The sequence below is a fragment of the Numenius arquata genome, chromosome 9 (assembly GCF_964106895.1).
Source record: "Numenius arquata chromosome 9, bNumArq3.hap1.1, whole genome shotgun sequence".
Taxonomy (NCBI): Eukaryota; Metazoa; Chordata; class Aves; order Charadriiformes; family Scolopacidae; genus Numenius; species Numenius arquata.
In genome coordinates, this window is record NC_133584.1 from 18,507,693 (window position 1) to 18,568,640 (window position 60,948).

Genomic DNA, 60,948 nt, shown 5'->3' on the forward strand with positions numbered 1-60,948 from the left:
TGGACTGCTGGAAGCAAGAAAAAAGCAACACCTGGACTTTTCCCACCTTGATTCTCTGCCTCTATGGATTCTTCTACATGATGAAACCATCAGAACCTTTCCTAACCCCCTATCTAACAGGACCAGATAAAAACCTGACCATAGATGAGGTATGGTTTTATTCTGCCTTTCCTTCTACATAGAGCAGCAAAAAAATAGAAAAGTAAAACTTTAAACAAAGTTTTAAGCAAAGAAAAAACCAAAAAAGCACACTATAACCAGATTCAGCAGGTTGCAATTTGCAGTAGATGGCATAAATAAAAGATCCATTTAATGGATTTAAGATCCACTTGCCAGTTCAACAGTCATATGCTGCTTCAGTGTAGTTATATATTTTATGAATTCCTTCAGAGCAAAAACTTCCCTCTACAAAGCTATTTAAAATAGGTGAACTACTTTTCCTCAAGAACAACACAGATTTCCTTTTCTCTTTTAGGTTACCAACCAGATTTACCCAGTTTGGACATACTCCTACCTTGCACTCCTTTTCCCGGTCTTCTTGATTACAGACTACGTGCGCTACAAGCCCATCCTCCTCCTCCAGGGCATCAGCTTCATCGTCACGTGGCTCTTGCTCCTCTTCGCACACGGAGTGCTGGCCATGCAGATGGTGGAGTTCTTCTACGGGATGGCGACAGCCACCGAGGTGGCCTATTACGCCTACATCTACAGCGTTGTCAGCACCGATCACTATCAGAGAGTGACGAGCTATTGCAGAAGTATCACTCTGGTTGCGGCCACCGTTGCTGCCGTGCTGGGACAGCTGCTGGTTTCCTTGGCAGATGTATCCTACTTTCACCTCAACGCCATTTCTTTGGCTTCCGTGTCCCTGGCATTCCTGTGTTCCTTTTTCCTCCCCATGCCTCAAAAGAGTATGTTCTTTCACAGGAAAGATGTCTCACCACCTGCCCCAGGGCCAGATAAATCTGTGGCCTCAGTTGGCTCGGACGGGCCATCGAGCTGCCAGGAGGACAAGGGCTCCGTATCTGCTGACAGGGGACCCACAGCCGCAGCGCAGGCTGATAACGCCAGACCCCAGAACGATGTGCTCAGAGTACTGGTGCAGCTGGGCAAGGACCTGAGGGACTGCTACAGCTCTAGGAAACTCCTGTACTGGTCCCTGTGGTGGGCTCTGGCCACAGCAGGTTTTAACCAGGTTCTGAATTATATCCAGGTGCTGTGGGACTTCAGAGCCCCCTCTCACAGCTCTGCAGTGTACAATGGAGCTGTGGAAGCAATAGCGACTTTTCTGAGTAAGTTGGTGTCTCAGCATCAATCACAAAGGCAGCATGTGAAGTTTTACTTTAGAACATTTTTAAAGTGCCAGTCCATTGCAGATGCTCCAGGAAGCCAATGTATGCATTGTGCATTCAAAATCTAGTTCTGAGGTGTGAAAAACAGTTCAAATGCAAGCTATGCTATTTTTCTTTACAACTGGAACACCCAACTTTATCCTACTGTTATGCAGAGAGTGTACAAGTCACACGGACCTTGCATCCAACTGCTAAATCCATTCAGAGGCACCCGTGTTTCTTTTGATGAGGTTGTTGGGGCTTTTTTTTCCCCCAAACAAATATCACACAGTTCCCATAACAACAGCATCAGCTTACGCAGATGAAAGAAGTTTTTCATAAATATTTTACACTAAAAGAACATAATCCTGTCATTAAGGTCTTGCTAGTGAAATACTCTGGCACAGCAGGAGGGAAAGAAGAATTTTAGTCATTTCAAGATATGGAGATTTGCAGAAAAGACCTTATTGAATTCATTATGCTACTGACATTAACCATTACTCTTTTGCACCGGAAGCAGATGTCCACACAGCACAAACAAAGTAATGTTATCAAAAGGTAACATCAGAGGATACCACCCTGGCTTGGCAGTGTTTCACATATTTGTGTTGTGCTGCTGTAGGGAACTTGCACAAGACATGGGGGTGTGACCGACCAGGGAAAATAAACACGTCTACTTCATACCTGGTCATTCAGGTTACCCTTACAAGCATTAAGGAGAAACAGAAACTTCTAAGATTAAAAATTACTCTCGTCTTGGGGTAGGCAACTAAACAGACCAACTGAATTATGAATTAGAAGCACTTAACTCCTGTCTACTTCTTGATGAATTCCTCTTTCTTGTGGAGTTGCCTGTTTCTCAATGTAGAGGTGTAGGAGCTTTAAAATGGTAAGAGATCCCTAAGATGGATAGTCTTATAGATGGATAGTCTTACCTTTGCAACAGATGCATCTGTGTAGCAGGCCCACCAGAAGCAAACAGTGCCTATCCTTTCTCATTTCCCTGAACGTATTGACTTGGTATCTCACAAAACTCCCTTTTTTGAGAGCTTAGGTGCACAGACCTAAACTGTTAAACTAGAATGCAATTGTTTACTACCTCAGCTATAAAGTAAGCTAGTAGAAGCTGGAAGAATTTTTCTTCTTGAGTTCCAAATCGTGTTCCTAATTTTCTCCCTGGAGATACATGCTCGGTACAGACAGATAAATAATGAAGTCTTCTGCATAACGGTTTATCCTGTGAAGTGGAACAAAACATTAAGAAAGGAATGGCAGAGACTTGATTTATGCAGTTGTCTAAAAGTGACCAGTCATCTGCATGACTTCAGAAGCGATTAGAAGTGCTTTTCAGAACTATTCTGCTTCATTATTCAGCATTGCCTTTCAGCACGTGAGGGTGGCAAGACTTGGTGATACAGGCTATAGAATAGATACATTTACTTTTTTCCCCCCCCTCTCTTTTTCTAGGTTCGGTAACATCTTTTGTAGTACAATATATGAAAATTAACTGGGACGTTTTTGGAGAACTGGCTTTAGGGATCTTCTCTGCAATAGATGCTGGTTCTCTATTTCTTATGCACTTCACTACCAACATCTGGGCATGTTACGCCAGCTACCTCGTTTTCAAAGCATGCTATATGCTCCTCATAACAATAGCAACGTAAGTATAAAACCTTACAGTGCTACTATTATGCACAAAATACCAACAACACTTTAAGTTTGGGCATCCCTCCTTTTACTCAGAGGTAGCTGACCTAATGCTAGACATAACTGTTTAGGTAAAGACAAGGACACTTAAATGTCTAGTTATGCTGTTTTCACTCTTCTAAACAACCATAAAAGAAAAATTATTAAAAGGATGTTGAACATATACCTAGGCAGAAATTAAACAAAGTACAAGGCTTCTTTATTACTAAAGGCAATAGTAACAACAAAACATATAAGCTATTTTCCTCCTTCCTGGCGAAGGAGTGAAGAAGATCCAATTATGTCTAGACCAGTTTGCTGTTATACTTGTTAGCACGCTATAAATTGCATGAATGCAAAAAAAAGATTTGGCATAGATTATTCCCCAACATAACTTTATACCCATAACCCTTAATGATACTATGATGAAAACAAGGAATAAAAGAAAACATTGGGCATGTAAACTTAGACAAGATCTCTTAGGAGACCAAGTTGTTCTATAGTCAGAAATAGAAAAATAAAAAATAAATAAATAAAAAATATATAATCTGTATAATAAATGTAAAGCTTTTTTATTACTCCAATCATTTTATCTATTGGAATGTTTTTAGACATACCAAGATATTTCATTAACAAAAATGCCCAATGAGTTACGTCAAACCCCCAAATTATTCACATACCATTTCAAAAAACTGCTAAAACTATAATGCATGACAAAAATTATACCTAATGAAGCCAAATGAATCCTCTATTTTAAATTTGGTGGATCGTTAGTACACTATAGTGGATCACACCTGGGCTATTTCAGCATATTCTACCAAAAAAAACAAGTAAAAGCTTGCACAAAAAAAAGTCCTAATGGAAACCAAAAGAGCACTGCAGGACTAGCACATATTTGTTCAGATAGAAACTTTGAAGGTAAATATTGCAAGGAAAGATGTTCCAATTATTATCAAAAAAGAAATTGCAAGGCAAATCTACAGGCTCTTGACAGGAATAAATGGTATGGTACCTCAACTGTCAAGCCACAAAGCAAGAACTGATTCACATCATCATAGAAAAGTTGGTTAGAAGATACCCATAGTGACCTTCTAGTCTAACATCCCAACCAGGGCAGAACTCCTGCCAATGCCAGATCAGGTCATGGTTTTGTCTGACCATGTCGTCTTTCAAAGCCTCTATAGAGGCTTTATGAGCTGTCTGGCACAGTTTGTGAAGGTAGAGAAGAAACAAAGGGAATGATTAAAGAGATCCGATTCCTAAATGGATAAAACAGATCACCTGATAACGTGGTTTGGAAAAGCAACACAGGCAAATAAAAACCCCCATCAGAATACACTATGGTAGTCAAGACATTGTTTAGAGTAAACAAGAAAGCAAACAAATGAATGAAGCACTGTTTACTCCATCCTTGATTTATCATCTGTATGAATCTTCATCTGTATGTTTCTCTTCATCAACTAAATTGAGAGGAAGAACTTCCCACCCCAGAGTGAAGTAACTGACCTGCCAATCTCACAATAGGTTCCAGATTGCAGTCAATCTGAGCATGGAGCGCTACGCCTTGATGTTTGGATTCAACAACTTTGTTGCACTGGTGATTCAGACCGTTCTTACAGTAGTCGTCGTGGATTCAAAAGGCCTGGGACTGAATATAGTAACTCAGGTGAGTGCCATTAACTTACTCTGCTCTGGTGAGACTTCACCTGGAGTACTGCATCCACAGGAAAGACATGGACCTGTAGGAGAGGCTCCAGAGGAGGGACACAAAAAAATTATCAGAGGGATGGAGCACCTCTCCTGTGAGGTAAGGCTGAGAGAGTTAGGGTTGTTCATGCTGGAGAAGACTCCAAGGAGACCTTATTGAGGCCTTTCATTACTTAAAAGGGGGCTTATATGATGGGGACAAACTTTTTAGCAGGGCGTGTGGTGAAAGGACAAGGGGTAATGGTTTTAAACTAGAAGACAGAAGATTTAAACTAGATATAAGCAAGATTGGGTTTTTTCTTTTTTCTTTTTTTACAGTGAGGGTGGTGAAACGCTGGCACAGGTTGCCCAGAGAGGTGGTAGATGCCCCATCTCTGGAAACATTCAAGGTCAGGTTGGACGGGGCTCAGAGAAACCTGATCTAGTTGAAGATGTCCCTGTTCATTGCAGGGGGGTTGGACTAGATGATCTTTAAAGGTCCCCTCCAACCCAAAGTATTCTATGATTCTACTTTCCATTTACTGCTTAGCCAATTCATCTTCAAAAGTTTACCAAGAAAGAAATCGCTGTGCCGAAGGACAATTTAATTCCCTCTTTCATCTACAAAAATCTAGACAACTTGCTCTTCTCTTGTGCCAGCCATCATTCTTCCCTTTTGCCTATTAGTGCAGCTTTTAGGATTACGGATTCTGGTCTTTGACTTTTTGAGGGCAGATACACCAGAACAAAAATAACTGGGCCTTCCTATCTGACCAGCTTTTGTTAATTAGAAGAACACTGAATAACATCCTCTCTGCCCAAAAATTCAGCCTGGTTTTCTCAGATGCAGAATCAACATGACCACATGTTGTTAGGGGAGTTCAAGACCACGAGACACAGCCTGGATTATTAGAGTTATTTCAGCTCAAGTAACAAGGACACCTGCCTTCTAATTCCAGCTCAGGAGCAAACCTGGTCTGTATCTCAACATGAATAATAAGTTTTCTGCCCATAGTTTGGGCACTTAATTTGGGGTGGGATATCCTATCTCACAACAGTGTCCCTAACTTCAGTCAACCCAATTCCATTCACATTGGAGTCAGCTGAAATGTACTGACTTCCGCATTTTCTTGGATGGGATCTCAGCTGGGGCAGCTTCCTGCTCCCATGGATTTAAAAAAGACTAAAGCTATTCAGATATTCTACACGGAGAAAGCAAAAGTTAAAGTATTAAAGATTGAATTAAACACTAAAAATTAAAACTTTAAAATTAAGGACAGGAATATGCAGGACTTAATAAATAGGTTTGCCACTGTTGTTGGAAATATTGATACAAAGTCATGGTATATTTATGGAAGCCAGAGTGGTGACAGCACTGAAACATGCAAGTAAGGGCAAAAAAGGACCAACTCAGACTCTTCACCTACATTATTCATAGTTATGTGGGTAATGAAGATACTTCTACATTTTGCACTAATAGAAAAAAAAAAAATCCTCTTCCTAACCCTTCCTCTGTCCGATGTTTATTAAAAGACACAAGAGCTGGAAGCAAGGGGCAGTTCTTCATTCCTCAAAGATCTGCTGTTTGCTGGAAAAGTTAAGATTTTGCTTAATTGCAAAACAAAAACTTGAACATAGAGAAACTGTGCCAGAACACGGGGAAACAAAATAGTAGTGTCTGTCATCTCCAGAAGCAGCAGCATTTCCCTAATGCGTTTTTTCATTAATTTTTCTGCCTTTTTCTCTCTCTCCCTCCCAGTTTTTAATTTATGGCAGCTACTTCGCAACCATAGCTGGGGTTTTCTTGATCAGAAGCATTTGCATGCTTGTCTCCAGCAAATGCAAAAGGAAAATAGCAAGATCTTGCAAAGAGCACCTGACCCATGCTGAACACGAATCAAAAGAGCAGATTGTAACTGGCTGTACGACACGGATGTAGGAATCAGGCAGACAGGCTCACGTGGCCAGGCCCTCGTGGGAGAAGAGCTCCTACTGCAGCATGCAGGGAACAGCGCGAGATCAACGTACAACACAGCCCTGAAAAGCTACGCTGAATCATTACAGCACTTCGTAACAACACATGCCCGCTAAGAGATCACCATAATGGCACTGTGCCAAGAAAAGAACATAAGTTGCTTTAGATTCTTATTTACCTGCCTATAAATAGCTTATCGGCAGTTATTTATACATGAGAACAGAGCAACCACCTCAGCAACCCACCGAGCTCGCTGGAAAAGATCAGAGTCCACCCTGCCCTGCTTGTTCTAGCTCTTGTGTAGGTGTTGGCAAGCTGCTTCCATGCACGTTTGCTACACGTGTGGGTGAAGGGTCTGTCCCCCCTTTGAATTTACCTCGTTCTGAACCCAGGAAGAAGGCATTGTGCTTGCATCATTCTATTCTTTCCTACCTAACTACAGGAGATTCGATGACAGACTTCTCCCTTCTAATTTAAAAGCTCACATCAGAAGCAGGCCTTTTGCGCACAACGGCGCAGAGAAGCAGGGTTTGCAGAACCTGAGAAGGTTCACTAAAACACTGCTAAGCCACAATTGTTGCTTGGCCCACATTTGAAAGCTGCAACCTAAACACTGTACTGAGTCCGTGGCAATCTCAGCCCAGAAGGGAAAAACTTCAGAGTCAAAACAAAATGAAAGAGCCCCACTCCTTTCCTTGGGCTTCCAGTAAAATTAAATTCGGGGCTGAGTGTCTTCCTGTTTCAAGAGGAAAAGAAAAAAGAAAGAAAGAAATCAAAGGGATTGAGTAGCATGGACTAAAACCATTGAAGTACATTGTGGAGAAATTTGGCTAATTCCTCAAAGGAAAATTCCAGATTAATATGAATATCCAAGAAGATGTATAACTGAAACAAAAAGCTAGCATGACATGCGCTTTTGAGTGCCAAATGAGGAAGAATCACTGATCTTGGCCAAGGATTTGGCAGGGTCAGCATCTCAGAATTTATCAAGAAGCTTCAAGTTCTATGGCTAATTTAGTCCAGCACAAAGGACAGTTAGTTCAGGAGAAGAAAAAAAAAAAAGAGACTATTAATGAGTTTGCATAATCAATGCTTAATTTAATATAAATTATGTCTGTATGTTAAAGTTACTTCTGTACTGCTCTTTGCTTCTAGGCTTCCAATATCTACATCTAACTAATAAAAATAGAAAATACTTAGCACTTACAGAATAATATTTTTCCTGTAGAGACATGAGCTATCATTTTTACAGACATATGCGCTTTTCATGCACTAGATTGCAACTAGACAAAGTGCCCAGAGGTGAGAGCAGGCAGGTGGGAAGCAATTTGTTTCAAGTCACAAGAAGAATCAGTAGGATTTGACCGAATGAGCCCAGCTCATTTTCTAGGCTTTTTGTTTACTATCGTGCATAGTGTGGGCATTCTCTGCTGGGAACTGTCTCTAACCAGAACAGCTTAACCAATGCAGTTGTAGAAGCAGGAGATGTATTCAGTCTCCACTAAGCTGTATCTTTTATCACTGCAGAACTGGGGGGACAAAGTCCAGTAGAGCAAGGACTACTTTGTTTTGCTTTTCCTTGTGAATAGGAAATTTCTTTTGAGGTATTTCGTTAAAGAACTAGGTGCCAGCCCTGGACTAGAAGCTAACTAGAGTTTAAGTGAGAAAGAGGAACTTGGCATTTCCAGCTCCACGGTGTCAAACAGTTAACGAATATTTCTCTCTATGTAGCATCTGACAAAAGGAAAGGAGTTAGCAACATACGAAACTTTTGCTGGTTTTATAAAAACAATGATAGTAGCAAGCTGCAGGAAAGGAGCTAGAAAAACTGGTAAAAACAACCATAAAAATTCTTCTTTTCTGAACTGCTCAGAGCTAACTGCCTCCATGTATATGGGATGCCACTCAGGAGCAAAGGAACCATGCAGACACAGTGCATTTGTTTTGCAGCTGTAGAGAACACCATCTTCAGAAAACAGATAAGGCTTAAAAAAAAAAAAAAACCCAAATCTATTCCTGTTATCTGAAATTTTCAAAAGAAAGATTCTGAGGTTGGGAGTTGGGGAGAGCATGGGGGAATGGGCAGGTATAGGGGAGGAAGAAGGCAGCTCTTAGAAGCGTTAGGAAGAACACGACACATTGGAGGTGGAAAGAGAAAGATGAAGCCTTGCATTACCCTGGGTTTTCACCTGCGAATCAGAACTAACCCAGCAATCACAATTAGAGATTTCATCCAAAACAGTAAGACGCACACATCTACCTGCCCGTTCGTGGACATACACACAGCTCTTTGGAGAGGAAATGGTTGAGGCTTGGCAGGTTATAAGCAAGGATAGAACCACAGGCTCTCTAGTTCAGCAGGAAAAGGAAACTGAACAAATCTACCTCTCCTTGCAGTTTCTAGTATGAACTGCTTTTCTTTCTCCCAGCATGTTAAAGGATTCCACGTAAATATGGAAATCCAGAGCTGAGCACATTGTTCTCCATAGCTATAACCCCCTCTAAATACAACACTAACTACCTTTGAAACATCAGTGGGTTTAGGCACAAGTCTTCCACGAAGATACAGTCCAGCAAGCTGATACGGCCAGTTCTGGATAACAAGGCAGCAAACAAATTGTATCTTTGTATTCAAAGCAGGTGGGTATTAACCAAGCACTGCACGGGTTACCAGAGAAATGCTAGTCAGCAGCAACCTTTCAGCAGGCCAGTAGACATACCCAGCAGCATCTTCCCCACGGTTCTTTTCCTTTCTCAGAAGCAGTTGGTGAAGAGAATGAAATGCAGAGGCAAGTCTGGCTTCTCTGAACACTTGCCTGCCTGGCTGCACTACACACTCGAAGCGCTGCGAGAAGTTTCTGTACCTGTAGAACAAGACCAGGCTCTGGGGAGAACATGGGGCCCCTCCTGCCAGGGCCACAGCATTTGCTCCCAGTGTTAACACACATCCCACCAACAGGCTTCAGTGTCAACTCCATCCTCCGATGAACCCTGGAAGACATAGGGAGTCCACTCTAAAAAAAAATTGGATAAAGGAGAGAAAAGCAAAGCAGAAGCATTTCTCTGAAGCAGTTCTGTTTTGATTTTTTTTTAGTTTAGAAGTTAGATTTAGAAGCTTCTTGTCCATTTGCCCTTGAGTGACAGATTGGTCCTTATATAGAAGTAATTCCTGGCCAACTAAAATTATGAGGTACTACCTCCCCGCAGCCCCAGCAGAGCCAGGACAGTCAGCAGAGACACCGTGAGCACAGAGGCCACTGTGCTATGCAAAGGGGAGGGTCAGTATCAGCCCCAACTGTAAAAATAGGTGCTGGGTCTTATCTATGAACTGGAGACCAGAGCTTTTAAAGGTATTTATTAAGATAAAAATGCAATCAAGTAATTACTTTCTTGCCATGTCAGTTTTTATTAATCATGAGAACTCAGTTTGCTGACAAAACCTGTAAAGGATAAAGCTTCCCCTTCCTCTGTGAGCAAGAAGAGCTGTGATTAATTTTTGTTACTATTACTACTTTTTAAAATTCTGATAACTTTCTCTCAAGTTTAGAGAGAACCTTAGGAAACAAGAAGACAGAGAAATTGCTTACTACCTCCAATACTAAAGGGTGGTCATCCTGGGAGGAACCTGCACATGAATCCACAGCAAATGCACCACAGCCACAGCTTTGACTGGTAATCCATTACCTTTGGAGCCATTTGGAGGCGTGCTGGCCACTCACCTGCTCAGTGCACGATTTATGCTGATGTTATTGATTAGTCCAGGGTTTAGCATATTTTTGTTTTGAAGAGATAACAGATACCAGAAGATTTCAAAGCAGAACTAGAGTTCAGGATAATATACGCTATATTTTATATACAATGATTTGTAAGAGAAAGATGATAATCGGAGGCAATCAGTTAAAAATCAGGTTTCAAGGTTAGGGCTGGTTTTTGTAACATTCCTCTGAGGTCACAGAAATACTGCCTTAATAACATACTATTTATGCTAAGTTTTAATAAATACAATTTCACAGTGCAAGCAGAAGCACTTTCAAAAAAGTGCCTGCTATTAAAGGGAATTCAACCTTTTTAAAAGAAATAGCTTGTGACAGCTTGGTTAAACATCGGTCAGTGCTTTGCCTTCATTCTCTTACATTTCAGAATGTTTCTCTTATTTTCTAGGAACAGTGGAATTTACTTTCTAATGCAAAACAAGTAAAATAAGCTTAAAAACCCCCAAATCTCTTTAGGCCTCTTTTTGCTGCCCGCTACCATGAAGAAAGACAACTCATTCTTTTCCTTTTGATAATCACTTTCAACAGTAAGTCAAGAATCCTCTTTACTAAGTCTTAGCAGATACCAGGAGCAGTTTCTGCATTTTTTTTCACCCCCTCCAATGACTGGAGTGCAAGAAATATGATAAGTATTAAAGTATTTTGAAGAAACAGAGCTCACAATGGGTTGCGAGCTGGCTGGTGGCTTTTATTGCCTGCACAAAGGCTTGCACTTCTATTGTTCCACTTGGCTCCCAGGCTGCCAATCAACCGAGAACAGCCTCCCTGAGCACGCTGAGAATGAGCTTTAATCTCACAGTTTCCCCACTCATTTATTCAGAAATGAGACTGTAATGGAACTTTGTTCTTCCACTGTGATACATCCACTCAATTCTAAGTACGTCATTAGGAACAACCTTTGATAGGTGATACGGACTGGAGTTTACCACCACCCATGCACCTTGATCTGAGTTGTTCATTTACAAGCTTCATCTGTGATCACAGGCAGGTTTAGCGAGAGAAACATTAGCTGAAGTAGGGTTAGTTACAAAGTAAACTCGCAAATGAATTTTTACCAACTGTGAAGAGCATCTTTATAAAATTCCTGGTGTACTCATTCCTTCATTCCTTCACTACAGTTGGTTTGTTGGGGGTTTTTTGGTTGGTTTTTTTTTGTTTTGTTTTTGATTATTATTTTTTTTTGTAAATTATGGATTGCTGGAAGGGAGCCGTACACCACAGCTGGATTTATCCCACGCTGATCATCTGTGCAAATGGATTTTTCTCCACTATGAGGCCATCAGAATCTTTTCTCACTCCTTATCTAACTGGACCAGACAAAAACCTAACGATTGAAGAGGTATGTAACTATTCTCTTAAGTAATAATTAAGACGCTTAAAGCATTAAGTCTTACAGCAATCACTGAAGGGGAGATTAAGTGTTCAATGATACAGTTATTTTACCTAGAGACTCTAGATAAAATAGAGACTCTAGAGCATTTTTAAGATGCTTCTGGAAAAAAGTAAGGAGTCACCTGTTTTGCAGAAGGTCAAAACTTTAAAGTCTCTACGTTCTTAGGGCCTTGAAACCACTTTGGTGGTTAAGAAATTGATACTTTCAGCAAAATCAGGTTGCTAGTTCCTCTCCCCACCTAGAACCCCAAGGGAGGGGCAACACTAAGATTTATCACGTAATTGATTACACTGACAGTGACAAAGTGAGTGCAATCTTAAGAAAACCAAGCAGACTTCATCTCATGAGCTGTTAGATTATTACCTATGTTACAGGGCTGTTTCATGCACTCATTAACCTCGAGGTCAGATTCACATTCAAAAAAAGTCTGGTTTGGGTGTTGTTTGGTTTTTTTCCCCCTACAAAAGCATGCACTTTAAGTTTCCTTGCTGCACTCCTCTGTTCAGCACTGGCTGCTTCAGGAGTACGCTTCCCAACAAAAGGGGACATAGTTAACAAGTGGCTGAGTCATGGAGTTAATGGTATAATTAGAAAACACAAGCTCAGTACACCCACATGCAGCTGATACTAAGAACAATCATTCTTGATGTGCAATAGCAAGTGTTAAGGCAGAATCTGCTAGCATAGTGTAAACCCAAGGTTTCTTCCAAAAAAAAAAAAAGTATCCATGGTTTGGGTTTTGGGGTTCCCCCCCCTTTTTATTATTTTTTTGAATCACAAAGGGAATTTTTTTTCTCTAGTAGATGAAATACACAAATAGCATGGTAAGATGCTTTAATTCTGATTTCAACAATAATCCTTAACTCAAAAATAAGTGTAGTACAGATACTGGCTCTTTCAGCTAAATTCACCTCTGGTGAGCTAATTCTGTAAGTTTCAGTCAAACATGTAAAAATCCTAATTAAAGTTCAGAGGAAAAAAAGAAGTCACCCAGAAAGATACAGTGAACCTGCTGCTCACCATGCAACTCACTACAGTACGAGTTCAGAAGTAAAAAGATAACCAGCTGCTGTTGTTCCTCCTGCATTTGCAACAATTCCTTTCTGGTCTAATTGCTTAAGCAGAGAATAAGTGATCACGAATGGATACCCCTGCAGGTCCAGCAATAACTGGAGAAGATCTCCCCAAAACAGGCAACTTGCACATCCCAAAGTGAACTTTTTCTATGACTGTATCTAAAAGAAGGGGATACCCCCACACCAAGCTGTAGCCACGCTGCCTGGGCAAGCACTGAGCTCATGGCAACAGTGAACAGCATCTTCCAACCTGAATGCAGATCAGTCTTAGAAAAAGAACTTCTTTTCAGAACATCCATGCATTGAAGGCCAACTGAAGCTTACAAAAATATTGTTCCATCAAAGACTGACTTCTTACACATTAAATTTGAATTAAATATAGAAGCAGAAGATAACATAGTAACAGCTGTACACTCACTATGTGCAGTACCAGTTCCCCGATTGTAAAGGGCATATATATTTTTTTTTTCTAATCCTAATGAAAGAGAGAGGTGACCACAGGTATACAATGACTCATGTAAAAGGTAAATAGGCATTCTTTTTCAGCTACTGTGAGGAATAGGATTTGATGCTAGACAGACTTCCCTGTGACACAAACACTGTTATAACTGCTTTAAACAACTACATATTAAGAAGTCTGCCTTCTTCGTAGGCCTTTACTAGAATTGTTTTAAGCTAATCTGCCTGTTTACAGGGTAGAGGATAGCACCACTACCTTTGCCTCTTAAGGAGTATATTTACAGTTTTGTAATCTAACACAGTTTAAGTCTGCACAATTTGAACAATTCAGTGTTTCCTGTCACCAAGATGATATTCCTACAATACCATCATCAAAGAGCTTCAAAACCCACATTTAAATGTATTTTTACAAAAATATTTTCTCTTTTATTCTCTTCTAGGTTACCAACCAGATTTACCCAGTTTGGACATACTCCTACCTTGCACTCCTTTTCCCGGTCTTCTTGATTACAGACTACGTGCGCTACAAGCCCATCCTCCTCCTCCAGGGCATCAGCTTCATCGTCACGTGGCTCTTGCTCCTCTTCGCACACGGAGTGCTGGCCATGCAGATGGTGGAGTTCTTCTACGGGATGGCGACAGCCACCGAGGTGGCCTATTACGCCTACATCTACAGTGTCGTCAGCACCGATCACTATCAGAGAGTGACGAGCTATTGCAGAAGTATCACTCTGGTTGCGGCCACCGTTGCTGCCGTGCTGGGACAGCTGCTGGTTTCCTTGGCAGATGTATCCTACTTTCACCTCAACGCCATTTCTTTGGCTTCCGTGTCCCTGGCATTCCTGTGTTCCTTTTTCCTCCCCATGCCTCAAAAGAGTATGTTCTTTCACAGGAAAGATGTCTCACCACCTGCCCCAGGGCCAGATAAATCTGTGGCCTCAGTTGGCTCGGACGGGCCATCGAGCTGCCAGGAGGACAAGGGCTCCGTATCTGCTGACAGGGGACCCACAGCCGCAGCGCAGGCTGATAACGCCAGACCCCAGAACGATGTGCTCAGAGTACTGGTGCAGCTGGGCAAGGACCTGAGGGACTGCTACAGCTCTAGGAAACTCCTGTACTGGTCCCTGTGGTGGGCTCTGGCCACAGCAGGTTTTAACCAGGTTCTGAATTATATCCAGGTGCTGTGGGACTTCAAAGCCCCCTCTCACAGCTCTGCAGTGTACAATGGAGCTGTGGAAGCAATAGCAACTTTTTTAGGTAAGTAAAAGATCATTAGCAACTACTGCCATCAACACAGGACAGGTTAGAATTCTTCAGCAGTGTTTGATGCCTTTCTATTTATTTCCTATGAGAACCAAGGTCAACAGCAACAGCCTCCAATATTTAACACCCAAACAAATAGTATACAAAGCATGATTTTACTGCACTTCATCAGTTGATTTTACTATCACTTTATCACTTCAAAAATGTTAAAAAAAAAAAAATAGATGTAACTTTTCCTTCTTAGAAGAGCCTCATTCCACCAAAGTGTTTTAAGAGTTTAAGTTCATAGCTTGGTTCAGACCATGAATTTAGCCCCAAGTACGCATTTGCAAACCCTTTTCAATGACACCTTGCCTATTCCTCCCTCAAATACACTTTAAGTTAGGTGCTTTAAAAATTAAAAGAGCATATTAACAGGTACACTTGATGGTCTGTTCAGTCATTAGATTAAAGATCATTTCAGGGCGAGTGCTCCGGAACAAGTACTCTGTGACTGCATCTGTATCCTGATCAATGAGTTTGCCTCTGGCTGTGACATACAAGGAGAGGTCGAGAGCATTGGCATATGGCTGAAGTGCAACTTCTTCGTTTAAATAGCTGTTCATTTCCAATGGAGTCTAATTTTTAAGCTCACATTTACACAGCTATGTCTCCTCCTTCATACCAGGAGCTGTATCTCATGCTTCTACAGCGAACTTCCAGTTTTCTCTTACTCCCTGCACTCAGCATGAAAATCCATTTTACTGGAGCTACCCCAAAACTCTCAGACTACTGATTTGATCAGTATTCCCAAGGGCTTTCTTGCTTTTACACCCTCTGGCATTTGATACTATTTCAGAGTACAGAAAGCACTCACAGTACCAGAAACCTCTGGATAGAGCAGTGATGGACCAAAGGAGTAGGCCTGCTATGACTTTTTGAACTCTGATTAAGAGCACATGCAAGCAGCAAATGAAGACCAGTTTTGCACTAATGTGCTAGCCTGCCTGAAAGCATCTGGGCAACTGATACACTCTGCTGTATAACCTGCCTGGACCAGGCTTCTCTTTGTATTCGAGCTACTAACCTCAGCATATTGTGTTTCAAAGAGCTTTCATAAACCTACAGAAGTCTCTGTGCTTGAAGAGCATAAACAAAAAAAAAAAAAAAAAAACAACACACACACCCCATAGCTGGATAACCTTCTTACAGCAATAGACAGTGTTTCTCCAAAACTGAGATGGGGAGAAAAGTAAACCTCATCATTATTGCAGAAATTTAAAAAAAAAAATAAAGGCACTGGAGTTTATTATACTATATTACGCTCAAGTAAGGACTCTTACTGTATGTGATGGTCAATTAAGCATTGACAAACGCAGTTCTTAAGATTTTTCACCAGAAACTGAAAGAGATGCTTTCATTAAAAAAAAAAAAAAAAACCAAACACACAAAACGAAGGAGCACAACAGACTTTCATAAAGATCTTTATGTGAAGGAATTAAACTCCATTATGCATATTTTGGCAGAAAATGCTTGGTTGGATTGTTCTTCCCTCTGCTCAGATGTTTAAAAAAAACCATGGAGTAGCAACTGCTGCCTCCAGCCTTAGGCATGAGGCACTTCTCTCAGAGTACTTCAGTCTGTGAAGGCTCTGTAAGCAAGGAGAAAAAAAACCAAAACAAGAACAACCAAACAAACCGAATACTCCCAGACCACTAATAGAAAATAGAAACCACACCATTATCAAAGCTCGTTGTGACCATAACAGTCTCAAGAGCTCCTGGCATAACCCATTTATACCATTAGTCAATGGCTCTAGAAGGATGATAATGTTTCAGAGTTTTAATTATTACTTTTAAATTTTTAGGTTCAGCAACATCCATGGGAGTTGGATATACCAAAGTAAACTGGGATCTTTCTGGAGAACTGGCTTTGGGAATTTTTTCTGCAATGGATGCTGGTTCTCTGTTTCTCATGTACTTTACTGACAACATCTGGGCATGTTATGCTGGTTACCTTGCATTCAAAGCATGCTATATGCTCCTTATAACAATAGCAACGTAAGTATAATACACAACTATTCTAATTAAATTTATTTAAATCAGTGTCACATTTTTAAATTTACTAAAATTTCACTGAAAGTTTCCCTAGAAATAAGATTTTTAAATAGGTCATGACAGCAACACATTATTTCCAGCTTGTATAAAATTACACTTAAAAAGTTATATGACCTAATCATTACAGTAGGTTACTCCAAGTCTGGAAACTGGAACAGAAACTTATTCTGCATTTAGCTGTTCGATGACATATGTAGAGGTATTCTCTTAATGATCAAATGAACACAGACAGGTCTTTATTTAGCAAAAATATCCCCTCAAATGTAAAAGATAAGTAGGATGCACAAAAGTGCCAAAGCCAGAAAAACAAGGAACTTCTGCCAAAATGCAGCTGTTAAAGCTTAATAGCCAAGACTGAAGAGGCTTTACCCTACGAAGAATCCACTGTCTCCATTAAATTGTTCCTAAGCTTTCTCCTAGAAGTAAATTACAAGCATCCATGCGCTCCATGGTTTACTTAACCTGTATGTTCCTTTTCAGGTTTCAGATTGCTGTCAGTCTGAGCATGGAGCGCTATGCTTTAATGTTTGGCTTCAATAACTTTGTTGCACTGGTGATTCAGACAATTTTAACTGTTGTGGTAGTCGATTCAAAAGGTCTGGGACTAGATATCAGCACCCAGGTAAGCTACATAACTCACGCTGCTCTCATTTCCCCTACCTCCAAAAGAAGGTTCTACTCCAAGATTAGCCTTTGGGAAGGTATTACGGAATCACAGAATTGTCAGAGTTGGAAGGGACCTCTAGAGATCATCCAGTCCAACTCCCCTGCTAAAGCAGAATTTCCTATAGCACATTACTCAGAACTGCATCAAGGTGGGTCTTGAAAATTTCCAGAGTAGGGGACTCCATGACCTCCCTGGGCAGCCTGTTCCAGTGCTGTCACCCTCACCGTAAAGAAGTTTCTCCTCATATATAAATGGAACTTCCTGTGTTCCAGCTTGTGCCCGTTGCCCCTCGTCCTATCACTGGAAACCACTGAAAAAAGTCCATCTCCATCATCCTTCAACCCACCCCTTAGGTACTTGTAAACACAGATAAGGTCTCCCCTCAGCCTTCTCTTCTCCAGATTAAAGAGCCCCAGTTCTTTGAGCCTTTCCTCATAGGGGAGATGCTCCAATCCCTTAATCATCTTAGTTGCCCTGCATTGGGCTCTCTCCAGTAGTTCCCTGTCTCTCTTGAATTGGGGAGCCCAGAACTGGATGCAGTACTCCAGTTGTGGCCTCACCAGTGCAGAGTAGAGGGGGAGAATGACCTCCCTCGACCTACTGGCCACACTCTTCCCTACGCAGCCCAGGATCCCATTGACCCTCTTGGCAACAAGGGTACATTGCTGGCTCATGGAAAGTTTGCTATCCACCAGGACTCCCAGATCCTTCTCCTCAGTAGCGCTTTCCAGAAGATCCATCCCTAACCTATATTGGTGCCTGGGGTTCTTCCTCCCCAGGTGTAGGACCCTACATTCGCCCTTGTTGAACCTCATTAGGTTCTTCTCTGCCCAGCTCTCCAGCCTGTTCAGGTCATGCTGGATGGCAGCACAGCCCTCTGGAGTGTCAGCCACCCCTCCCAGTTTGGTATTATCAGCCAACTTCCTGAGGATACACTGTCCCCTTGTCCAGGTCATTGATGAATATGTTGAACAGGACTGGGCCGAGTACTGACCCCTGGGGGACACCACTGGTTACAGGCCTCCAACTTGACCCTGCTCCATTAATTACAGCCCTCTGAGTCCTATCACACAGCCAGCTCTCAATCCACCTCACTGCCCCCTCATCTAGCCCACACTTCCTTAATTTTCTAATGAGGATGTTAGGTACCATTAGGTAATGGGCAAGCTTAGGACAGTTACTCGTCCTCTAGTCCTGCCAATTTTGCATTTCTCCAATAATTTTAAGAATACTTTCATAGAGCAAAAAAGACCACTACCTAAGGGTTTTATTATTATTTAAAGGCTTAATATTAACAAGGTTATTGTCAAAATACCCTAAACAGAAGAAGGAAGCAAGCTGAAAGACAATCTATGGGTCTATTACTAGGGTAATTCTAAACTACATAGTTTCATTGGGTGCATCTTTAAATTACCTTAACTCTGAAAATTTACTAATCTCACGATTCCACATTGAATTTCAAGTTGGACCATACTGAATGAGGTCCAAGTCTCTGGCTTTCATCTTTTCAGGGAAGAAAGAATGCAGGGCAGCTGTCGTCCTCCCTTATTGAGGTGGGGAAGGGAAGCAGGTAACATTATTCTCTTCCCCACCTTTTACAACTGCAGACTTTCTACAGCATGAAATCAAGCAGCCAGACTTCTTGAATTCTTTCAAGATGGGATCATTTGGGGGCATGGGTGACAGTGAAGGGAAGGCGGCAGCGGAGAGACACCCCTTAAATTATTTACCTGACAGTAAAAGCAGGTTTTGACTCTCCCTTCTTCCAACTTCCATTTCCTAGTTTCTCATTTACGGCAGCTACTTTACAGTCATAGCTGGAATTTTCCTCATCAGAAGTATATACATCATTATCTCCACCAAATGCAGAAATACCAGTGTGGCTGGTGAAAGCACTGATCAATAACAAAGGAGACAAAAAGAATGGCTGCAAGCAACAGTGCAGAAGGCTGCATCATCTGAACAATTAATTAGGAAAAACATAATGCTCAATCAAGCAAGACTGGTCAATGGTAAAACAGGTTGTTCATAAGCCTGCAGCATAAAGAGCTTTGTCAGCAGGATGATGCATTTTGCCCATTTTCTTCACCAGTAGTTCTAATACCAAACAATCCTCAATCTTCTATTGCAACTCAAGTTTAATGATCTGACACCAAAACTTCTATTAATGATCAATAAGCACAAGCAGAAACTGCATACAGATGCCTGAACCTCACAACAGAACACAACCTTTGAACTTTCACTTCTACTAAGTATTTCAGCTAAAGGCAATTTAGTCATCATAGGTGTAAGACCTTCAAATGTTCCTAGGGAATCTAAAGCAGCAGCTGTCCCATAGCAGCAGGGTGATCTGTTGGAAAGTTTGCCACAAATCTTTTGAAAACTTAAAACTCTTTCAGCTGGAAGTTGTGACATGCATTTTTAAAGCAGGTTAACAAATAGCAATAAACCAGTTTTTTCCAAAAGACACTACTTCTTTTTGTATGTTCAAAGGTGGATTACTACGATGCTCTGCAGCATAGCAATACTGCGATTTCAGTTTACAAATGGTCAAATGCAGTCATTTCAAATTCCACACAGATAATGAGGTCCTCTGAAATATGAAGTTACAGGACTGTAAGGAAAATATGTCATTATATACAGATAAACTGCTACAGTGACAACTTTAGCATGAATTCCTTGAAGACATACGAATACAACACACTAGCCTTCCCTTTGAGCGTGTGTCTTGATAAGCCTACGCATTATGTCTGACAACTGCCACGACCCTCACACGCTGACCTTTGGAAGCAAAAAACCCTCCTAAACTAACTTCTTATTTTTAAGCCATGGGAGACACTTCAATTTCTATAGAAGGCAGACTTACTTAAATAACACCACTTAAAGTTTAATATAAACTTCAGTTTAAAGCTAATTAGGGAATGTTCTTTCAACTGTGTTCAATAACGTCCACTTTGGAGTATCAGACAGCAGCAAATTCCATTGTGTTCCTTTACCACAACTTGCAGATTTGCCAAGAGTTAGAAGTAACTAATAGCTGTCCCAATTCAGCTCACAAGAAAGTAAAAATCATTAATTCCTTTAAAAACATACTTTTAAAAGCTGCTTGAGCTTGCGTTTATGCCCCAGTTACTTTCCCCTTCAAGAGAGCAGAATACTTGCATCATATTTATAGTTCTCTTTCAGGAATTCCAACTAAATTTTGTCCTTCTCAAATTCATTTCTTGCCTCAGCATTTGTTTCAAAACACAGTGCTTTGGAAGTTTGCAGCCATTAAATAACTTTGAGCTGCAGAAACTGGGCATCACATCTGCCTTGCAGAACTCAGGATGTACCTTTCACAGCATCTTCTTACATAAGAGCTGACATATTAGGAGTAAAAGTATTAATCTAGAAGGTCTCTAAATTAATTTCTGTATAAACCAGCTAAAGTTACCAAGTGAAGTGCTTTAAGGCTAAAGCAGAAGAGGCCACTGAAAAACTAGTGGAAGTACAGCTTTTTGACAGCTATGCTAATTGCACAAGCAATCGTGTGAACAACTGCAGAGGTTTCTAAGACAAAACATTTATAATCATGGGTGAAGAATTAATTTTGTAAATATAGCTATTTAAAAAGTCCAATCAACATAACAGGTATGGTATCAGTTTCTGTTCACTATAAAGGAGACACAAAACAATACAAGACCTTCAGCTACTCGTCTGGAGTTTGACAAACGCACACTAAACAGATGTGGTTGCGTATAGTAAGAGTTGCCATCTTTTTACCTGCATTCAAGCTGGTTATGAAAAATAAGGTATTCCACTATTTACGCAGCATAATCAAAAACTACATACCTTGCATACTTAAATGAATTTCAGTATCTCTTTGCAGTAACCGGTTTCATTTGGATAAGAACAATTTCAATAGATGCTGATCTCATTAGCCCTTGCACAAAGCTTAATTTACATCAGTTCAGGTGAAGAGAGACAGGATTGTTCCTCTCCTACAAGGCTGTTCATCTCATTGATGAGACGTGGTTGATTTGGTCCAGTTCCCTGCAATAAGCGTATTCAAGTGTTTAAGTCCTTCTGAACCTACTGCATTTATGTGTTGCTATCCCAAAACAGGTAAGGTCAACAACAGAAAACTACAGTTATTTACACTATGCTAAAAAACAGCAGTAAGAGCAAGGGCATCACTAACATCCCAGAAACCTTCAGTTGCTGGGGATTTGTTGAGTGAGTTTCCCAGAGAATCTTACACCAGCAGTGCTCAGCAGAAGGAAGAGACAGACGTCAAGTCTTTAACTTTAAATACGCCAACTGAACAAAACCAGACATTTAAGTGAGGAATGCTGCTATAAGCAGCTTGTTGTATAAGATGCCCATCCTCTGCTTTGGGATCTCCAAATCTTGAAAAAAAAAAAAAAAAAAAGGTAAGATACAGAAATTACTACCCCCCATAGACAGGCAACAGTAGTCAAAAGTACTGGCATAAGAGTGTTTTTACAAGCAGCGGTCAAGTCTTTCAGCTCCCCTAGAAATAAGCAGATCTAACATTCAGGCAGTCAATTACAAGTGAAATGTCTTACCTTCAAGTATTTTTGCATTTGTGGGCTTGCATATCCTTTTCTCAAAAAAAAAAAAAAAAAAAAAAAAAAGGAGTCTGATCTTACTTATTCCTGTTATCTTGAAAGCTGTTAGAATTTTTTTCTCCAGCTGGTCAGAAACCTTTTTAAACCTTTTTTTAAGCTTGCAGTTTATGTATTCATGATATATTTACATTATTTGCATTGTCCCAGTATTACACTTGGACTTAAGCCAAGTTATCTCTGTGTTTAAAACACCATCACCAACTACTCTAATTGAAGCTTCTTACTATTACTAGATTAGTAATAGACATTGCCCACCCCACTCCTCCTCCTCCTTCCCCCAATTCCAGTACAGCAGGAAACATTCCAGTAAATAAAAAGTTATCAGTGAATTTAGTATTCCACAGGAGGTCTTACTACTACATACAAATTTTTAATAAAAAGAGTGTCATTACACCTGTGGTACCTTGGTCTGCTTTTACACTGTTCTGACCACAACTAACTCTCCTTCAAAGACTGTCATTAGCTACCCATAATTAAGTGTCTTTTGCAGGTAACCATTTCTCAAACTACCCTCCTCAGTGCTTCCAGTGTCCTTCATTACACAGCTACTCCGTCAAATAATCCAAGCTCACTTCACATTTTCCTGTTCGATAAGTCACTTCCCTTGGGCTAGAACAGCAAGCTTTATCACAAGGACACAAAGAAAGATATTCAAGTGAGACATTCAAAAATTTTAAGCTTAACTCACCGTTAAGCATATCGGTTTTGATAATTCAACTGTGTATAAGACTCAAAATATGTACATTTTAACCCAATAAAGTGTCACTGCACAGAAATAATGCTACACAATTGTTTTTTCTAATATTTATTTTTTTCACCTGCAAACTGTAGCAAAACATGATCAGCTTTATTATGCAGACAGGTATCCCTCTAACATTAGAGATTTAGGCATGTATAAATAGAAGAGCTCTTAGGAAAGGAAAACATTTTGAGAAATGAACAAACCTTCAAATTTAACTTCATGACTTCCAATACCAATGCTTAAAATGGTGTAGCTCATTCATTCCAAGAGATACAACAGCACCTTAAAGTGGCTGATCTATTTCCCAGTAACATTTTTCACATAACAATGTGTTAAAGTTACAAATACTGATATGCACAAATAGCTATTTTCTAAGAAAAATATGTACAGTACTGCAGCATAATGAATGTGGTATCTGCAATAACTTATTAGCCAATTTTAATATACATGATACCGCTACTTTTTACCTGCCAGTTCACAGGTTCAAGGATGTTACCACAGCCCTCTGTTTTGCACGTTATTACCTGGTGGGGGAGTTGGTTTTCTTGTTTTTTTGTGTATTTATTTATTTTTATTTTTTTTTAAAGGTACACAATGCAGGCTTTTATTTTTACTTCTTAAAGACTTCTTTTGTGTTTAAAGCTAATATCAGTGAAACAAGACAACAGTGCAAGAGGCGCAGAGATGTTATGTGACCACATAAGAGTTCTTTTGGGTAAAGTGTCTATAAGGCTATAAGAAAGGATTGGTTGATGAGCTTCCTGTTGGAAATTGTCCTGTTGGTGCACCAGCCTGTGGGACAATGAAAGAAGAAAAATAGGAAAAATATTTAAGACTTTTTTTCCATATTTTAAGTCGTAAGTGCAGGATATACAAAAAAAGAAAACAACCAATTAGGAAATATTTCTGGTTTATGTTGCAGGTTTTTTTTGGTGGTTCTCTGAAATTACACTACTGTAAGAGCATAGTATACAAGTAACTCTGTTTTGATTTGAACAGCCTTACACATGTCATGCCATCGTAATAATTAATTGCATTTGGGAGAGTCACATGTTGACTTCCCTTATTTGAAGCAAAAAAAAAAATCTCTTCGTGTGTCTCTAATTTATAGATTATGACTCTTCAGACAGAGAAGTTATTAATGTCATACAACAACTCACTTACCATAAAAGGGTTACTAGATACTCCAACAGCTGCAACTTGTCCAAAAGGAGTTACTACAGGCTTTGCCTGTCCAAATGCAGCAAAACCTGCTCCTTGGAAAGATAAGTGAAAAATATTAATAATAGTAACCAATCTTTGAAGAGTTCTTTGCTGCAGCTCCCACACAAAAATAAGTGGAAGCTGGGACTGCACAATCAGGAGGATTGATCTCACTTCCAAACATTACATTCCTGATAACGTTTAACTAGACCATCTCTGAAGGTCCCTTCCAACCCCTACAATTTTGTGATACAATGTAAGTGTAAAAATAAATAAGTAATTATGGCTGGGCTTTTTGTTAGTTTCATTTTCAACTGTTTGGAACTAATCAATTTTCAGTTTTTACATATGTACTTTTTTTCAATATTATTTTATCACTTAAATTTAGGGAGACAGTACTTTCCAATTTTTTCTTGCCTGTGTTCTATGAAGTTAGAGAAAGTGTTCTAATCAGTTGCAGACACTCCAAAAATAAAGAGAAAACAATCCTCTGTGCATAAAAACCCTTTAAGACCGGGAATATTTAGAACTTTTAGTATCAGATTATGGTAGCATTTCAATTATGTCACAGCACACAGCCAAGGCAGAAAAGCTCAACTACAGCACCCAGACAGGGTGTGGGAATACCTCATCAATGTTATTATCAAGTTCATATAGAAATAAATGCACACCCATTATTGCTAACTAACAGACAGATCATTTTCTCCATGTTTCTCATTTAACCAAGATTACCTAAAATGTATAGACCTACCATTTGGCTGCTGAGCAAAAGCAGTCTGTTGAGGGAAAGCTGCCTGGGCTGGGAACGTGGGCTGCTGGAAGTTGCCACTAAAACTAGTAGGAAGACTGTAGGAGGCAGGAGTTCCAAATCCTGCAGGCATGCTCACAGATGCAGTACCAAATGTTGCTGCTGGCAGGCAAAAAATAACATTCAATTATTTGTAAGAAATCACTTTTTTCATGAGACAAATTACTATAAAGCCACGTTAAGAAAAGTCTCCTAATGCCTCAGTGAGCATACAAAAGTTAGGTTCAACTTCTACAGCCACTGAACCAATTTGTTAGCTTGGATCACCACCAACTAGATGCATAATCTTTGCACTTCAAAAACAAATGGAATAATTTAAAATTTATTAGATCCAGCACATTCAGATATAGCTTTTGAAAAGGAAATTATCTTTTACATTCTCTATATTATCGTATACTTCCCCCAGCATTTTTCTGGTAAAAGTCTGTACGTATCAGAGGCAAGCACTTTCAGGCAGCTTAAGCCCCTCTGTTTTTCTCCTTCTGAGAAAAGCATAAAAGAATCTTCCTACTTCAAGCTGCGTTACAGGAAGTTAAAAGTAAAAAAAAAAAATCATAAGGGATACATGCATCGCCTCTCACTTCATTCCATCCTTAACGTCACTTTAAAGGAAATTTATACCATGCACATTATTTGCACACAAAGTTCCTATTGCAAATGCTCTTACTGTTGAGGTAGGACTTAAAACAAAAACAAAGAACCCAAAACTTTTCATCTGATTCTCTGCTGAACATTTTAAATAAAGAACCCAGAGCTCATATGCTACTCCACATGCCTTCAAATATACAGCACATCAAGTGCTGAAATGTAGTAACAAAACCATTATTTAGTCTTTTGGGAGTTATTCTTGGAAGGACAGGCGTATAGAAGTTTTTTTGGTACAAATACAGACACCAAACATTTTATTCTAGTTAAACATTAGACAGCACTTTTCTTTTGAAATATTACAAGATATATTTTATGCAAGCTCAGCTGTTTAAAAAAAAATATATATTTAATGAATATAGCTTACGAGTTGAAAAAATTTACCCCTAAAGTATTCAAGGGCAAGACTTTATACATACATAAAATGCTGACAAAGTACACACAGAACTAATGTACTAACATTCTTTTCAAGTTACAAATAGCAGAGAAGCTATTCAACAGGAAAACTTGCTAAAACAGCAAACAAAAGCATGACAAAGTGAGCAGTGACTTGGGATATCCCAAAAGGCATCAAGCGACTGTTGGCAGAAACTTGAAGATTCATTCAACTTCTTAGCATTATATTGTGACCATGGAGGATATCAATAATGGTTTTGTTTTAGTTGCTTAATAGGTTGTCTCTGTAAGCTCTTCCTTTGCCCACACCCACTCCATTTTAAAGCACAGGAAGTCTTCCGAAATTCTACGTGCAGAGAACCAGATAGCTATCAATAAGCTTTTACAAGCAAGAACAGTTAGCCACAAGAAACTTGATACCAAATGTGGCCACCTACCAAAATGAGCCTGAGGAAATATGTGAGAGTGCATTGCTCCCGAGAGGCCTTATGGAAGCCACAAAGAGACCAGACAATGTCAAATCATTTATACACTCTTGAAAAGTCATTTCTTAGTTATATATATATATAAATATACACAGGTATATCTACCAAACAATTTGTCCATAGCGTGATCAGCAATAGATTAAGATAAGAAAACAGTTAGAAATAAACACTACAAAACAGACCTCCCATGTAAAAAATAGCAAAGTTCATGCAGAAAGGAAGCTTAGTATAAAAGGACAAGCTACAAGTTTACACCTTACACGGAAAGGGGTAGAATATTGTCTTTACTTTTAGTCATTATCTCCATTACCTAGCACATAAATCAGTATAGCTGCTAAAGGGTTAGAACCTCTGCAAGCGAAGGATAGCAGTTTAGAAGATGGAAGGATAGAGTTGCCATATTCAAACAAATTTATCTAAAGAGGCTACAAATTCTTAACTATGATCCAAAATAGCACAATTAGGAATGAGATTAGAATAAGGAAACATGTATTTTAGGCATTAAATAGCTGAATAAGCTTAACTGCATAATATCTCAAAAAGGAATGGAAACAGAATTTATCTTAGTACCAGACATGAATTTGATCAATTCAGTTTTAACTCAGCCTGATCAGTTAAATTAAGTCTACCTAAAGCTTGAAGCAAAGCACAAATCAATGTTAAAATGTACACATCAGCAGACTTAAGTCTCTGGAAGTCCAGTTGATAGATAAAACTACCAAAGTTTAGCAGTGCCTTTGGAGAGGAAAATTAGCATAATCTAACAGTCATCTACATCCAAGTTCAGTGTTTTAAAGAAAAGTACAAGTCTGCTTTTTTAAAGAGTGATTAAGTTCCTATCTATGGAATTATGATTCTATAGAATCCTCCCCCAGAAAATTAATGTAAATGACTGTAAAGATTATATTTAAGTGTATGCTTTACTGTTACGAAAGAGGAAATATAAAGGACACCACCAATGTACTGAATAAGTGGACTGGTGAGGAGCCAACAGCCCAAAAGCCTTGTCTTCCCTGGTTCTAGCCCCAGCTCCTTGGCTTTAAGGCCTTTCAGGACTTTGAAATAAAGAAAGAAATTAAAAAAGCCCAAACAACCAAGCATGTCAGCAGCTTAACAGCAGGGCTTTTAAGATTCCTTATTTCAGGCTAACATGCAATGAAGCATGCTAGAAAGCTACCATTACAGTCTTGGAAGGAACCCAACTGGTAATACACAGATTACAAATAGCTCAGGTAGTATTAGAAGACCTTAACCAGATCATTTTGACATTTTTCATGGCCACCATTTGAAATTCTAGGATTGGGCCAGAAACAGAAAACTGATGTCCCCATCCCAATAAAAAAAACCAACACTTCCCCCCCCCCCAAATGTTAAAGTTGATTTCTGCAGCGTAATCATAAATATTGTACTCTACATTGAACACACACACAACATGTCAAACAAACTACAGACAGATAATACAGAAAACCTTTAAGGAACAAATTACACACTATGAAAAAGAAAATCCATGCAAGTCTTTAAAGAAAGTTTCTCAAACACTCGGGGTTTTTTTCCTAACCTGTTGCTCCTCGGCTATTGGTCTGGAATGGATTTGTTGAAGGTGCCACTGGGGCAACAGGGGCAGCTACAAACGGATTTGTGGAAGGTGTTGCTGAAAAGATTAAAAACATTTCATTTAATAAAGTCTTTTAAAAATAGCCAATCTGACTCACAATAAGTTTATATAGCTTTTATACAGATACATAAAATTTAAAATAACATGAAAACTTAGGAATTGATAATACAATGCTCAATTTGAAATGTATCACAATAACAGTACTTTTTTGGCTTTGGTCCTTTAGTAACTTCAATATCACTAGTGTCAACATATAGCACTATCAACTAAAAGTTAGTAAGGTGTTTGCTTACAGTCCACAAATGGTGTTAGTAACAGTTATATACCTCCAAATGGAGCAGGCACACTCGAAGATGCAGGCTGTGTCTGTGCAGTAGCAGCCACGGGTACTGTTCCAAAAGCATTGCTGAAAATAATTCATACATTCAGTGAAGTCAGAATTGCTTATTTAACAATTAAATACAACTTACAATGGTTGTTGTCATGTAAAAGACTAGAAAAGGAATGCTAACATGCAGTTTTAAAACTGCAATATAATTCACTGATGCCAAGAATTGAGCCCCTGATGCCACGGTCAGAGACTATAACTAGTGCTAAGCAATGATAAGTCCTCTCCACCAACAGCAGGAGAAAGAATATTGAACAGAGGCCATTAGCATAAGGGTAGCAAAGCAGAAGCTTTAGGGGAACTTGCAATACCAAGCAGAGCTGTAACAGGCATTTGGTATTTATTAATGATCTACAAAAGAAGTGGTGGGCACCATTTACATTATAAATATCTGAATATGGTTTTTTTTGCCAGGGATGATGCTATGACTTTCAGTATGCATGCAAATATTCTGTACAGGAGAGTGTTACCACCTAACAGGTCTAGCACGTAATGACTAGAAAAGTGCACAGAACATTCTGCTGACAGAAAGTATTCTTAATTTTATCTTATAATATCCTATCAGACAGTACTGCTATTATTTAAAACCAAGGATGCACCTCCAGTAGTACCTCTAAACTCACTCAACATTTCCCCATTTAGATAAGAACGAAAACCAAAACTGAGAAACAACTTTGAGCTACTTTTCTGCATATTGCTCTAGTCAGCTACTTCTAACAAAGTACCTGCTAACATTACTGGTGGAAGTATATGCGTTACTAGAGGTTGCTGTGGAGCTGAAGACGCTGTCTAATTCTGCTAGAGCCGCATACTTGTCTGAAGACGCACTTGACTGATTTGGGGCTGACAATGCAGGACCTGCTGATGCTGACACTACTGTACTGAAGCCACTTCCTTGTTCACTACCACCTACAAAGAAAGAAACCAGATTAAAAGTGATTAAGATGGTTTCACTTTCTGCTCTGCTGTCGGGAGCTAAGTTAATGTTCATGAACAGTTTAAGTTTCAGACTTAAAAATTAAATATGCACTAGGGCATACAGGAAAAAAAAAAACATTTAGCAAGCCATTAGCTATTAGCAAAGTGTCATGCTTCTATAGAAATTTTGCAGCTCCTGGTTTCCATCATCAATACTTCATTATTTTTAACTAGAAAATTTAACACCACACATACCCTCAAATTATCCATTTCAGAACAAAGCTTTACATTAAAACCAACAGAAATTTTTATACAGAAAAAGGAGTTACAGAATAACTAGTTTTTTCTACTTAACTTAAAATCAACTAAATCCAAGTATCACTGCTAGTAGTTTATAAAAATTAAAGCCAAATCTTTTTGTGGCAGAGAGGTAGGAAAGCTACTGTGGCAGTTTTCTGCAGCAACTGTAGTTCTCCATTCAAGAGCCTTCACTATAAGTTTTAGCACAAATATAAGATATATGCCTATATATTTTCATAATTGCAGTAATAACATATATTTCCACTTAAAGTTATTAATCTTGATAGCAAGTAGGTTCCCAAAAAGCAGTCTTCTGATGACATCCTTTTGGAGTGATGTTAGTCTTAAAACCTACATCTTGCACATTAAGGGTACACTGACATGAAATTCTACTGAATAGGACATTTTGAAATACAGTTACTATTTTGACATGCACAGCCATCCTTGTGGTTAAGTTACATGTGTAGAATAAGCAGATCAAAGAATAAAGTTTAATACCTTGCCCTGCGCTGAAGATATTGTCTAAATTAGCAAGAGCTGCATATTTATCAGCTGACTGGAGATTCGGTTTATTCACTGCAGCTTTACTGGCTGCAGTTGCTGTTGCATTGCTCTGAGAAGCATTGAAGGCTCCAAAATCAGCACTGGAGGATTTGGGGAAGTTATCAAAGTGAGCAAAGTTAGCATTCACTGATCCAGCACTTCCACCTGCAACAAATTGAGTTAAACACAGTCAACACTCAAAAGCTATAGGAAGTCTCTCCAACTGTAACTGATGGCAGAATAATCCCACCTTTTTGTGGTTACATGAGGCAACATGTTCTCCCAGCCCACAAGTTTAAGACCCTTTCCCATTTCCTTCAAAGTTACATTGGGTCATCAGAAAAAATAAATGTTTATATTTTTCAGTCTGCAGATCAGGGAAAAAAAAAACAGGCTTCAACAGCTTAAATCACAGTCATAATTTGATTTTGAAAAACTTTATTCCATTTATTAGCTGTTAAAGTAATTGCAACAATATTTTGCTAGAAAAGTAAGTATTTGCCTGAATTTTAATATTCAAAATACAGAAGCCTCATTTTTCTGTCATACGTGTCTAATGAATAGTTACTATTTGCATTTACTTAATTGTACGATGTTTAACCATCTCAGATGTCCGTCATTGTTCTAAGCAAAAAACAGTGCATAGAATTCCAAAAGTAGTATGATTCCATGTCAAGGTTTAGAGAGATAAGTTTTGTTCCCTGTGCTCAGATTTTTAGACTACATCCCAGTCAGGAAAGAGGTGAAGGGGAAGACACAATACAGCTCTTATACCAAGTCTCCACTGATGTCAGAGATACATAAATCAATTTTAAAAAGCTGACTTCGATCCACACAACAATTTCAGTTCAAATACGAAGCCATGCGCTTCCATCTCTTCAGTGTCCAGACTATTTAATCTAGGCAGGTCACATACTTAATTTAAATGAGTTGTTCCATTAAGTGTATCACATTCTCTAACAGTTGGTTGAGGATTCCACTCATACTACAGAACACACAACTTTCTAATAGCATAATCAAGAAGTTAAAACATATGCAACAGTAGGAATGAAGATGCTATACTACAATGGCATAACATGAAGCAAGCTGAGTTTTCCACTGTGTGGAACTTACTGTGTACAGCCTGGAGAGGAAAAGCTGAAGTAAATTCACCAAAACTGCAGCTAGATGAAAGCGTTCTGAACGCTGGACAGCCAGAAATTGTGTGGGGGTTAAAGTTAACATAAGAAGGGAGAAAGAAAATTTGAAAAAAAGTTTAAAACGACACGACACTCAAAAGAAAAAAAAAAAGGAAAAGAAAGTCAGTCAGCCAAAGATCTAGACAAACAGCAAGTGTAAGCTCAAGCAGAAGTTCTAAAGCATGATCAAATTAAAGGAAAGCAAAATAAATTTTAGCAATAGGCTCTACACATGAAGTCAAACATACCAAAGTGTGTGCATGTTACACATACACATAGACACACACTTCTTTTTTTTGAACTGTGATGTGCTTTTGGGTCTACTGAAACAAAATAAAAAGTCAATTCAATAGTTATCAAAAGCAGTATGGTTTACTCTTTCTGTAGTTATTTCAGGTGTAGAGCTAACACACACGTAGTGCCATAAATCAGACTTCTGAGTAGCATTAGGAAGAAAAAAAAAAGAAAGAAAATCAACACCAAACAGAAGGAATTCATTTTGAGTTTCCCCAGAGCTTCAGATGGCTTGATTGCATTAAAGCAGGCAGATGCAAGAATAAACTCAAGTACCTTCCAACATAAAGGTAAGTATTATTTCAATTAAGTATTAATCAAAAGTGCTAGGAGTTCTACCTGTATTTTGGGGCTGAAAAGAAGACTGACTTGCTGTGGGGAAACCTCCAAAATTACTCGAGCCACTAGACTGTCCAAATGCATCAAAGTTTGCAAAACCTGCATTTGCAGAGTTCTGCGCTGTAAATTGCAAAGGAACAAAACATGTTAATGGATATGGGAAATAAATACAAAAACAGATGTATTAACTGAATGCATGGTCGTGACAGCCTTCAAGGGTTATATCCTACCTTGTAATTTCTTTTTAAGTGAAAAAGTTATACATAGTATTCTACAACTAAACTGAAAGCTGTCTTTGAACAAGCTTTGATGAATCACCTTCACAGAGCCATACCAGTTAACGCTACTTCTCTCCTCCTCACAACTGCATGACCTGATGAAATCCAGTTTATCTTAACCCTGGAGTGTTTGTGGTGGTGGCTGGTGAAGGAAAAACAGCCAACAAGTACAGAATACCAGAATACCAGATGTATACCTGTAGAGCCCAAACCCAGGCATCATTCTAAATGCTAGTTTCCAAAATCAGAATTTGTGGACTAACCGAACATTTCCGTGGGAATAAAAATTAAAAAGTATTCTTGTAGCATACTGACAATTTGAATTCCTCATATACAAAGTGCTTCTTCCTTGGGCGAATTTAGTCTGGCACAACTTGAATAGTTTTGGCTAGGTTTATAAATTCATTTCACTGGAAAATTTGGGTTTTTTTAAACTAAAAAAAAGAGTACAGAAATATGGAAAATCAATACCAATGTCAAGAAGACAGCATTCAGAGTGCATCCACAAAATAAAATCCAAGGAAATTTCAAACAGAATTTCAGTTTTCACCTTCCTTTCATGTCAGACTATAGGAGAAAATAAAAGTTAACACCCATCTAATTTCAAAGAGCTGGACATTCAAGCATCCATAGATTCAACAGGAATTGCATGCCTAACTGATAAGCTCCACAAAGTCTTAAACACTGTTATAAGCAAGGAGTAAGGGAAAAAAAGTGGTTTTAATCAAATGCAAAACAAACCCATATATATATAGGTGACTGAAGTTCCTATCTAAAGAAAGCCCACAAAACACCTTCTGGAATAACAGATGCAATACATTACATTTTTGGGTCAGGATTCGTTCATTCTGGAGGGATTTTACAGATTAAACATATACAAAAGCAGTAAATTATGCTGTTTCAGTACTGTTACTTAATAGCCAGATAATGCTAATAAAAAGTTGCATTATTTCACTTAATTACTATTTTAAAAGCATCTATACTACAGATTTATAAACTAAAAGCACATTTTGTTATAAACTACTGCATTCCCCAATGCTGCTAATACAAATGAAAGTGCAAGTATTACCCTTCACATGGGGACACGGGGACAGAGGGCGAGGCTTGACTCTACTTGATACCACTTTTTAGTGGAAGTGAGCATGCATATTGTTGGTAGCCAGGGGCTGCAGGGGTGGCCCCTGTGAGAGGAGATCAGAAGCTGCCCCCATTTCTGAGAGCCAGTTTCAGCTGGCTCCAAAACAGACCTGCTGCTGCCCAAAGTTGCAAACATCAGCAATGCTGGTGGCACCTCTGTGGTAACATATTTAAGAAAGGGTAAAAAACACTGTGCAGCAGCTGTGAGAGACAGGAGGGAGAAAAATATGAGAAACAACCCTGTGAAGGTCAGTTAAGAGGGAGGGAGAGGAGGTGCTCCAGGCAGTGGAGGAAAGATTCCCCTGCAGCCCACGGACAAGACCATGGTGAAGATGATTGTCCCCCTGCAGCCCATGGAGGACCACGGTAGAACAGATAACCACACTGCAGCCTATGGAGGACCCCACATGAGAGCAGATAGTGTGGTAAGCCCATGCTGGAGCAGGCTCCTGGCAGGAGCTGTGGCCAATGGAGAGGAGCCCACACAGCAGAAGGTTTTCTGGCAAGAGCTATGGCCCTTGGGCGGGAACCCACACTGGAACAGTCCATGCCTGAAGGACTGTACCTCATGGAAAGTGCCCATGCTGGAACAGTTCTTGAAGAACTGCAGCCCACAGGAAGGGACCACATTGAAGTTTGTGAAGGACTGTATCCCATTGTGCGGAGGGACCTCACAATGGAGCAGGGGAACTGCATGAGGAGGAAGGAATGGCAGAGATGAAGTGTTATGAACCAACTGCAACCCACATTCCCCATCCCCCTGCACTGCTCGGGGGGAGGAGGTAGAAGAGTCAGGAAGTAAAACTGAGCCTGGAAAAAAGGGATGAAGGTGGCTTTAGTTTTGTGTTTATTTCTCACTATCCTACTCTATTATTAACTGACAATAAATTAAGTTGATCTTCCCCAAACTGAGTCTGTTCTACCCATGACGCTAAGTGGTGAGTGATCTTGCTGTCCTTATCTTGACCTACAAGATTTTTCATCATCTTTCTCCCTCATCTTGCTGAGGATGGGAAGTGAGAGAGCAACTTGGTGGGCAACTGGCAGCCACCCAAGGTCAACCCACCACAGCATGAGAGTCAACAAGCAAAAAAAAAAAAAAAAAAATCAATTAGAAAGCAAGGTCTCGGAAAAGTTCCATCCTAAAATTTGAAGGAGAAAAAACAAAGACTGAGGAAAAATAGTTTCTGTTATTCTATCATCTGTATTGGTTCAAGCAGCATTCTACAGACTTCAACTCCAAATTCCACTTTTGTTTCTGTTCATTTGTTTTGGTTTTATACCAGTAGCTTTTTAAGAGTAATAGATCAAGAATTCTATTGCACCTTGCTTTAAAATGAAAGCGATGCTTACATCCCAATGCACTGATTGTACAGGGGCTACTCAGAGACTGATGTTTAGTTGACTGAACAGGATTAAGCGCATTAATGTCACTCAGAATTGTAACTATTTTTTATTTTAACTACTCACACAAACAGAATACTATGTCAGGAACCTTAAATAAAATATCTTTTGGGTCTAGATTAAAAACTGGAACATATTATATTACAAGCCACTTAATTTTATTGCATCAGCTGACACAGCTACGATTTGCAAGTGGGCCCATGTTAAAACAGTGAAACTGTAAAGGCTCTTCTGCAAAATATTCAGATGTTAATCTTGCTTTATTTTATGTGGTAAAATTTAAGCCTATGTAAAAGTGGCACAAAGGTAAAGACTTGTTCTTTCCTGTACCTCAACAATACTTAGATTGGCAATTCCAAAATTCAGTTCTCCATGCAGAAGCCCAAGAACAACCTTAAGTAAGTTAAGGAACTGCGGTGCGCTGTGTATTAGTACAGATTTACAACTGCTGTTGCAACTGCAGATCAATGCGGCAGTACAAAAGCTACCTGGCTAACACAGCTCAAGTATGACAGTACCAGCCACAGCAAAGCAAGCTGCCCCTACAATCTCTACATAGTTTCTTCTGTGAAGTTTACACTACCTAGTGTGGAATAAAAGCGTGAAACATTGCCAACCCGAAAATAAAGTTCATATATACTCAATCACAAAATTGAAAATAAATCTCCAGAAAACAATAACTATGTCATACTATTCTATTTCTTTTCAGTAAAGCCTCTTCTCCCTTGTTACCCCTGACAGAGTTATGCTGTGTCACTATGCTTTTTTAAAGTCTTTTGTGGAAGTTTTATATCCCACTAGTTTATAAATCGTCTACATGCCAAATTTCTGGGTTTTTTTTTTGTTGCTATTACCAGTACGTAAACTACAGAGAACAGTTATCTACCATCATCTTCAAAATCTCATCATTTTGCAGAAGTTAAGGAACTTCATCAATTAAATACAGACAGTAAGTGTAAGGTCAGGCACGTTTCCCCTTCAAGATGCCACAATGTCCTGAGCCAGCTTAGTACACTAGAAAACTCAGAAAAACGGAACATACCAAAAGTTGCATTTCCTGTATAATTTTCATGCTGCACATCTGCACATTACAGACCACAGCACAAATTTGTTAATACTTTCCCATCAGCTGCTGCACTCAGTTGTGCCTTAATTGCAGAAACAGTAACTTGTACTGAAAGATTTCAAATTCGCTGGTGTTCAGTGATTTCCGTAGTTAACCATAGGGCACATGAAGGGAAAGAGAAAAGCCCATCCTCTGTAAGCACAGCTAAAACCAAGCCTTAAAACAAGAACACCAGACCATAAACTTCAAGCAAGTAGTGCTGGACTCAGTGCACGTTCTTCCATCCTCTGCTGTAGCGTGTGATTACTAACAAAAATTACATGTTTGTACAGCTCCTTGAATGAGCATTTAAAACTCATTTTTGCCAAAGCTGGCGGACTGCTCAACCATTCTTGTATTCCAAAGGGAAGAGTCTAACATTTCGTTATTAATTTCATTTACCACTACCCTGTGATTAGCCTTACAAGTGTTTTACCTCAAGAAGTCAGAAAATACCTTCAGATAAACCAGCCTGCAATACACATTCATCTATCACATACTCGTAATTAGATTTCTGTCTTTTAGAAACTCTTTTACCAGTCCTGAAACTGTTCTGGGTTCTAAAACTTATGGAAAGGAGTTATAGGAATTACGACAATGGTTAATTACTGAAACAAAAAAAAAAAAATCAGTACAGCTAAGTATTCCTCTCAATTTTGATTTTCAGCACTTCAAACAAATTAACAGACTCTTTTGTAAAATTATATTTGTCCTGAAGTGTTCATATTGCTTTTTATCCTTTTAAAAATTATCCAGCAGAGATGCAGTGGAATTTTACCTAAATTTGCAACACGGTATTGAAATATTGCTTTAACGGAATTTTCGTCTCCTGAAACCCAAAAAGAGTAATTAAGTGTATATAAATATAGAATCATTCAGCAACAAGTTTGGAAAGAATAAGGTATTAGAAAGAATTAAATATCTGCAGCCTCTTCAGGAAACACTGCAGAACACTGGCCAGTCAGCACAAGTCCTCCCAGGTAAATATACCTCCAAAAAGACAATTAACATGAAATCTTATGTTAAGGATTTTACAAAATACACTGCAACAGGAATTATTATTCTGTATTACTGACTTCAGCCAGTTATTTCACAACATTCTTTTTTGAATGTTAGCTTTGAGAAAGCCTTGATACTTTGCTCAGGTCCTCCAGGTGTGTGTTAAGTCCCCTCCATCAACCTTCCTCTCAGGTGTTAACAATTTCAGGACTGATCTGCAAGAAATATCTCTTATTCTTGTTGGCTTAGCAGCATCACAGTTTCCCTCAGAAAAATGAGATGAAAAGCCCATTCAGACAAGGCAGGCAAAGGTACTTTCCCACAATTACAATGCAAGTTAGCAACAACATACTTCAGTGACCACAGAATCAAATTTTTCTTTAGGATAGATTTCTAGGGCTCAAGATCTTTGGCTGAAAATAAACCCTGAGGGCTCAATAAATTTTACTGAAGTCATTCTTTAAGAATTCCAAGGCCTACCCTCACCCTCAGTCAATACACATGCTCAAAGCTTGTTTATTCTTCCTGAATCTACAGAAGACTACCCACATGGCTAGTATTGTTTTCAAATAGACATACACACAAAAGAGGAGGTCATTCTTTAAACAGAGGCGGCCTTTGTTTTTCTTTTAACAAATTGACAGTTATTGTCAATCCATTTGAACCCACTTAAAAATCTGCTTTTTTCCATGAATGCTCTTCCTAATAATTTACAGAAAGAAAATTGAAGGTCTAATATCAGCTTCTCCCTACATTGTTACTCATACTCTCACTCGCTCCACCAAAGAGTTTGAAGTTCTAGTAGTAGGTAGAAACAGTCTAATCATACATATAATAGAAAATAGCTACAGCAACTCCCACTTCAAAAAGGAGAATTATCAGCCTTTATGTCTTCAACCTTTATAAAGGCCTAAGGAAATCTTGAAGCAATACAATATTCTCAAGGCACATAAATTACATATAACTCATGAAGAAGTTTGGACTGAACTAATCAAGAACTAAAACTACATTTTATACATTTAAAAGGGATACACTGCTTAGAATACTTACCTGTATGACTGTTGAAGTGTGCAAAATTAGCAAAATTTGCTGCAGCAGTTGACTGAGGAGGAGCAGCAGCAAAAATATCTGAGCCAAGGTCACTGAGGAGGTCAAATTGTTTCTTTTCTTGTTGCTGCTGTCCTTGAGATCGAACTACAACAGGAGACTACAAACAACATTTCAATTAGCTAATACAAAAAAAGCTGATATTTTACCAAACTGACTTTCGCAAAATATTAGTAGGAGAGACTAAGCATATGTCCTTAACAAGCCATTTATTCCTGAAGTTTAAGATGCTGTATACAGCACAGACCTTCCTCCTATAGTATGAGGACAACAATCTATTTACACTCTATGGTGGCTTTTAAAAGAACTCTGCAACAGATTTCTATGGATTAACAGGGCCTAGAAGAATAAGGTAGCAGCATATAACCACCTTCAAAATCATGTATTTAAAACTGCAAATACTGTATGAATACAAACAATAAAGCTTAATTTTACTTCTTCCTGTCTTCCCTCCAAAATCTTAAGTACATAGTGTTGTTTGGCTTTACATAGCAGCATACAGACACTTCTGAAAGCCACTTGATAGGACAGTTGCAGAATGCATAGCAAGTCATAATGAACATGCATGCTTTTCATACATATATTCACTACTAAAATAGTACCAGCTATTTTACTGTTTTCAAATTAAAAAAAACCATGAAAAAATATGACATTAGGTTCAAACTTTAGAGACACTTAAGCAAAAGACAATCATAATTAAACTTGTCAATTGCACTGGAAAATTCTACTTACTCGAAATAACCATTAAAAAACCCTATCAATTTTGTCAATAGAAACAAGCTTAATTTAGAACCTGATCTGCAAATACCTCTATACTTCAACAAAATACATAAAGTTGTCTTTCGTGATGATATTATTTGGTCACAGTTGCTACTGCAAGAATTCTTGTGCCACTAAAAGAGAAAAAGTACCGCTGAGCAGTTCTGTGCTCTTCAGTTCTGTCATTACTCACTTGGCTAGGTGTGCCCTTGTTTAAGTGCAGTGTGGGTGCAGCTTCTCCCAAGAGAGATTTGAGTGGCTTCACCTCAGGTGTGCTGCTTGTACTACTAGCAGAAGACCCCGATATGGATGCATGGACTGATGCCACCACCTTTGCTTGCTCTGGAGGGACATACCTACATTCAAAGAGAGCAATGGTTTTTACAATTTTGACATGAAAAGTTCTGTTCAATATTTATAAGACTCAAGTGTGAGAACTGGTAGATCTCAGCTTTGCTATTTTAACCACTGACCCTGCAACAAATAATATCAGTAGTCTGCAAAATAGCCATTATTTAAATATGCCAGGTTTTTTTTTCTAAATGGACTGGAATCCCAAGTCATCAATATTTTATAGCACTTATTTAACAAAAGCCATGTCTCCTAACAAAAGCCTGCAAACCCCTTACTTTACACTGTTGTTGACAAACCCCTAAGCCATTTCTGTTCCACCAATATGAACTACACATTGAGACACTTCTTTAAATAGTTTGTCTTCTCTGCTTCCTGCAGAAGCTCTGAATAAAATCCAGAAATAATTTCCCTTTACAGAGCTGTGCGATCTAATCCAAAGAGCACACAAGAAAGAAAGCACACTTAAGAACATGAAGTTAACAGCCCATCTTCACTTCTTGTCATAGATGCAATCTTTGTAATTGTAAAGCTATCTTACCATCTTTTCTTCTCATATTTTTCCTGTAGAAATTCCTTTACTTTCTGTGGATCCCTGAAGTCTGGAATTGCTGATGATCTATCATCAAACAGGCCTAGCCAAATCTGTTTGCACACCTTATAAAAAAAAGAAAAAAAACAAAAAACCCAAACACAACCACAGATTAATCAAGATAAAAATATCTTTATTCAAAACTTAAATAAGTTTACAATTGTTAATACATCAAAGCATTACAAAGTGCATGGCTGCACATTTCTCATTCCAGACTGAGCTGCTTTAACAACTGCTGGTGCACCATGTACTGATCTAAACACTTAAGTTGAAAGACCATCTGTCACAGCAGGGCAAGGAAATCCTAGCATCCTATTTCACCATCAAATACTGCTTTTACAAAATATTTGTATTATGTACTCATGAAGGGACAAAGCACCCGATTCCTACTTGTGATCTTTAAGACTCTTCTCCTTCACCCAGTTCTACACATTCCCTTACTTGCACTTCAAAGTTTGAACTCTTTCAACAGATTCCATATACCATAAACCCTAGATGGTAGCTTTTAAATGCTACATCTCGGATCCTTTATACTTATAATTACTATTTGAGTATAGAACTTTATTTTTTTTTAACCAGCCTTTATTGCTATGATGCAGTTTCTATGGTATCAGATACATTTAATTTGAGTGAGGGTATGTGAGAACAGGGAAAAGTACTCTTGCTCTGCTGTAATTTTCTAATTGTGGTTGCGAATGAGCAAAAGTTGAAGCAATTGCAAAATTCTCAGTATGTTCAGCTTCAATTCCTGACCAGAACAACAGGAAAGGTGACTGTTCTCAAAACTAAACAAGACACAGGAGTTGTCACACTTAAAACGCTTTCTTTAAGCATTTAGGACTACTCTGCAAGTAACCTGAGTACGTTCCCCAATGATACACAAAATATTACCCACCCTCTAAAAACAGCCTGTCATTTTAGAACAGGTTTCTCCCAGGGAAGTGGGGTCAAAAAAAGCACTGGTTTTGTGATGCATACCCTACCTTCCCACACCCTTTCCAAAATAGTCCGGACCATCCCTCTTACATGTCTCCTGCAAATATCACCCTCTATCCCTGCAATGGTGTCAGGTTTTCAGCATTGTCCCAATGACCTTGAGGAAGCGCATGCTCTAACAACCAAGAGCTACATGAACTAATTGCCCTGAAAGTTGGCAAATCAAGGTAGAAGCTGTATTACTTCCACTACATCATCTTCTCCAGAGAGGTTTTCTTCTTCTTTACCTGGCCAGCTAACTTCACCAAAATTGTAGCAACTTAGCCTCTTTGGGAGCACTAGTTGTCAAGTGTGATAAATCTTATAGGTCATTTCAAAGATTGTTCAGGATTAGAGAGATCAGACAGTGTAAGTATGTATTTCATACTCAATGTCTTGATTTTATATAGCCAGTTTGCATGTCCAACGCTCCACGGTCCTTATTGTCATCTACTGGATAGAGACAACAATGCAATGCAAATCTAAGGATCAAAGGGTAACTTTAAATTAGTGATTTAAATACTCATCTAAAAACAGTAGTTCCTACTTCAAATAAACTCAGCTATTCAGCATTCATTCAGCAATTGTACTCCACAAAAGGGTTAAATTCAATGGACTGATTTGAGCTTGCAAATTTAAATGGTCATTTTTTGCAGTATGGTAACAGATGAAATGAAACTGAAGGTATTTGTTTAATACTTCTTCATACAAAATGAGAGGATGTAAACATAATCAAAGAAGTCACAAGCCTGTTCTAAAATAATAGCTAGCATGAAGCACTATTTTAATAGTAGCAAACTTTCACATAAGCACTATAAATTTTGTCAGCAAAAAGTAAAGTCAGAACATTTATGGGTATAGCTTTAAACATCTGCAGCAGATAGTCTGATGTGGGCCAGCAGTAGTCTTTCCACACCTACTTTTGTGAATATACTGTACCAACTAGCAGTCATACAATTGCTAGGAGGAAGAGAAATCCTGTTTGTGGCTAGTTACAGAATACCTGGCAGCAGAAGTTGGTGGTGTCCAAACCTACACAGTGCTTCCCCCCCAACCCCAAATTCAATATTGAGAGGACCATCAGGAAACACTGAAGAAAAGAAAAAGTTGTGCCTAATTTCAGACAAGACAACAGACAAGTGTTAGAACAGCCTTACTTGATCCTGCACTCAGCAGAGTAACACTCTGGGCTGTACCATGATGATCAGTTTGCATCCAGCCTAAGATGTGGTAGTGAATGACAGAGGACGTCATCTTCCCCACCCATATCAGGCCATTAAATTACTCCCCCTTCTCCTACCACCCAAAACAAGGCAGATCAAAGAAACTCATCACAATTTCCATGTCACTAGTACCACTGAAACCTGTACTGTGATCAGCTCTCAGCAACAGTCAAACCACAACCCAGGTTTTCACTTTTCCCCCTCTGTTTTCTGCTTCATCTTCACCCGGAGGTGCCTAAGCATTCAGAGTGAGGGGCGAAGAAAAAAAAAAAACACACCACTAAACCAAAAACACCTAAACAACTCCATGTCAAATAGTCTCAATCCTTCCTGACCACTACAGACAATTTCTAGGAGAAATCGGAAAACAAGGTCCTATGTGACTTCAGATGATGATTCACCAGCTATGCAGCTATAGCAGATACCAGTTCTGTGAACATGCAAACAGGCACAAAGGAGGACTGTGCTATCCAAACACATTGTTGGTTTAAAATGATGCAAACTTCTTAAAGGCATCAATTCTTGCATTGCAATTTTTTGCGAGCCTTCAGAAAGCAGTGTTCCAAAAGTGTTTCCTGGAGCAACTAATTTCTTCTAAATAACTAAACACAAAAGCAGTAACAACTGAAATATGCCTTAAGTCACTATTATAATTTATTTAATTAGACCTGCCAGGCACTCTTTATTGGTTCTGTTACTGCTAGCAGAGAGAACAGTATTATTAATGGACAACACACAACAACCAAGCAAAAGAACCTAAACTTAGTCACACTGACTTCAGCAACGAAGTTTGACAGCAGTAACTATACAAACACAGGTTAAAACATTTACTTTACTACATCAGAGATGCAAATTAAATTTCACATCGGTTTCTCTACCTAAAGAGTTCTCAGAGAAAGTACAATTTCTTAGAAGTCTTAAATCCTTTAGAGAGCCAAATTTTATAAAGCTTTACTATCCCACAAGCAACTATCAAAAGGCACAGTTTTGTCTGTTTCTGTATGAAGTACCACACAATGCTTTGAACATCAGCAGCCGTTCCAAGCAAGCATTCAGAACACAATAAAAGGCCTGTTGTCTTTCCTTGTTTGCTGGTGACCTGTACGCTCTTTCTAGCTATAGTTTTGTTACTATCATCTGACTTGACAAGGATCCACAACACTGCATTGATTATGCTTCAAGTGAGCCATAATACACAATTTTCAGCTATCTACAAAAAAGCAAATGGCAACGCGCTGTGTAATACCATAGGATGAAATAATAATTGGAAATTAAAAAAAAAATATATTATTGGCAGAGACAGAACTCACATCATCCAATTGTCATTTTTTTCAATAGTTATCCTTCAACAGTCTTAAAATAAGTCACTAACAGTATTGAATCTTGTGCAAAGAAAAGTTTGCTGTGAGAAATGTGATTATTTTTACTGATCAGACCATCACATTTTTTTTTCAAAGCTATTTAAAAGTTACTCTTATGATAAAGATCAAGGAAATTAATGCCATACAACTTGCTGTTGAGTTATGGTGGGGAATGATCACTCAGCAATTATCTCTCTCATACCCTGACTACTCCCCACTAATCACAGCTTTTAAATCCACTACCTGAATTTGATAGTACTTGAGATACTAAAAGTTCAATTGCAACAACAAAAATTAGTGGAAATGTAGAAAAAAATCAGATCGGCAACTTCAGTTGCCAATACTTCAAAATGAGCTTCAGTTCTATGTTCTGTCTGGCCTAACAGCTGCCTAGGCAGGACACCTGAACAAATTAGCACACGGTTATTCACAGTGTGTGATGATTCTTGTCCAGCTGTTACTTGCAGGACATGGTGGGGGGAAACAGTCCAAAAAGGCAGTAAGGGGAATACAGACCTGCACAAAACCAAGCTTTAAGTAACCACTCGCTCTACCAAACGGGAAGTTTTCTTCTTAGTTTTCTAATACAAACTTACTATTTGAGGGGAAAAAAACCCCACAACCACCCAACAAGCAAACAAGGAAGTAATTTTCAAAAGAAGCAAAAATTCAGAACATATTCTTTGAGAAATTTGAATTTGATATCCCAAAGAGCATGTATTTCAAAACACCTCTCTAACTAATCCATACATTAATCACACTTGCAGAGCTGATTCAGAAAATGCTCCTGCCCAAGTTTTATGATACATCTTAACCTCCAATTTAACAGAATTATTCATTCTTTTGCTTTTACAGATGAAAGCATGAAGCATCCCAACTCACCACAAAGTTGCACAACATTACTATGAAAGTACCAGCCCTAAAAAAGTCTATGGCTTTCTGAAATCCTTCTGTATCACACCATCTTCTGGGGATATTCTGGTTCAGCCATTTAATATTAATATTGTTCTTTTTGAAACAGCAGCACAAATAAGCCTCTGCTCAAAAGCTCCGTTCATTCACCAAAAGCCTTGGTTATGCTCCTCCTTTTGATAACCAAAGCACTATTAAACAAAATGCTCTGCTTAGAGAAGTGCCTGGCAAGCCGGAGCCAAGAGTAAACACTCAAGTTATGTGGAAGCCCCTAGAAACAGTGGAACATATCCAACAATCCATAATCATTGTCCACTGTCCCTGAAAAGTATAATTAGTCCATGTCCCACTGCTTCACCAATACAGCAAGAAGAAAAAAAAAAAAACCCACAGCATTGAAGTCAGAATGATTAAGCGTATGCAGCATTTGAAAGTCTACTTTTGTTGAAGCGTTGACAGAAGCAAGACTGTGAAGTTTTGCCTGCCTCTAATACATTGTGGGAGCTGCAAAGTACCAAGATAAAGCAAAGTTTTACCTTGTCAGGTAATAGTAAGTAGAAAACAAGATTCAGCAGTTATCTTCATGAAGTTTAAAAGTTCATGAGAATCCTTTTACAACGGGTTTGCGTAGAACAGTACCTGTTCTCTGCCAACAAGCTTCAATCCTCCAAGGCAGGTCATTAGACATTTGGCAACTAGATACTGGGAAGTTCAGAATTAGATCAGTAAGTACAGCATGAAGCTAAGAGGGAAAGAGAATCACAACCAGCTTCAACCTACTCACCCTGACCTAGATAAAAACCCAGGAGGTAGCAAAGCAGAAACTGTGAGTTGCCATAACTTAAATATATCGTTGAAAGAAGAAATTGGGCCAAGTGCATATTGTGTGTTATAATAAAGTCTTTACCTATATTTCTCTTCATACCATTGGTTTCCCTGAGCCTGCACTCAACAGCTATTCTATCTGAGGGATAAACTTTTTCCTATCATGTACCTGTCTTGTTTTCCATACACTATTTACATTTGTAGTCCTACAGTTTTAGTAATTACCCTTGTTTTCAGCTTTGACAGAAAGGAACAAAGAACTCATCCCATTCATTGCACATCTGGTACTCCACAAAATAAAGCCGACCAGAAAGGCTTCTGCTTTAAAACCCAGCCTCCTAGTAACATTTCATGCTTTTGGGAGTTCCAGGCAGGGCTCAAAAGCTAAGAACAACATAAACATTCTTGTTTCCCCCAAATGTTTAGCTTTTGGGTTTGTTGTCACAACTGGGGGTTTTTTTTTGTGTGTTGGGAAGGTGAGGAAGGACAGGCACACTAAAAAATTTCTAATAAAGAAAAAAATCGGTAGTATCCATCAAATTTTGCAGAAAGTTTGAGACAATCTGAAATTTCAGTTATTTCTATTTCAGTCCTACATATTTCAACTACCAAACAACACTTTACCATGTCATAACTACTTCAGTGATACAGATCTCCAGTGTGTGTGGGAAGGCGGATATGGGAGAGACAAAGGCCTTCTGCTTACACAACATACTGAGCCACCACACTTTAGAAACTCCTGTTAGCAAAATTGTCCTAGTTAGGAATAACAAAAATTCAGTTAGCCCAGCAAAATTAAGTTTTTGCTCATGAAACCACCTTCTCTTGTACCCAGTGAAGGCACTATGGCAAGGAAAAGATGTAATAAGACAAGTACTTCTGCTGGTAGAAGCTATGCTTCAACCAGGAAAAAGCACCCTACTAGACCTACAGAACTTCTTGTTGAGACCCAGACACAGGAAGATTACACATCAATCTAGTTTAAAAAACTCTGAGATATTACCTTTCAGAAGCCTGGTAAATGCCAAATTAGATTTCTTTTTCTCCCCCTCCCCGATAATAAAATATCCTCAGTTATGCACCAAATGTAATGCTGACAGTGCAAAGAACTACAGATTACCACACAACAAAACTATGTTCCAAAACATAACACTCACCACAGGAAAAAAGATTTGGAAACAATTCCCTTATGTAAGCAAGTTATAGCTTTGTTTAGTAATTCAGCACTTCTGATGTCAATATTATTCATTAAGCTCTGTATGTTAAAAGAATTTTATACCGGTTTCAAAGTCAGTTTGGGTCCAGAAGCTACAGCTGGTTTCGTAAGCACAGAGTCCAAGCCAGTAAATCCTGCTAACAAAGACATTGTTCTATACACAATCAGCTCATGTATCTCTATATCGTATTAGCAGAACCAGGGATGTACTACAAGGACACCTGACTGCACAGCTCATGCTGTCAGGACTCATCAGCTCCAGCTTAGTACTGCTCTTTCCACTCCAGAGTTTCTAGGCCACATTCCATGGCAAAGGAGATTCCAGGAGAGTGTTTTGGTCAGGTCAAACACCAGCTCTGAGCCAGCCCCATACTGCTACTAGTTCTGCAAGAGTGTGGGGAACTGGTACTTGCACAGATGCTATCAAGCATCAGGAAGACTGGCACAAAACCAAAGTTAAGCACTGTTAAACTAACCCCACACAGCTGAGCATACCTGCAGACCATTCCACTCATTAGCTCAGGTAAACATGGTCTTTCCCCCAGAGGAACACAGATTTTCTAAATACACAACCATCCAAATAATTTTCTTCCACTATATGCATATTAGTATAGGCCATTTGGAGAGGTTATAAGATATCTGGCACTTTTCGAAAGTGTAGTAGAAAAATTAACTATGGAACTGGTTTGCCTCACAATACTATTTTTCAGCTTCAGGGGAAAGCTTCTGAATAAATATTCACAGCTATAATAGCAACATGAGATTAGTACCACCTCCACTTTCTGCAAACAGTGAGTTCACTTTCTACTACCATTGCATTACTGAATCAGAGGCCTAATCAACGCTAGCATCATTTGATTATGAGTTTTCAAATAGAACCATCTCCATACCGCTCTCTTCTCATTATTCCTAACATGAAAATACAGTGTGAAAATACCTCACACTGCTCTTCATGAAGGGAACGAGAGGAAAAATCCTACCCAGGGAATCAGAATTGCCTTTATCCTTCAAAAGGACTTCAGAAAGCACTTGAGGAATATCAGCTTGAAGATGTTTCCATTCTTGCTGCAAAAGTGAGCTAACCCCAACATCAGCAAAATCAGAGTCTGGACATCTGTTTATACCTGCAGATGAGTAAGCAACACCAAAATATACACAGATAGATAGAATCGTATGTGCTTTCTAATACAGTAAGAAGTTTTAAATCTGTATTTGAAGTAGTAAAAACTCATCCAAAAAAAGTTCAGCTTACCTGTGCCAGAAAGACAATATTGGAAGTTGTGCTGGTTTTGGCTGGGACAGAGTTAATTTTCTTCACAGTAGCTAGTATGGGGCTATGTTTTGGATTTGTGCTGAAAAGACTGTTGATAACACAGGGATGTTTTTGTTACTGCTGAGCAGCACTCATGCAGAGTCAAGGCCTTTTCTGCCCCTCACCCCACCCCACCAGTGAGTAGGCTGGGGGCACACAAGAAGGTAGGAAAAGACACTGCCAGGACAGCTGACCCCAACTGACCAAAGGGATATTCCATACCATATGACGTCATGCTCAGTATATAAAGTAGGGGAAGAGGGAAGGGAGGGATGTTCAGAATGATAGCATTTGTCTTCCCAAATAATCATTATGCTTGATGGAGCCCTGCTGCCCTGGAGATAGCTGAACACCTGCCTGCCAGTTGAAATCGGTGAACGAACTCCTTGTTTTGCTTTGCTTGCATGCATGGCTTTTGTTCTACCTATTAAACTGTCTCTACCTCAGCCCACAAGTTTTCTCATTTTTACTCTGCCAATTCTCTCCCCCATCCCGCAGGGAGGGCTGAGCGAGCAGCTGTGTGGTGCTTAGTTGCCGGCTGGGCAACTAAGGTGTAAAACTACAACAGAGGTGTATATACAGGGAAGAAGATGGTGTCTCACATGTGAAGAGAAGCTGCTCTGAATAACCTCTTCTCAAAGCAGTTGCTTTGAGGAAGTCTTTCAGTAACTGAATGTTTTACCCACATGTGCCACAAAAATGCCAGTTTGCAACAACTGGGGAAAAGTTACTGTTTAAGATATCTGGAATTTTTATTTTTTTTTTTTAAGAGAACTTCAACCTCATACAATCCATTGTCCTTATAAATACTCTTTGAAGGAGAGAGGAAAACTACTTCATCTAAGAACAACTCACCAACTTAATAACTACCTTACCTCAGGGAAGCTTTCTTGCTATTTTCCATTCTATTCAGAACAAGCTCCCTATTGTACACCATGATCTACTCCCCTTGGAAACAAGAAAGCTTACTAAAGAAGCCATGGCCATGTTGGTGAAAGACTGGGAGGACAAAGTGGGAAAGAAAGTCTTTTACAAGCTACAGAAAAATGGAATTTAAACATACTAGATTGCAAAAAGTTGAGGTTTTTTTTTTAATGAATGAAACCTAGAAAGTTTGATTTCTTAATATATACACAAGAGCCATCTATGCTGAAGAGCAAGCTAAGCAAAGAAGGGATTTTGTGAGGTCAGATGAACTTCACCTGCTCAATATTTTATCTTATCTGCAGGTGAGTATTCCAAAGTCCAATACCAACAAGAGAAAGCAAAATGCTTATTTAGTTACTGCAACATACAGCATGACAAAGTGAAAACATGTTTAGTTAGGCTTTAAACTTCTGAAAGTGTTTAAAACAGTATCTCTTCAATATTTGAGCACCTGTTAAATTTACCATCTGCAATTAGAAATCTCTCTTCAGTGCTACTTCAGAATTAAGGCTATGCACTCCTATCCACCAACCCAAAACTAAACTCAGCAGGACATCTTCATTTACAAGGTAGCACCTTTAAAACATTGCAGTACTTTAAGGTAGTAAGTACTACAAGCACAAAGACCCCTGCTTTTGAACACAGCACACCATTGCAGATATCTGTGGACTGGTTTTATGTCAATAATGAATTATGTATCAACTAAATCATTATGACTGGCAGACTAGTCAGGTCTATGATGAGAAGGACAACTACACTAATTAACTGAGTAGGGATCACTTAAGGTTTCAGAGCAGTGAAAAATGAAACTGGTAGCATTCTCTAGCCACTGCAGATTCAGTGAAAAACAAATTAAAATGGATGCAGGGAGGGAGCTACACACATTTTGTTTACACTTTTGACGCTTAAAGCAAAACTGGAGTTCACAATCTAATCTTATGGAAAGAGACTCCAACATACTATATCTGAAACCACAAAAAATCCTTTATTATTCTCTCTATACAAAAAGTCAACACTATGCTATACATATATACACAATGTTATACAGCTTTAACATGCCCAAACAATTCCAAAAAAAACCCTAGTCAAAGCTATTAAAAGTATTTTGTAGTGTCTGGAGAGTTTAGACCTTGTTCCAGCTCTGTCTAGAGGAATCATCCCATAACAATCATTTCAACAAATAACGCGTATTTACTATGACAGAAAACTAAATTGCTATTCTATTTTCATTCCTCAACCTGACAGTTACAAGTGGGCCAAGTTTAAGAAAGTTAAGTATCAGCATTTTAGCTAATGATGGGCTTCATCCCCACAAAACTTCACAAGAACATGTTGATAAGACACTCTGTAGCCTACAATCAATAGTTCTACTAAAACAGAATACAGATCCAATCAAAGTGAAACAGAACTTTTTCTAATACAGAATAGAAGCAAAAGCTGCCTCTAAAATCCCCAGTGCTGTAGTACAGTATTAAAATGCAAACTTCATCCTCAAATTGAAGACAGCATTAGCCACATACGGGGTTTACATACTCCATGTGTCACCATAGAGCCAATCCAACACTTACCTCAGATTTAATTTTCATCTACTGAAAAAAACAAAAAGGCAGCACACTAGAACTTTTTCCCTTCAAAGCCATTCTAACTGTATAGACACTTAATAGATAACAATCCTTGGAGGAAAAAAATTCTCCCTTTCCTTCTCCTCTTCAAGACTCTTCAACATTTATGTACTTTCATTAAAGAAAGAGGCTATTGAAACTACTAGAAGACTTTCTGACACCTACTCTGAAGAAATACAGCTACAAGCAACAAATTTATTTTTGTCACGGTATGGTCTTTCAGGAAACACTGATGCAGTCAGTCTCAAGGTCTGGGCTTGCAGAAAAAAAAAGGATGCATTTTGCCTCACACAAAAGTAAAATCAAACCCAATTCAGAAACACTGACTATGTTAATCTAGATTGTCTGGGTTGGGCAAGAACACATAACACTATGATGGTCAGCTACCTAAGTGAAATGAGCTCTTCAGAAGCATCACTTCAAATTATGATGGCTTCAAAAGGCTTGTTTACTTTTTGCTACAAAAAAAAACACATATCAAGTTTTCCTTAAGTAGTGTTTTAAAGTTTTAATATTAAAGTGCCAAAACCACTTGATATTCTCCAAATAATACTTACTTCATTTCCATGTTTCTGCAGAAATTCTATTTCCTGTTGCGTGAAAGTAGTCATTGAAATTGACTTCACTCTGTGGGGTGGATTCAAGCCCCGTCTAAAAGAAGCAGCAAGAAGTATTTAGTCAGTATTCAGGCAATCTGTCATCATACAATCACTTTTAATGTTACAACCAGAAGTCAGTTTTAAACTCGGGAACCATCTCTGTAACAAACACATCTATTTACTGATGTTACTGTCATACAACTTAAAGCTGTGTAAGTTCACCTCATAATAACATTCAGCTTGTAAAGTCAAATAATTCAGCTTTAGGAGAGACCAATGTTTGTAACTGCACGTGCAAACTCACTCTGACACTTTCTATGCAAATTTATTAAAAGATAATTTGGCTTTTTTTTAAATCCTAGCCTGCTTCCCCAGATTCATTCACCCTTGCCTCTACCCTTTATCTTTCAGTCTTGGGCCCCTCTGTTGCAGTTTTCTGTCCTCCAACTCCTACCTCACTTCAACCTATTTTTACTACAACTTCTACCCAATCACTAGATTTCTTCAAGCTAAACTCCCCGGCTCAGATTCTTTTTCTCTTGCTTTACCCTATACTGCCTGTTTCCTCCCAGCATCTTTTTCTAGTTTACTTTTTGCCCTTCCATCTACAGCTCTGTCGTCTTCTTCCTCCTCCTCAACACTGCACAAGTAACAACAAAAGCAAAAATACAATGTTTTTATTATGCTCTCAAATGAGAGATACCACTATTAATGCAACAGCTCCAAACTTCAGCAGCTCTGCCTTAAGCAAAGGCTGGCACCATCCTCCCATCCACACCAGCGCCTGCTGCAGCAGGGCTAACACAAACTCAAGTCACTTGTGCTGCCAAAGCGTGACATTGTCAAACCCAGTTCAGTCAAAACCTGCATAAAGAAAAATCCTGCCAAGCAACAGTGCCAGTATAAGATAAAGCTTTCTTTCTTTTCAAGCTTGCTCTTTAAATACATGCTAACTACAGCTTTTGCCCACAAATACAATTAAAAACAAGCCGTGTTTTGCTCAATGGAAACAAGGACATTACATCCCACATACACCAGGCAGGAAAGACACTAACTCAGGCAATACAATGGGGTTAGTTTAACACTCAAGTTAATCAGGCCTGGATTTTTGAGATACCATCTTTCAAAAAAAAAAAAAAATCAATATACATGAACTATGAGATATCAAAGAACAAAAATTTCTGTGGTTATATATGAGAAGAAAGTTTCCAGAATGGAAATTGGGGGAAGTTTTTCAGGGATGTAGTATGGGGCTAACAAGTCAACTGATAAGGGTTAGTTTTATTGCTTATACATACTACTTAGCTTTAATTATAAATTTGGTCCAGATTGCTTTAGGAATAAACTCCTCCCCCTTCCCCCCCCCCCCCAAATCCCTGACATCCAACTTAAGTCAAGTAGTATTCTTTAAACTCCACGATTATTCCAAGAACACTAACTATAAATTAAATTGTTATCCATCAAAACAGCATACAACAAAAATCTGATGTTCCAAATATTAACACCTTATATTCAACTTTTAAAGAAACGTTTTAGCATTTTGAGTAAGTGTAATGGAAATAAAACTGTTGTGCATTTAGCTTGCAAAGTCACCTTGACAGCTAAATTCACATTGCACCTGTAAGACAACAACTCTGATCCCGTGTTAAAAAAAATTCCATGTTTTTAGTTAAAAGTTGGATATTTATTAGAACACTAAACAGTAGCATTTTAGCCTAAGTTTTGTTAAAAAAACAGATTTAAGGCAATGTTTGAAACACTTGGATAAAAATAAACAATTGCATTTTGCCAAGAAATGCAATGAACTCAAGAGTACCTTAACAGAAGTCATATACAAACTTATTGGCATATGAGAATTAATTTTACAGAACGCTATTTGCTTAAGCAAATTTTTTAATCTGAGCATCTAAAATTAGACTCCATGGTTCAGCACCTCAACAAGGCGGCAGAAGTAATTTTATTAAGGTTAGTGAGAGGTTAAGGTTTCAAGATACAACACTGTAGAATCCCCTATAGAAAAAAACAGAGAAACAAAAGTTGTCATCCACCTGGCATTTCACATAAACCTGCTCCATCAATTATATGACAATCACCTTGCTTTCACAGTAAGTATAAAAGTGGGTCTGTCTACCTTAGTCTGTTGAATTTCCTCTCCTCCTATTGAGGAAGATACAGTTAGACACTTGCAAACTATTTAATGACTATTTTAAAAGTTAGGGTTATTCACTAACATTCACATGTTTTTCAGGAGAGATAGTATTTCTAAACTTTGACACTATCTTCTGCTGTAAATTAATTTTTACAATAAGTATAGTTTAACTGCTATATTGTCTGTACCTTTGCAATTTAAAGGCACTGCACAAGTTATTTAAGCAGTACCTACTTTACACTGATGTACAACGGCTCTTCAAAGCATTTACAGCAGCAAATACTCATCTTCAGTTCTGTTAAACAGCAATATTAAACATACTTAAAGCATAGATCAGATTTTGTTTAGCCTAACTAGACATTTCCCACACACCTCTCTCTCCAGTGAGGACTACTCTAGGGTTTTGAGGCTCAGGTTATAAAGTTCACCAATTTACACATTATCTCCATGATGTGGGATAAGACGAACTCTCATTTTTTATACACCCTCCTGCTAAAAGGGGGAAGACACGTCCCACTCCTAAAGGTCAGCTCACAACACAGAAGCGTCAGGTGCCTTGCACGATGAAAGAGAGCTTGTTGCCACATCAGTGGTCCAAGAAGACTAGAAATACTGAATATAACTTCAATAATGTAAAGTTAACTATCAAGCTGCAGTACTATATATACAAGTAATTTTTATGTTCAACAAGGCAAGAGGTAGGAGGAAGCCTATGAAAAGCCTCCTCTTACACTAAAACTGTGTAAGAAGTCAGACTGCAACAAGGAATTCAAGACAAGAGGCTGCATTACACTGCATACAAATACAACCCAGAACCAAGGCATTATGTTCCTTAGATAAATTACTTTGATTCTACCACCAGAACAGCTAAACCCTATTTATTTTTATGATTTCTAACTAGCATGAGCCACTTTCAATGACATTATACCCAAGAACTGACTAGAACCTCCCTAAAAGAGAGCAGTTGTAGGATTTACAAACAGAACTCGAGAACCAAGCCTAAGTACTAAAGCTACTCTTACTTCAAAATCCTAAATTACTCTATACCCTTCCTTACCTACAGAGATTACTTGATGACCCAAATGATTCATAAACAACTCATCTACATATGGAGGAAGCTTACTGGTAGAGAGCCAAGTACAATTATCCCTTATGAGGAATTACCAAGCCTTCTTTTTGTATAGGAAAAAATTATCTACCACTGGCTTTGTTTCTTCCTATGTATTTGACAAATGTTTTGCACAGTTCTACTGCTTTACAGTATCCCCTATTTAACAGGGGACAAAATGGACTACAGTCCCTTAGTCCAAATTAATAATGCGTAAATTTAAATTGATCCTGAACAAATATTTACAGCCTGCATCCGTGCAGCAGTACCAGTTACTCCTTTCTCTACTACAGAGCTCCCGAGGAGGAGAGCAACCAAACCTACCTCAGCACTGAATCCAGATTGCAGCTCTCTCCTGAGGCCCTTGGGAAAGATGACCAAGTAAGACTATTCTGCCATCTGCACTTAGCCGGCACACCATAGCTAGAACATCTCACACACACAGATCCCACTCATCACTGCCAACTTCTTCATACTCAGCAATGGTTATTTCTGTGGAACAGCACCATGACGAGAACTTCCAGCTATGAGACTATCCACTGACCCTCCACTGGATCAGTCCAAGCTTCTAGTGACGCAGCCTATCATAGGGGCAGCTACTGATAACATGAGATCTCTGTTCTTCAGAGAGCATTGTCAAACCGGTGCTCTCGCAAACAAAGGAAGCTTTAAGGCCACAGACACAAGATTCTGAAGTCTGGCAACTGAAACATTAAACATTCAAAACACTGTCAACGAGCACGGAACATTTGTTACTAACATAATTTAGTAGCAAATTATGGTTGAACTTGTGATTGCTGGCAGGGCAGCCATTCCAGCATTTATCTCAAACAAATGTCAGCAAAGTTGTCTGCAAAGGCTAGGGCTGAGAGGGGAAAAAAAGAAAAAAAAAAGAAATTTAAAGAGTGGGCTCTGCTGGGATAGAGGGTCACTCCCCTCCTCCATGGGAGGAATGGTGGGCACACAGCTACTCAACACCACTAATGTCCCCCTGTATCAGGTTCTAATGTGATCAAGTCTAAGCCAGCAAAATCTGATCCCTTAAGAAGCAGGAAGTTAATGAGGCAAGTCAAACGCCAAGCCATCATATAGCACCCTACGTGCCCAAGTGTCTGGAAAACAAACTTTAGAAAACCCAATGTCACAACATTCGTTATTATTTCTATGAGACTGTTATTAGCAAAAGAGAATATAAGCAGCACTGGCCATTCCCGATACTTGTAGACCTCCCTGGAGACCCTCCACCATCTCACAAGCTCATTTATTTTTAACAGCAAAAGGCTCACATACACATTTAGAAGCACAGTCAAGGTTAACTTCACTTTTTTCTTAAAAAACAAACAAACAAAACAAACAACCAAAAACCAAACATCCTTTCTGAACTGCATAGTATTCACTCTGCTATAGACATTTCCTTTGGTCTCCTGCCATGACACTGAAAACAAGAAATACAGTAATACAGGGAATACCCTTAAAAAATTAACACATATGTATACACACATACACATAACACAGAGTCATTTCCCAAATACACTCCAAAGGAAAGAAAGGACTGGAAAGTCATGCCAACACAGCCAGAATCACTTTCACTCCAACATTTTGTTTAGACCATCTTAATTTCTGCAAAACTTATTTTGCAGAAAGACACAATAACTCACCACCATTGCAAAGATTTATTTTTTTCAATTTGCTACTAGTATCTGCCATCAGACACTCCAATCTGGCTGATACAGAAGTTCCTCACCCAGGAAAATTTTAAATTTAAAATTTCAACTAGGAATAAGTAGCCAAAAGAGCGCCACATGATCCAATAATTTTAAGAAACAACATAAAAGTGCTTTAGCATTCCCCACAGTAACTATACGTTCTAAACATTCTTTGTAGCTCCTTCCTGACACAAGCCAGAAGAGCAAACATCTGAACAAGAGACTTCCTCAGTAAGTTGGAAGGGAGGGAGCAAAGAGGGCAGCAGCAAGGGAAAGGGTAGGAGTGCCTGAATTATCACATCATCCGATAACAACAAAAAAAAGAGTCAGGATTAAATAAAAAATTTCTATAGTACAAAACTTGTGGAAGTGGACTCTTAGTCAAAGAGTAATATTTTCCATTTGAGAATTTAAAAACATTAGTTTTATGAAAGTTAGGAGCAGGCTGACCAGGAGTGGTACAGAAGTGCTTGAAAGCAAAGATGCACAGACAGCAGAGAAGGCAAAGAGGCATTTGATAAGACAAAGGGAAGGATGTCGCTGTCAGCAGGACACATGGTAGCATCCAGAAACACAGTAGACATAGCTACCAACATAATCCTTTTAACCAAAGGGCTTCTGTCAAACTACAAGAATCTCTCTGCCAACATTTCCCAAGATGCAGTTTTTGCTATAATAAAGGGAAGTCTTCTGCTTTTCGTATTACCGTAATACTTGACCCGAGAATACTGCTCCTCTGCAGCATCTCCTCCCGCTCTTAGGGAAGAAAAGACTGTGTGTATACTTTTACATATGCTGTATTCTTGTCCAACACCAAAAAGTTGAATTAGCCACAGCTCATATAATGCTAGTGCGCTTTTTTTCCAAGCAAAGAGAATTTAAACACAGGGGACAAGCAAAGGTATTTTACAAGGAAGGCACTATCCACACTACTATCAATAAGCTTTCTCCCACATACACCATTTTGCACAGCAAAACTTTTGCTCTGGTAAACCCAATCTGATGAGAAAACTTAAAACCTACAGAAAAGGACCTCCTCGATGTTATTCATACTTTTAACTCGCCAAGACTCGTATTCAACATTAAAGTCAGAAAGAGATCTTTCTAGCAAAGTCACTAGTTCTCTCATCATTTTCAGCAGTACTTGAACAAGCTAGACATACTAATTTCGGAAACAGCTAAGAAAATAGTAGTTTTTTTAAAGCTAAATCTAGCAATAAATAGTATCACACTCTCTTTCTATATGTGGCATCATCTGTGGAAATTAATGATGGATCCAGAATGAAGGGTTTGGGTTTGAATGGACTGTCCCTGCCAAAACAATGAATAAACATTTCAGAAAATCTCAAAAAAAACCCAAGTTAGACTTTAGATTTTAAAAGTTTAGAGCTAACTGTATCTAGAACAACATGCCTGTCTAAGATGATAATGATGTTAGTAACCATTTTTAATTAACGGAGCAACCTTTCTGAAGGAGACTTGTTAATATACTAGTATTTTAATCTTGCATTGGGCACTTCATACTTGAAAAAACTGGTCCAGTCAACTCCAAGAACACTTCCTGTACCAGATTAGAAAAAAATTAATTAAAACAAGAAGCAATGCAAGTCATTCACATAGCATATAAACAAGATGAAGTAATAAGATTATTAAAGCCTTACAGTAAAGTATTATGAGGTAGAATGCAAGCAGCCATTAAGCAGTACAGAAGCAGCAGTACTTTTACTCTGATTTGCCATTACATGGTCTCTTCCTAAGTCACTTCCCTCCACTGTGGAATTCTACAGCGAAAAGCATTTGGAAATAAACAAGTTGTATGAAGGACTATTCTGATCGAAGTGTTAAAAATAACAGTTTCTAGTTATGAAACAGACATGACCTATCTCTACGCTGTCTCATCACTAACAAAAATACCACACTGGCTAGGTTCTATGGTGTTAACCAATACATATGATCTTGCACACACAATTTATGAAAGCATTTCCATGTCAACATGAAAGAACAAACCCAAATTTACTTAAGAAGAAAATTTTAAGTCCTCTTAACAGTCCTTTACTCCAGCTTTAAGTGTAGGTGTTACCAGCTGTAACAACTAAAAAATGTTGTTTGGGTTTCTTCTTTATAGCAACACAAAAACACTGCATATTTAGAAACAAAGAACTATTTGCATTTTATTAGAATACCAATATATTAACAAATGTTTTTCAGAAAAAGTCTTCCTCTTTTAATCATGTTAACATCCAAGTTAACAGTAAGTTACAGCCGTCCCCTGCTTACTAGCTGTTTCACTGCATGTACATCCTTTTGGTTACTCTTAAGTTGGACTATGGACTTTAGTAGTCCCTATCTCCCAGCCAACAGATAAAATGAACAAATCCTACTGAATCCATGGGAAACATCTCAGCAGCACTCATGATATCTTTGTCTATTAAGGTGAAGAAGCCTGAAAAATAAAGGAAAATATCCTCATGGAGCAGTTTTATCATGCTCTCAGTTTAACTAGTAAGAACATGTGCAACCATTAAATAAGGCCTGTGCAGCAGCTTAAAATAGTTTCACATGCCAGCACAAATAACAGTTTGCTAACAGAGCAAACAATAGCCAGAGCTGGCTGATTAAGTAGCATGCATATGTCAAAACCTAGAGTCTCTTTTCAGTCCCACAACCTGAATGTATTTTCTGTATTTGCGTCAAGTCTGTTCAAAAGTCTCCACAAAGTAGAAGGAAAAAAAAAAAAACCACCAAGACTAATTAGCTGTCTAGTAGTATAAAAGGCAGCTTGTTCCATGTAAATTCAGCACAGAACTAACATGTTTGCTTTGTTTTGAATCTCAATATAATTACCAACTTTGTTCTAAAACACCAGACTTCACTTGGAAGGCCTGTGTGGAATACAGTCCTTCTTAGTAAGGGGACAGAGATTAGTTCAGGCCCCTGAATGCCTTTTACGAACTCAAAACTCTTACAAACACAAATCTGTATCCTTTGACATACTATTTATTTATTACTTTGGCCACTCTTCGATTGTGCTCCATTCCATAGGCACGATGCCACAGAAACATCAACAGCAAACAGATTCAGCTACAGAAACAGTAACACTGAAGACAGCAGGGTTTTCTTCTCCAAGTTATGAATATGTAACTGAAATTCAGAACTGACTGATCTCAACTCTTAGTTTCATACACACTATCGTGGAGGAGGGAGGGTGGAAAAGGGAGGAGGAGTAGGGGGGAGGCCCATTCAGGAATGAGGAACAGGAAAAATGCAATCCACTTCATCAAGAGCCAATCCCTTTCTAAGGTTTATATATATAGTTTGTAGGAAGTAATGTAAGAAAAAAAATACTTCTACTACTTTTCTGATCAAGGCTAGAGCTTATCTTCTAAGCTAGAGGTTAGAGAGCTGTCTTACAAACTACTATCAAGCAAAATTTGATACACAAAAGGTTAGGGTGCTGATTTAATTCAAGATTTTTAAAAGTTAAACTCCATATTCACGATAGGGTTAGGCTCCCCACGTCTTCAAGACTGTCATGAAAGTGAACTGTTCAGCCACATGCCCCCTGCCCTTTCCAAAAGTATTCTCCAAACACTTGTTTCATCTACGACACCTTCAATGATTTCCCCTGGGGTGGTGGAGGCGGTGCTCTCCCCCTTCATGTCCGTGCCGTAGGCAAACGCTTACACTCCCTACGTGCAGGAAAACACCTCCTCCGGGGCAGCGACGGGACGAACCGCGGGCCGCTGCTGCCGGCCCAGGCTGCCCGGCCCCGCGCACACACACACACACCCGCCCGGCAACCGCCATCTCCCGGACCGGGGGATTCTTTTGGGAATATTCCCGGGAAAGCCTCCACACTGCCTTCTCCCCCCGGGGCAGCCCACCGCCCCCTCCCCTCCGACGTGGCTGACCCAGCGACGGGAGGGGGGAGGAAGGGCAAACCCGAGGCGGGGAACGGGCCGGCGCAGCCAAGCCGAAGGCGAGGCGCTACACCCCGCGTAACGGCTCCCCTCGCCGCCGCCCCACCAGACGCGTCTCCCGGCGGCGAGGCCAGCCCCAAGGCCGACCAGGGGCGGGGGTCACCCCGCCGGCACCGGGGCCGCCCTCCCCCTCCCGGGGCGGCCGGAGGGATGGAGCCCCCCTCCCCGCCCGCACTCACAGGATGCCGGAGCAGGAGGTGCACACGAAGCTGCCCACCGTCATGTCGGTGTAGGTGGGGCCGCGCTGGTCGCAGTCGAAGCACTTGCGGTTGGGCGGGAGGCTGCTCATCTCCCGCAGCAGCTTCAGGTGCTTCTCCTCCTGCTTCCGCTTGGCGCTTGCGGCCATGGCCCCGCCGGCCAGGGGACGGCCCGGCACGGCGCCGGGCCCCGCTCACACACACCCCAACGGCGGCGGCGACGGCGCTCCGGGGCCCGGCCGGCGGGAGGGGTGGGGGGAAGGAAGGGGCGGGGAGGGCAACCGGCGCCCGCCGATGAGCCGGGGCGGGAGCGCAGTCGCCGCTCGCTCAGGCCGGCCGGCGGCACCGCGAGAGAGGGCGGGCGGGGGCGGGCCGAGGGCCGCGGTGGCAGAGGCGGCCGGCGGCGGCGCCAGGCCCGGGGCGGCTGAATGACGAGCCCGGGCGGAACCTGCGCGACACCTTTATGAGATCAGGGAAGGAGATGGCGGCGGCGGAACGGCGGAGCCCGGCGCCTTCGCCGGCGGCAGCGCCCCCTCTCGCGCGGGAGGACGCACGCCCCACGCGCCGCCACCCCGGGCCCGGGGAGCCGCCGCCGCTGGGGCCGCATCACCTGGCGTGACCCGGCGGGGCCGGGGGAACTTGCTGCGGGGAGCGGTGCGGGAATGGCGAGGCCCTGTGGAGAATTCTCACGGGACAATCTCAGTACAGTCCGCCTTTTCCCGGGGAGGAGGAAGGAGGGGGTCGCCCCCTCCCCGCAGTGTGCTCGGGGCGGGCCGATCCGCCGCACCGCCAGGGGGCGCCCTCCCCCACCCGGGCTGAGCGCGAGGCGCGGCCGTTGGGGGTTGCGCGGCCGCGGGTCTTCACAGGCCCCTCAGGGCAGGGCGGGCTCCGCCGGGTGAGGGGGGGAGCCTGCGCCATGACACTGCGACCGCCGGCCTCGCCCCCCGTGGCCTTTTAAATGGTCCTCGTCTCCTGAAACTTTGGAAATTCAGTAGTCACGGGGGCTCGTGCGAGTAGAGGCTGAGGCAAAGGTGGTCTTGGAGCAGGCTCGGCAAAGCCTCGGCGGCCATGGGGTGACTGACCTGGGAGGGCCCTGTCAGCCTTTGTCAGCGTGATTTTCACGAGGTAGTGGGATTTGTGAGGAGAATGTTGCTATGAGTCTCCATCTTTTTTTGTTACAGAGATAAGCGCACAGTTTCCCCTTGGGAATT

At 39.7% G+C, this 60,948-nt stretch overlaps 3 protein-coding genes across 8 annotated transcripts in view; 2 read left to right on the forward strand and 1 right to left on the reverse strand.

The window, feature by feature from the left end:
- LOC141468247 (thiamine transporter 2-like) overlaps window positions 1–6,642 on the forward strand; it is a 6,691-nt gene extending 49 nt beyond the window's left edge. The window contains exons 1-5 of the mRNA XM_074153201.1: window positions 1–149; window positions 476–1,292; window positions 2,799–2,991; window positions 4,542–4,683; window positions 6,463–6,642. The exon at window positions 1–149 is cut by the window's left edge and continues 49 nt beyond it. Coding sequence (XP_074009302.1) covers window positions 1–149; window positions 476–1,292; window positions 2,799–2,991; window positions 4,542–4,683; window positions 6,463–6,642 — 1,481 coding nt within the window. The remainder of the gene's footprint in view (window positions 150–475; window positions 1,293–2,798; window positions 2,992–4,541; window positions 4,684–6,462) is intronic.
- A 4,998-nt stretch (window positions 6,643–11,640) lies between these two features.
- LOC141468496 (thiamine transporter 2-like) lies at window positions 11,641–19,311 on the forward strand. The gene is made up of 5 exons (XM_074153593.1): window positions 11,641–11,790; window positions 13,820–14,636; window positions 16,489–16,681; window positions 17,219–17,360; window positions 19,189–19,311. Exons 1-5 carry the CDS (start codon window positions 11,641–11,643, stop codon window positions 19,309–19,311), a joined length of 1,425 nt encoding a protein of 474 aa, XP_074009694.1.
- A 3,505-nt stretch (window positions 19,312–22,816) lies between these two features.
- AGFG1 (ArfGAP with FG repeats 1) lies at window positions 22,817–60,096 on the reverse strand. Of its 6 annotated transcripts, XM_074153066.1 has the most exons (15): window positions 59,720–59,974; window positions 50,556–50,649; window positions 39,575–39,690; window positions 38,876–39,038; window positions 37,867–38,023; window positions 31,894–32,013; window positions 31,196–31,267; window positions 30,038–30,247; window positions 29,047–29,230; window positions 28,260–28,339; window positions 27,877–27,969; window positions 26,271–26,318; window positions 24,736–24,894; window positions 23,946–24,037; window positions 22,817–23,573 (listed from the first exon to the last, which is right to left on the reverse strand). In XM_074153066.1, exons 1-15 carry the CDS (start codon window positions 59,884–59,886, stop codon window positions 23,514–23,516), a joined length of 1,815 nt encoding a protein of 604 aa, XP_074009167.1. In that variant the 5' UTR covers window positions 59,887–59,974; the 3' UTR covers window positions 22,817–23,513. The 6 variants fall into 6 exon arrangements, with proteins under 6 accessions (XP_074009167.1, XP_074009168.1, XP_074009169.1 ...); XM_074153067.1 differs by lacking the exon at window positions 26,271–26,318 and having other exon boundaries at window positions 59,720–60,096; XM_074153068.1 differs by lacking the exon at window positions 26,271–26,318 and having other exon boundaries at window positions 23,946–24,031.
- Window positions 60,097–60,948: the final 852 nt, after the last annotated feature.

Bases quoted from the DNA above. Each gene is read 5' to 3' on its own strand.
- AGFG1 (XM_074153066.1), bottom strand. From the start codon at position 59,886: ATGGCCGCAAGCGCCAAGCGGAAGCAGGAGGAGAAGCACCTGAAGCTG. The intron at 38,024-38,875 runs GTGAGTAATGAC...TGTTGTTTGTAG, and splicing joins ACAAGGGCACACCTAGCCAA to TCTCCTGTTGTAGTTCGATC. The intron at 26,319-27,876 runs GTTAGGAAAAAA...GGCTTCCATAAG, and splicing joins CAATAGCCGAGGAGCAACAG to GCCTCTCGGGAGCAATGCAC.
- LOC141468496 (XM_074153593.1), top strand. From the start codon at position 11,641: ATGGATTGCTGGAAGGGAGCCGTACACCACAGCTGGATTTATCCCACG. The intron at 14,637-16,488 runs GTAAGTAAAAGA...TTAAATTTTTAG, and splicing joins AGCAATAGCAACTTTTTTAG to GTTCAGCAACATCCATGGGA. The intron at 17,361-19,188 runs GTAAGCTACATA...TCCATTTCCTAG, and splicing joins GACTAGATATCAGCACCCAG to TTTCTCATTTACGGCAGCTA.